The sequence below is a fragment of the Zea mays genome, chromosome 1, assembly GCF_902167145.1.
Source record: "Zea mays cultivar B73 chromosome 1, Zm-B73-REFERENCE-NAM-5.0, whole genome shotgun sequence".
Classification (NCBI taxonomy): Eukaryota; Viridiplantae; Streptophyta; class Magnoliopsida; order Poales; family Poaceae; genus Zea; species Zea mays.
Window position 1 is genome coordinate 187,046,997 of NC_050096.1, and position 70,795 is coordinate 187,117,791.

At 53.7% G+C, this 70,795-nt stretch overlaps 1 protein-coding gene and 1 pseudogene across 2 annotated transcripts; one reads left to right on the forward strand and one right to left on the reverse strand.

Moving 5' to 3' along the window:
* The first annotated feature begins 30,818 nt into the window (after positions 1–30,818).
* LOC100303958 (uncharacterized) lies at positions 30,819–31,312 on the forward strand. The gene has a single exon (NM_001363547.1). It carries the CDS (start codon positions 30,878–30,880, stop codon positions 31,094–31,096), a length of 219 nt encoding a protein of 72 aa, NP_001350476.1. The 5' UTR covers positions 30,819–30,877; the 3' UTR covers positions 31,097–31,312.
* Positions 31,313–33,242: 1,930 nt separating this feature from the next.
* Positions 33,243–35,711, reverse strand: LOC100274935 (uncharacterized; annotated as a pseudogene). Its single transcript, NR_156709.1, has 4 exons — positions 35,213–35,711; positions 34,698–34,766; positions 34,391–34,520; positions 33,243–33,501 (listed from the first exon to the last, which is right to left on the reverse strand). The product of NR_156709.1 is annotated as an uncharacterized protein (transcript).
* Between the last annotated feature and the right edge of the window lie 35,084 nt (positions 35,712–70,795).

A 70,795-nucleotide genomic window follows, 5' to 3' on the forward strand; every position in this document is an offset into this window, starting at 1 on the left:
GTACCCAAGGTTCTTGTTTCTAATGCCAAAGGACCCAAAACCGTTTGGGTACCTAAAGTCAAGAACTAAAATTGTTTTGTAGGTTTATGCATCCGGGGGCTCAAGTTGGATACTCGATAGCGGGTGCACAAACCATATGACAGGGGAGAAGAAAATGTTCTCCTCCTATGAGAAAAACAAGGATCCCCAAAGAGCTATCACATTCGGGGATGGAAATCAAGGTTTGGTCAAAGGCTTGGGTAAAATTGCTATATCACCTGACCATTCCATTTCTAATGTTTTTCTTGTAGATTCTTTAGATTACAACTTTGTCGGCGTTTCGAGAACGGGGGGTCCCCAAGCCGACGAGTGAATGTCGCTGCGTGCCCCAGCCCAGATGGGTCGAGCGCGTGGGCGAGCGCGAAGGGGGGAGGAGCGGTGGCCGGAGACGGGCGTGAGAGAGGTGGAGATCCCGCGGCCTTCGTGTTCGTCCCGCGCCCAGGTCGGGTGCGCTTGCAGTAGGGGGTTACAAGCGTCCACGCGGGTGAGGGAAGCGAGCGGCCCCTGGAGAGCGCTTGTCTCGTCCTCGTCCCCGCGCGGCCAACCCTCTTTAAGAGGGCCCTGGTCCTTCCTTTTATAGTCGTAAGGAGTGGATCCAGGTGTACAACGGGGGTGTAGCAGAGTGCTACGTGTCTAGCGGGGGAGAACTAGCGCCCTAAGTACATGCCGATGTGGCAGCCGGAGAGACCTTGGCACCCAGATGGTGTGATGTCGTGGCGGTCGGAGGAGCGACGGAGCCTGGCGGAGAGACAGCTGTCGGGGCGGTCGAGTCCTTGCTGACGTCCTCCTGCTTCCGTAAGAGAGCTGCGAGCCGCCGTCGTCACAGGGCTTGTGGGGCGCCATCATTGCCTATCTGGCGGAGCTAGCCAGATGGGACACCGGTCTTGTTCTCTGTGGCCCGAGTCAGCTCGGGGTAGGGTAATGATGACGCTTCCTGTTGACGTGGCTGGCCTGCGCCCTAGGTTGGGCGACGTGGGGGCTCCTCCGAAGCCGAGGTCGAGTCTGTCTTCCCTGGCTGTGGCCGAGTCCGAGCCCCTGGGTCGGGCGAGGCGGAGGTCGTTCGGCGGAGGCCGAAGCGGAGTCCGAGCCCTGGGGTCGGGCGAAGCGGAGTTCGTCGTCTTCTGGGGCTGAGCCCGAGTCCGAGCCCTGGGTCGGGCGAGGCGGAGGTCGTTCGGCGGAGGCCGAAGCGGAGTCCGAGCCCTGGGGTCGGGCGAAGCAAGGTTCGTCGTCTTCCGGGACTTAGCCCGAGTCCGAGCCCTGGGTCGGGCGGAGCGGAGTTCGCCGTCTTCCGGGACTTAGCCCGAGTCCGAGCCCTGGGTCGGGCGGAGCGGAGTTCGCCGTCTTCCGGGACTTAGCCCGAGTCCGAGCCCTGGGTCGGGCGGAGCGGAGTTTCCTATGGCGCCTTAGGCAGGGCCTGACCGCCTGTCGGTCTCACTCTGTCAAGTGGCACTGTAGTCGGAGTGGTGCAGGCGACGCTGTCCTTCTGTCAGACCGGTTAGTGGAGCGGCGAAGTGACGGCGGTCACTTCGGCTCTGCCGGGGGGCGTGCGTCAGGATAAAGGTGTCAGGCCACCTTTGCGTTAAATGCTCCTGCGATTTGGTCGGTCGGTGCGGCGATTTAGCCAAGGTCGCTTCTTAGCGAAGGTAAGGCCTCGGGCGAGCCGGAGATGTGTCCGCCGTTGGAGGGGGGCCTCGGGCGAGACGGAAATCCTCCGGGGTCGGCTGCCCTTGTCCAAGGCTAGGCTCGGGCGAGGCACGATCGAGTCGCTCACGCGGACTGATCCCTGACTTAATCGCACCCATCAGGCCTTTGCAGCTTTATGCTGATGGGGGTTACCAGCTGAGAATTAGGCGTCTTGAGGGTACCCCTAATTATGGTCCCCGACAGTAGCCCCCGAGCCTCGAAGGGAGTGTTAGCACTCGCTTGGAGGCTTTCGTCGCACTATTTTGCAAGGGGACCAGCCTTTCTCGGTTGCATTTTGTTCCGGTGGGTGCGCGCGAGCGCACCCACCGGGTGTAGCCCCCGAGGCCTTGGAGGAGTGGTTTCACTCCTCCGAGGTCTTAATGCCTCGCGCAATGCTTCGGCTGGTCTGGTTGTTCCCTCATGCGAACTGGCCGTAGCCCGGGTGTACGGTCGTGGCCCATGTTCTCGGGCTGGTATGTTGACGCTGTCAACGGTTCGGCCGGAGCCGGGTTTGCGAGAGCAGCCCCCGAGCCTCCGCACAGGGCGAGAGGACGGTCAGGGACAGACTCGGCTTTTTTACATACGCCCCTGCGTCGCCTTTCCGCAAGGAGGAGGGGGGGAAAGCGCCATGTTACCCTCGATGGGCGCCGAACATGGTGTCTCCGGTGAGCTGCAAGCGGGTAATCCGAGTGGACGTCCGTGCCCCGTTCGTTAGGGGTCGGCTAGGGGCCCAGAGGCACGCCCAAAAGTACCTGCGGGTGATCTGCCGGACCTGGTCCCCTGGCGACGGGGTCCGAGGGCTCGATGCCTCCCTCCGATGGGATTCCGTTACAGGATCGCTCCCGCTGGTCTCGGAAATGTCCTAGGGTACCTCGGGAGCGCAGCCCGAGCCTTGGTTATGTATCGAACGTACCCCTGGTCATCCCTCGCTCGGCGTCTGAGGCGACTGTGAACCCTTCGGGGGCCAGCCTTCGAACCCCTGATCAGTAATGGGCGCGGAGCTCGAGTAGCCTGAGGCGGCCGTGGAACCCTTCGGGGGGCCGGCCTTCGAACCTCTGACCAGTAGTGGGTGTAGGGCCCACGCGATTTGAGGCGGCTGTCGGAACCCTCCGGGGGGCCAGCCTTCGAACCCCTGATCAGTAAAGAGGCTCGGAGCCTAGTTCCTTCACGGGGAAGGATCCTTTTCGGGGTATCCCCCTTTCCCGGTCCCTGTCGCAAGAGATAGAGAAAGAGAAAAAGCGGAAAAGGATACGAAATTGAACGACGTGGCGTACCTTTTTCGGCGCGGTTATTACGGCGAAGGCGAAGCGTCGTCCGCTTCTCCTGCCAGGAGCGCCGCCTGTCCTGCCGCGGAGTTAATGCGACGGGACGAGTGGTTGGCGGGGCAGCCGTTGCGCGTGCGCGAGCCGTTCGAGGAACGGATCACGGGCGTGTTTTTTGAATCTCGCATCCGGTCTGGGCGGAACGTTGGGAACGGTCTCGCCCTGATCCTTATATACCTGAGAGGGGGCCTGGTGACGGTTCGCTTGCACCGCTTACTGCCTCCCTCTTAGGTTTTCGCAACCCGAGGGTCTTTAGTCGGAGAGGTGAGAACCGCCCTTCCTGTCCTTCGCGCCGCCATCCCTTTCGTTCGGTGATGGCTGACCGGGTGACCATCATCTCGCCGCGCGATCCGTGGCCCTTTTCCACGGTGACGGCGAGCGATCTGGAGGGTCTGGTCGGCGAGGGTTTGCTTCGCCCTCTCACCGATGAGCAGCAACCGGAATGGATCCCTCCCGTGGGCGGAGCCGCTCCATCCCCACCGCCGGGATACGTCGTGAGCTTCGTCTCCTTCCACGAGCGGGGATTCGGTGTGCCGACGGGCCGCTTTATGCGGGCGATCCTGTACCACTATGGGGTGGAGCTGCACAATCTCACTCCCAACTCCATCTCACAGGCCGCTATCTTCGTAGCAGTGTGCGAGGGGTATCTGGGGATCGCCCCCCATTGGGATTTGTGGACCCATCTCTTTTCCGCGGAGCCGTTTGCCTTGCCGACGGGGGAGAGGAAGGTCCGCGCAGCGGTGCGGGCCGGCGGCTGCACCCTCTTGCTGAGGCAGTCGCGGGCGTCGCAGTATATTCCTGCCATTCTTGCGTCCTCGAACAAGGGGTGGCAGCGCCGGTGGTTCTACCTCCAGAACGACGGTGAGTTGCTCCCGCCATTTTCCCAGCGAGTAGTCACCGCCGCCACCGACGCCTGGCGTCACGGGACCCCGCACGAAAGACAGAAGAACCTCGGACCCCTTCTCCAGGCCTTGGAGGCGTTGCGGAAGGGGGGACTTACCGCTGCGGGAGTGATTGCCGCCATCCATCGTCGGAGGGTGCTTCCCTTGGCGGAGCGACGGCTGTCGCTCTGGGAGATGACCCCGGAGGCTGACTGGGAGGGCTCACGGATGTCCCCCGATCCTCTTCCCTTCGACGCCCTCCAATGGCGGGTGTCGGCTGCGTTGGGGAAGCCGGACCCCCACGCCTTCTCCCAGCTTCGGATGCGCCCCGACCAGGGGTGCGTGACTCTGGTGAGTGTTCGCTCCTTCCTTCTTCATTCATCGAGTCGCTCCTGGTTCTTACGGTCGGGCTTCTTTTCCCCCCTTTTTCAGGAGGTGGGGTGGCACAAGCCTTCCCGGCCACGGGTCCCAGAGGACGCAGTGGACCGAGCAGCGCGGCGGGTCGCCGCGGAGGAGCAGAAGAAGAAGAAGGACGCGGAGAAGGCCCGGGCCCGTGAGCGGAGGCGGGCCCGAGACGCCTTGGAAAAGCGCCGTCGTCAGCAGGAGAGGGAGGGACTCCCGAGGGAGCCATCGCCGGAGACGCCCGACGATGACGATGACGATGATGATGATGAGGAGGACGACATGGCCGCCCGTCTCGGCCTCAGCCCCAGCTTGGGGTGTGGCCAGGAGCCATGGAGCCAGCCCCCGAGCGGGCCGACGCCGTCAGTCCCCGGAGTCGGGGCGTCGGGGTCCCGGCCCGAGGCACAGGGGCAACTCGAGACGACACCTGGCCCCTCGGCCGGAGGAGCTGGGGTGACTCCGGGGGGCCAGGTCAGGGCGTCTGTTCCCCAAGGGCCGCCGCTCGTGCCGGCAGTGCATGGAGGCGACCCTCAAGTCATCGTGACAGTGCCCGGGCAGTCTGCTCCCCGGGTGTCCAAAGCAGGGGTGGCGCCGAAGTTGCCGGCGAGGCGGACCTCGGCGACTGTTCCAGGAGCTGGGGTTCAAGAAACTTCCCCCCCAGGCGCGGTGGATCATGGCCCGGAGCGGGTAAGTCTCTTGGAATGTCTTCGTCTTGGCTTTCCATTCGTATGTCTCGGCCGTGATTTTCTTTTTTTTCCTCAGCAAGCGAAGCCATGGCCAGACCGACCTGGCACCCCGGAAAGCCCTTAAGACGGCGCCGGCCTGTGCGGCCAGCGCCGCTCCGGGCCTTGTCGTTCAGCCGAACCTTTCGCGGGGCGTTTCACCGCAGGGGGCTCAGGCGGCACCTGTTGCTGGGGAGCAGGTTCCCGAGGCTGGCTCTTCTGTCGAGGCGGCCATCGTGATAGGGGAGGCAGCTGACGCTGGCGCGGTTCCGAGCCCACCTATCGGGCCGGCCATGCTGGCGCCTGCCGCTACCGAAGTCGTCGCCGTCCCAGTCGGAGAACGACCGGTCGTTGCCGTCGTCGCGACGGCTGACGCGTCGGCGCCCAGTGCCTCGGAAGAGGTGGGCGTGGAGGCGCGATCCGTCCAGCCGGGCGGCAGCCTCATCGCTGCTCGGCGGAGCCCCGGGGCCCGGCGCCAGCTGCTCCGGTTTCGGACCCGCGAGGCCTCGGACCCTGTCTTCGTTCTTGACGACGAACAGGAGGACCAGTCCTGGGATGAGCTCCGCGAGTGTGCTGAAGCAACGGTGGGATCGCTCCGGTCGTCGCTGGAGGTTTTCTGCAGGGACATCCCCAAAATCCTCCAGGTAACGGTTTCAGACATACCTTTTCTTTTTTGTGAGAGAGGCGTTCTTCGTGACGCCCTGTTCCCTTCCCCCAGGATCTGACGGATCGGAGCGCCGCCAAGTCGTCGTTCATCCGCCGCGAGGTCGATGTCTGGGGCTCGCTGCGATCCCTGAAGACCTCGCTTGCCGGGGCCACTGCGCGCCTTTCTCAGCAGGGTGCCAAGGTAGCGGACCTCCAGTTGCTCTGCACTGACCTGAGAGCCGAGGCGGCAGCAGCACGTGCGAAGGTGGCAGCAGCGCGCGTAGAGGCGCAACGACAGCGGTCGGAGTTTGTCCAGGTCGTCGAGGAGCGGGACCAATCTCGGGGCCGGGCTGCCGAGGCCGAAAGCCGGGCTGAAACCCTCGCGGCCGACTTAGCCGCAGCCCAGGTCGTGGCCTCGGAGCAGCGTGCCCGAGCCGGAGGTACGCCTTGGTCGTCCCTGGTTCTTGTTCTTGTCTATTTCCTTTGCTTGTGTTTGAGGTCTTCGTTCTGGTTGTTCGCAGAGCTCGAGTCCGCCCTTGATGAGTCCGCCAAGGCGCTTGCCGAGGCGCTTGCCGGAGCCGCCGAGCAGAGGGAGGCTGACCTTGCGGCTATGTCCGAGGCCGTCTCGGACGTTTATCGGATCCTTGGCTCCGGCGACGTCCCTTCAGGAAGCTCCCCTCAAAGCCGCCTTCAAGCCTTGGGTGACCACGCGCGCGGCAGAGTCCGCGAGGCGCTACACCATGGCGTCGGGCGGGCCTTCGCCGTGCTCGCTTCCCACTACGTTGTGGACTTGGAGCGGGTTAGCGAGGGGTATTGCCTTCCTGATGAAGACGAAGCTGCCCTGGCAGAAGTTCAGCGGCTCGACGCGGTCGCCGCGGGTCCGAGCGCGGTGCTGGCGACCACCTTTGAGGCGGAGATCCTTCCCCCTGCGCCGTCGCCGGAAGCCGAGATGGACCTTACTGAAGGCGGGGACGGAGCTGAAGGCGCGACTCCTTCCCAAGGCGGCGCCTAACCCTTGTTGGAATAGTTCCTGTTGGATGTGCGTGTGTCTTAATGTGGCCGCTGAGGCCTGAACACTTTGTTTTCTTTCTTGCCTGAAGTCGCACTCTTATTTCCTTCATTTTGCATGTCCGGCTTAGCCTGTCAATAACAGGGTGGCTTCCCAAGTTGGGTCATTTTTCGCGGCGGGTGATGAGTGAGGTGTCCTTAACCCGGAGGCATAGGAATTCCTCGGCTCAGTCGGCCTCGCCACTTACATGTACCCACGTTCGCTCCTCGGGGCCCTGCATCCGACATAGCTAGGAGAACGCAAAAACCTTTTTTGATCGAAAATTTTGGATGCGGAGAGGTACGCCCAATCTTGACGCAGAGGGGTTCCCCCTTTTTAGCCCCCGAGGGAGGGTCGGGGCTCTGCCGAGGTGAGGCCGACCCTTCCTTGACGACTGGGACTTGTGTGGGAGCGAGGTATACGAACAGCTTGAAAACATCTTAAGGGTAGAAGCAATGTAGCTGTCGGACGTTCCAAGCGTTGCCGTAGACCTCGCCTTGGCCGCCGACCGGCTTGTGCGTCCCGGGCTTCAGAATGTCGGCGGTGACGAGCGGCCTTTCCCGGAGGTGCGTGCAGCCCCCGGGTACCCCCAGCAAGGGCTCGGGGTGCTGCACGATGGCCGGGGTCTTCTCTTGGTTGGCTTCGATGCCTCGTTTGGAGATAATGAACTCCGAGACCATGCCCCGGGGCGCCCCGAGGACCCACCTTTCAGGGTTGAGCTTGACGCCTTTCGCTTTTCTTGCGGATCTCCTCGCCTGTCACTCTGCGCTTCTCCTTGCCGAATAGGCGCAGAGGCTGCTTGACGGGTCGGGCTCTGGCCCGAATATCCAGCGAGTGCTCGGCGACATCCCTCGGTATGTCGGGCATGTCCGAGGGACTCCACGCGGAGACGTCGGCGTTCGCGCGGAGGAAGTGGACGAGCACTGCTTCCTATTCGGGGTCGAGCCCGGAACCGATCCGGATCTGCTTGGAGGCGTCGTCACTGGGGTCGAGGGGGACGACCTTGACCGTCTCCAGTGGCTCGAAGGTGCCGGCATGACGCTTCACGTCTGGCACCTCTTTGGAGAGGTTTTCCAGGTCGGCGATGAGGGCCTCGGACTCAGCGAGGGCCTCGGCGTACTCCACACACTCCACGTTGCATTCGAACGCGTGTTTGTACGTGGGGCCGACGGTGATGACCCCGTTGGGGCCCGACATCTTGAGCTTTAAGTAGGTGTAGTTGGGGACGGCCATGAACTTCGCGTAGCATGGCCTCCCCAGTACCGCGTGGTAGGTTCCTCGGAACCCGACCACCTCGAACGTCAGAGTCTCCCTTCGGAAGTTGGAGGGCGTTCCGAAGCAGACGGGGAGGTCGAGCCGTCCGAGGGGCTGGACGCGCTTCCCGGGTATGATCCCGTGGAAGGGCGCAGCGCCTGCTCGGACGGAGGACAGATCGACGCGCAGGAGCCTGAGGGTCTCGGCGTAGATGATGTTGAGGCAGCTGCCTCCGTCCATAAGGACCTTGGTGAGCCGGACGTCGCCGACGATAGGGTCGACGACGAGCGGGTATTTCCCCGGGCTCGGCACGTGGTCGGGGTGATCAGCTCGGTCGAAGGTGATGGGCTCGTCGGACCAGTCTAGGTAGACTGGCGCCGCCACCTTCACCGAGCAGACCTCCCGGCGCTCTTGCTTGCGATGCCGAGCCGAGGCATTCACCGCATGCCCACCGTAGATCATGAAGCAGTCGCGGACCTCGGGGAACTCTCCTGCTTGGTGATCTTCCTTCTTGTCGTCGTCGCGGGCCCTGCCACCCTCCGCGGGTGGCCCGGCCCTGTGGAAGTGACGCCGAAGCATGACGCACTCCTCAAGGGTGTGCTTGACGGGCCCCTGATGATAGGGGCACGGCTCCTTGAGCATCTTGTCGAAGAGGTTGGCACCTCCGGGGGGCTTCCGAGGGTTCTTGTACTCGGCGGCGGCGACAAGGTCCGCGTCGGCGGCGTCGCGTTTCGCTTGCGACTTCTTGCCTTTCTTCTTGGCGCCGCGCGGAGTAGACGCCTCGGGGGCATCTTCCGAAGGGCGGCCCTGGGGCTGCTTGTCCTTTCGGAAGATAGCCTCGACCGCCTCCTGACCAGAGGTAAATTTGGTGGCGATGTCCATCAGCTCGCTCGCCCTGGTGGCGGTCTTGCGACCCAACTTGCTCACCAGATCGCGGCAGGTGGTGCCGGCAAGGAACGCGCCGATGACATCCGAGTCGGTGATGTTGGGCAGCTCGATACGCTGCTTCGAGAATCGCCGGATGTAGTCCCGGAGAGACTCTCCCGGCTGCTGTCGGCAGCTTCGGAGGTCCCAGGAATTCTCGGGGCGCACGTACGTGCCCTGGAAATTGCCGGCGAAGGCTTGGACCAGGTCGTCCCAATTGGAGATCTGCCCCGGAGGCAGGTGCTCCAACCAGGCGCGAGCGGTGTCGGAGAGGAACAGGGGGAGGTTACGGATGACGAGGTTGTCGTCATCCGTTGCACCCAGTTGGCAGGCCAGGCGGTAGTCCGCGAGCCACAGTTCCGGTCTCGTCTCCCTCGAGTACTTCGTGATAGTAGTCGGGGGTCGGAATCGGGTCGGAAACGGTGCCCGTCGGATGGCCCGGCTGAAGGCCTGCGGACCGGGTGGTTCGGGCGAGGGACTCCGATCCTCCCCGCTGTCGTAGCGTCCCCCACGCCTGGGGTGGTAACCTCGGCGCACCCTCTCGTCGAGGTGGGCCCGACGGTCGCGATGATGGTGCTCGTTGCCGAGGTGACCCGGGGCCGCAGGCGCGGTGTTGCGCGTGCGCCCGGTGTAGACCGAGGCTTCCCGCATGAATCGGGAAGTCGCGGCATGAGGTTCCGAGGGGTATCCCTGCCTTCGGAAGGCAGAGCTCTCGGCCCGTCGGACCGCAGCGCCTTCCAGGAGATTCTTGAGCTCTCCCTGGATTCGCCGACCCTCGGTGGTTGACGGCTCCAGCATCGCGCGGAGAAGCATCGCTGCTGCAGCCAGGTTCTGACCGACCCCACTAGATGCGGGTGGCGGTCTGAGCCTGGCGTCGTTGGCGACGCGGTGCTGGAAACCTTGAGGCGGGTGACGTATTTCTCCGGCCGGGGGTTGGCCCACCCATACCTGCCCGACGTCCCGACGAATCGGCTCAAGCGCTCCTGCTCCCTCGTCGAGCCTGGCCTGTGCCCCGCGGACTTGCTCGAGCTGTGGGTCGTGACCCCCCGCCGGAACGGGGACCACAGCTAGCTCCCGTGGGATGTCGGCGCGAGGCGCTGGCCTAGGGTGATCACCGTCCTCCGGCATGCCGAGATGGTTGCCTTCGGAGGGATCCCCTAGCTCGACGTGGAAACATTCGCGGCTTGGGCCGCAGTCCTCGTCGTCGAGGCTGCGGCTACCGTCAGAACAGTCGGAGAGGCAGTAGTCACATGCGGTCATGAAGTCCCGCATGGCACTGGGGTTGCCAAATCCAGAGAAATCCCAACAGATGCTGGGATCGTCATCTTCCTTGGACCCGGAGGGCCCGTAGGTCGAGACGTCCGTCAACCTGTCCCAAGGCGACCGCATGCGAAACCCCAGGGGGGTTGCACTCGCCTCTACGAGAGCGCCCGCCAAAGCAAGGTCGCTAGGCGGGTTGAGGCCGAGTCGAAATGACGTAGGATGGAAATCGATTGGTACCTTTCGGTCGACGAGCAGCGACATAGTCACGTCGAGGACTGCTTGCGCCGTCGTCTCAGGTACCAGGGCGACGTCCTGCAAGCTCTTCGCGAGCGTGCTAGCGTCGTCCGCTTGCTCGGGGCTGGCGTGTCGCGGGGAGACGACGCTCGTCTTCGTCTCAAACGCGAGGTCGACGCCCGACGCGCCCCTCGTTGGAGTGCTGGGGACGTCGACTCGCTCGACAACCGACGAGGCGCGGCCTCCCGCTTGGCCTTGGTTGCCCTGCCTCCTCCTCCGTTGGCAGGGGAGAGGACGGGGCGAGCTTGAATGTTGTTCTTCCACCACGCGGGGAAGACGTCGTCGATTCCGCCGCCGGCGGGAGGGCTGTCGGCCGCCATTGTCGTTGTCGCGCGGCGGTGGGAGGAGTATCATGTCGTAGTTGCCGTCGAAGGACATGAACTCAAGACTCCCGAAACGGAGCACCGTCCCGGGTCGGAGAGGTTGCTGGAGACTGCCCATCAGGAGCTTGACGGGAAGTTGTCGTCAACACGCAGCATGCCCCTACCTGGCGCGCCAACTGTCGGCGTTTCGAGAACGGGGGGTCCCCAAGCCGACGAGTGAATGTTGCTGCGTGCCCCAGCACAGATGGGTCGAGCGCGTGGGCGAGCATGAAGGGGGGAGGCGAGGTGGCCGGAGACGGGCGTGAGAGAGGTGGAGATCCCGCGGCCTTCGTGTTCGTCCCGCGCCCAGGTCGGGTGCGCTTGCAGTAGGGGGTTACAAGCGTCCACGCGGGTGAGGGAAGCGAGCGGCCCCTGGAGAGCGCCTGTCTCGTCCTCGTCCCCGCGCGGCCAACCCTCTCTAAGAGGGCCCTGGTCCTTCCTTTTATAGTCGTAAGGAGTGGATCCAGGTGTACAACGGGGGTGTAGCAGAGTGCTACGTGTCTAGCGGGGGAGAACTAGCGCCCTAAGTACATGCCGATGTGGCAGCCGGAGAGACCTTGGCACCCAGATGGTGTGATGTCGTGGCGGTCGGAGGAGCGACGGAGCCTGGCGGAGAGACAGCTGTCGGGGCGGTCGAGTCCTTGCTGACGTCCTCCTGCTTCCGTAAGAGAGCTGCGAGCCGCCGTCGTCACAGGGCTTGTGGGGCGCCATCATTGCCTATCTGGCGGAGCTAGCCAGATGGGACACCGGTCTTGTTCTCTGTGGCCCGAGTCAGCTCGGGGTAGGGTAATGATGACACTTCCTGTTGACGTGGCTGGCCTGCGCCCTAGGTTGGGCGACGTGGGGGCTCCTCCGAAGCCGAGGTCGAGTCTGTCTTCCCTGGCTGTGGCCGAGTCCGAGCCCCTGGGTCGGGCGAGGCGGAGGTCGTTCGGCGGAGGCCGAAGCGAAGTCCGAGCCCTGGGGTCGGGCGAAGCGGAGTTTGTCGTCTTCTGGGGCTGAGCCCGAGTCCGAGCCCTGGGTCGGGCGAGGCGGAGGTCGTTCGGCGGAGGCCGAAGCAAAGTCCAAGCCCTGGGGTCGGGCGAAGCGGAGTTCGTCGTCTTCCGGGACTTAGCCCGAGTCCGAGCCCTGGGTCGGGCGGAGCGGAGTTCGCCGTCTTCCGGGACTTAGCCCGAGTCCGAGCCCTGGGTCGGGCGGAGCGGAGTTCGCCGTCTTCCGGGACTTAGCCCGAGTCCGAGCCCTGGGTCGGGCGGAGCGGAGTTTCCTATGGCGCCTTAGGCAGGGCCTGACCGCCTGTCGGTCTCACTCTGTCAAGTGGCACTGTAGTCGGAGTGGTGCAGGCGACGCTGTCCTTCTGTCAGACCGGTCAGTGGAGCGGCGAAGTGACGGCGGTCACTTCGGCTCTGCCGGGGGGCGCGCGTCAGGATAAAGGTGTCAGGCCACCTTTGCGTTAAATGCTCCTGCGATTTGGTCGGTCGGTGCGGCGATTTAGCCAGGGTCGCTTCTTAGCGAAGGCAAGGCCTCGGGCGAGCCGGAGATGTGTCCGCCGTTGGAGGGGGGCCTCGGGCGAGACGGAAATCCTCCGGGGTCGGCTGCCCTTGTCCGAGGCTAGGCTCGGGCGAGGCACGATCGAGTCGCTCGCGCGGACTGATCCCTGACTTAATCGCACCCATCAGGCCTTTGCAGCTTTATGCTGATGGGGGTTACCAGCTGAGAATTAGGCGTCTTGAGGGTACCCCTAATTATGGTCCCCGACAAACTTGCTTTCTGTATCTCAATTATGCAAAATGGGCTACAACTGTTTATTCACTGATGTAGGTGTCACTGTCTTTAGAAGAAGTGATGATTCAATAGCATTTAAGGGAGTGTTAGAGGGTCAGCTATACTTGGTAGATTTTGATAGAGCTGAACTCGACACTTGCTTAATTGCTAAGACTAACATGGGCTGGCTCTGGCACCGCCGACTAGCACATGTTGGGATGAAGAATCTTCATAAGCTTCTAAAGGGAGAGCACATTTTAGGACTAACCAATGTTCATTTTGAGAAAGACAGGATTTGTAGCGCATGCCAGGCAGGAAAGCAAGTTGGAGCTTATCATCCGCATAAGAACATAATGACGACCGACAGGCCACTGGAGCTCCTACACATGGATCTATTCGGCCCGATCGCTTACATAAGCATCGGCGGGAGTAAGTACTGTCTAGTTATTGTGGATGATTATTCTCGCTTCACTTGGGTATTCTTTTTGCAGGAAAAATCTCAAACCCAAGAGACCTTAAAGGGATTCTTGAGACGGACTCAAAATGAGTTCGGCTTAAGGATCAAGAGAATAAGAAGCGACAACGGGACGAAGTTCAAGAACTCTCAAATTGAAGGCTTTCTTGAGGAGGAGGGCATCAAGCATGAGTTCTCTTCTCCCTACACCCCTCAACAAAATGGTGTAGTGGAGAGGAAGAATCGAACTCTATTGGACATGGCTAGAACCATGCTTGATGAATACAAGACTTCGGATCGGTTTTGGGCCGAGGCGGTCAACACCGCTTGCTACGCCATCAACCGGTTATATCTACACCGAATCCTCAAGAAGACATCATATGAACTCCTAACCGGTAAAAAGCCCAACATTTCATATTTTAGAGTCTTTGGTAGCAAATGTTTTATACTTGTTAAAAGAGGAAGAAAATCTAAATTTGCTCCTAAGACTGTAGAAGGCTTTTTACTAGGATATGATTCAAACACAAGGGCATATAGAGTCTTTAACAAGTCCACTGGACAAGTTGAAGTTTCTTGTGACGTTGTGTTTGATGAGACTAACGGCTCTCAAGTAGAGCAAGTTGATCTTGATGAGATAGGTGAAGAACAGGCTCCGTGCATCGCGCTAAGGAACATGTCCATTGGGGATGTGTGTCCTGAAGAATCCGAAGAGCCTCCACATGCACAAGATCAACCATCCTCCTCCACGCAAGCATCTCCACCGACTCAAAATGAGGATGAGGCTCAAGTTGATAAAGGAGAAGATCAAGCAAATGAGCCACCTCAAGATGACGGCATTGCTCAAGGGGGAGATGCAAATGATCAAGACAAGGAGGATGACGAACCAAGACCGCCACACCCAAGAGTCCACCAAGCAATCCAACGAGATCACCCTGTTGACACCATCCTCGGCGACATTCATAAGGGGGTAACTACTAGATCTCGCGTTGCACATTTTTGTGAGCATTACTCTTTTGTTTCCTCTATTGAGCCACACAAGGTAGAGGAAGCACTTCAAGATTCGGATTGGGTGGTGGCGATGCAAGAGGAGCTCAACAACTTCACTAGGAATGAGGTATGGCATTTAGTTCCACGTCCTAATCAAAATGTTGTAGGAACCAAATGGGTCTTCCGCAACAAGCAAGATGAGCATGGTGTGGTGACAAGGAACAAAGCTCGACTTGTGGCCAAGGGATACTCTCAAGTCAAAGGTTTGGATTTCGGTGAAACCTATGCACCCGTAGCTAGGCTTGAGTCAATTCACATATTATTAGCCTATGCTACTTACCATGGCTTTAAGCTTTATCAAATGGACGTGAAAAGTGCCTTCCTCAATGGACCAATCAAGGAAGAGGTCTATGTTGAGCAACCTCCCGGCTTTGAAGATAGTGAGTACCCTAACCATGTCTATAAACTCTCTAAGGCGCTTTATGGGCTCAAGCAAGCCCCAAGAGCATGGTATGAATGCCTTAGAGATTTTCTTATCGCTAATGGCTTCAAAGTCGGCAAGGCCGATCCTACACTCTTTACTAAAACTCTTGAAAATGACTTGTTCGTATGCCAAATTTATGTTGATGATATTATATTTGGGTCTACTAACGAGTCTACATGTGAATAGTTTAGTAGGATCATGACACAAAAGTTCGAGATGTCTATGATGGGGGAGTTGAAGTATTTCTTAGGATTTCAAGTGAAACAACTCCAAGAAGGCACCTTCCTTAGCCAAACGAAGTACACTCAAGACATTCTTGCTAAGTTTGGGATGAAGGATGCCAAGCCCATCAAGACACCCATGGGAACCAATGGGCATCTCGACCTCGACACGGGAGGTAAGTCCGTGGATCAAAAGGTATACCGGTCGATGATAGGTTCTTTACTCTATTTATGTGCATCTCGACCGGATATTATGCTTTCCGTATGCATGTGTGCAAGATTCCAATCCGACCCTAAGGAATCCCACCTTACGGCCGTAAAACGAATCTTGAGATATTTAGCTTATACTCCTAAGTTTGGGCTTTGGTACCCTCGGGGATCCACATTTGATTTGATTGGTTATTCGGATGCCGATTGGGCGGGGTGTAAAATCAATAGGAAGAGCACATCGGGGACTTGCCAGTTCTTGGGAAGATCCCTGGTGTCTTGGGCTTCAAAGAAGCAAAATTCGGTCGCTCTTTCCACCGCCGAAGCCGAGTACATTGCCGCAGGCCATTGTTGCGCGCAATTGCTTTGGATGAGGCAAACCCTGCGGGATTGATTCACGCAATTTCTTTTGCTAGATTGCACACATAGCTCATTTATATACCTTTGATCATATCTCTTTCATATGCTATGACTAATGTGCTTTTCAAGTCTAATCCAAACCAAGTCATAGGTGTATTGAAAGGGAATTGGAGTCTTCGGCGAAGACAAAGGCTTCCACTCCGTAACTCATCCCTCGCCGACGCTCCAAGTCTCTCCATCTTTAGGGGAGAAAGCAAAAGGACTTCGTCTTTGGTACAATCTTAACTCCTTTATTTATGACCAAAGGGGAAGAAAGTAATTGGAGGGCTCTAATGATTCCGTTTTTGGCGATTCATGCCAAAGGGGGAGAAAGTAAGAGCCCAAAGCAAAAGGACCGCACCACCACCAATTTCAAAAACTTTGTGTTTCCAAGAATTTTATCAATTGGTATCCTATTGTGTTCAAAAGGGGAAGAAAGTAGTATTTCAAAATGATATATCAAAAACCCTCTTGAACACTAAGAGGAGGATCTCATTTAGGGGGAGTTTTGTTTAGTCAAAGGAAAAGCATTTGAAACAGGGGGAGAAAAATTTCAAATCTTGAAAATGCTTTGTAAAATCTTATTCATTTACCTTTGACTATTTGCAAAAGAACTTTGAAAAGGATTTACAAAAGAATTTGCAAAAACAAAACATGTGGTGTAAGCATGGTCCAAAATGTTAAAAACGAAGAAACGATCCATGCATATCTTGTAAGCATTTATATTGGCTCAATTCGAAGCAACCTTTGCACTTACATTATGCAAACTAGTTCAATTATGCATTTCTATACTTGCTTTGGTTTGTGTTGGCATCAATCACCAAAAAGGGGGAGATTGAAAGGGAATTAGGCTTTCACCTAGTTCCTAAATAATTTTGGTGGTTGATTTGCCCAACACAAATAATTGGACTAACTAGTTTGCTCTAGTGTATAAGTTACACAGGTATAACAGGTTCACACTTAGCCAATAAAAAGATCAAGTATTGGATTCAACAAAGGAGCAAATGGGCAACCGAAGGCACCTCTGGTCTGGGGGCACCGGACTGTCCGGTGTACACCGGACAGTGTCCGGTGCGGCACCGGACTGTGTCCGGTGCACCAGAGGACTCCAACTCGAACTCGCCGCCTTCGGGAATTTCCAGAGGCGCTCCGCTATAATTCACCGGACTGTCCGGTGCTCCAAGGAACAGCGACCTCCGGAACTCGCCAGCCTCGGGAATTCACCTCAGCCGCTCCGCTAAAATTCACCGGACTGTCCGGTGTACACCGGACTGTCCGGTGCAACCACGGAGCAACGGCTATCTCGGCGCCAACGGCTACCTGCGGCGCATTAAATGAGCGTGCTGCGCGCGCAGTTGTCAGGCACGCCCATACTGGCGCACCGGACATTGAACAGTACATGTCCGGTGTGCACCGGACATCCAGGCGGGCCCAGAAGTCAGAAGCTCCAACGGTCAGAATCCAACGGCATTGGTGACGTGGCTGGGGCACCGGACATGTCCGGTGTGCACCGGACTGTCCGGTGCGCCATCGAACAGACAGCCTCAACCAACGGTCAAGTTGGTGGTTGGGGCTATAAATACCCCAACCACCCCACCATTCATAGCATCCAAGTTTTCCAGCTTCCAACCAATATACAAGAGCTAGCATTCATTGCAAAGCACACCAAAAAGAGATCAAATCCTCTCCTAACTCCATACAAAGCCTTAGTGACTAGAGAGAGTGATTTGTAGTGTTCATTTGAGCTCTTACGCTTGGATCGCTTCTTTTCTTTCGCATTCTTTCTTGTGATCAAACACTCACTTGTAATTGAGGCAAGAGGCACCAATTGTGTGGTGGCCCTTGTGGGAAGTTTGATTCCCAAGTAATTTGAGAAGAGAAGCTCACTCGGTCCGAGGGACCGTTTGAGAGAGGGAAGGGTTGAAAGAGACCCGGCCTTTGTGGCCTCCTCAACGGGGAGTAGGTTTGCGAGAACCGAACCTCGGTAAAACAAATCCGTGTGTCTCACCGCTTTACTCGCTTGCGATTTGTTTTTCACCCTCTCGCAGACTCGGTTTTATTTCTAACGCTAACCCGGCTTGTAGTTGTGTTTATATTTGTAAATTTCTGTTTCGCCCTATTCACCCCCCCCTCTAGGCGACTATCAGCTGTCTTTCTGTCAGACCGGTCAGTGGAGCGGCGAAGTGACGGCGGTCGCTTCGGCTCTGTCGGCTGGGGGGCGCGCGTCAGGATAAAGGTGTCAGGCCACCTTTGCATTAAATGCTCCTGCGATTTGGTCGGTCGGTGCGGCGATTTGGTCAGGGTTGCTTCTTGGCGAAGACAGGGCCTCGGGCGAGCCGGAAATATGTTCGCCGCTGGAGGGGGGCCTCGGGCGAGACGGAGATCCTCCGGGGTCGGCTGCCCTTGTCCGAGGCTAGGCTCGGGCGTGGCGTGATCGAGTCCCTCGAATGGACTGATCCCTAACTTAATCGCACCCATCAGGCCTTTGCAGCTTTATGCTGATGGGGGTTACCAGCTGAGAATTAGGAGCCTTGAGGGTACCCCTAATTATGGTCCCCGACAGTAGCCCCCGAGTCTCGAAGGGAGTGTTAGCACTCGCTTGGAGGCTTTCGTCGCACTTTTTTGCAAGGGGACCAGCCTTTCTCGGTTGCGTTTTGTTCCGGTGGGTGCGCGCGAGCGCACCCGCCGGGTGTAGCCCCCGAGGCCTCGGAGGAGTGGTTTGACTCCTCCGAGGTCTTAATGCCTCGCGCAATGCTTCGACTGGTCTGGTCGTTCCCTCATGCGAGCTGGCCGTAGCCCGGGTGTACGGTCGGGTCCCAAGTTCTCGGGCTGGTATGTTGACGCTGTCAACGGTTCGGCCGGAGCCAGGTTCGCGAGAGCAGCCCTCGAGCCTCTGCACAGGGCGAGAGGGCGGTCAGGGACAGACTCGACTTTTTTATATACGCCCCTGCGTCGCCTTTCCGCAAGGAGGAGGGGGGAAAGCGCCATGTTGCCCTCGGTGGGCGCCGAACAAGGTGTCTCCGGTGAGCTGCAGGCGGGTGATCCGAGTGGACGTCCGTGCCCCATTCGTTAGGGGTCGGCTAGAGGCCCGGAGGCACGCCCAAAAGTACCTGCGGGTGATCTGCCGGACCCGGTCCCCTGGCGACGGGGTCCGAGGGCTCGATGCCTCCCTCCGATGGGATTCCGTTACAAGATCGTTCCCGCTGGTCTCGGAAATGTCCTAGGGTACCTCGGGAGCGCAGCCCGAGCCTTGGTTATGTATCGAACGTACCCATGGCATCCCTCGCTCTGTGTCTGAGGCGGCTGTGAACCCTTTGGGGGTCAGCCTTCGAACCCCTGATCAGTAGTGGGCGCGGAGCCCGAGTAGCCTGAGGCGGCCGTTGAACCCTTCCGAGGGGCCGGCCTTCGAACCTCTGACCAGTAGTGGGTGTGGAGCCCACGCTCTCTGAGGCGGCTGTTGAACCCTTCCGAGGGGCCAGCCTTCGAACCTCTGATCAGTAGGGAGGCTCGGAGCCTGGTTCCTTCACGGGGAAGGATCCTTTTCGGGGTATCCCCCTTTCCCGGTCCCTGTTGCAAGAGAGAGAAAGAGGAAAAAAGGAAAAGGATACGAAATCGAACGACGCGGCGTACCTTTTTTGACGCGGTCATTATGGCGAAGGCGAAGCGTCGCTCGCTTCTCCTGCCAGAGGCGCCGCCTGTCCCACCGCGGAGTTAATGCGACGGGGCGAGTGGTTTGCGGGGCGGCCGTTGCGCGTGCGCGAGCCGTTCGAGGAACGGAACACGAGCGCGTCGTCTTCACGCCGTGAGAGTGGGTTCTCTCGCTGCCCCCGGATGGGACGTAAGCTTGCTGACGACGTGACCGCTGCCCCGCCTGCCACCGCCATTACTGCCGGCCCATTTTTGGCCGCATTGACCGTCGCTCCAGGCTGGCGCTGCTGGGTCGTGCGCTGGGTCGCCTCGAGTCGCGGTATTGGTTTCGCAGTCGAGGTGGCGCGGTGGTGGCGCAAGTGGCGGTGCAGCTGCACGCACGAAGCATTCGGCGCGCCGGTTGCATGACGCATGGGCCTAGGCCTCCATGCTGGGCGTGTTGGGAGTCGGAGAAGTGCGCCCACTTGGCGCGGTTGCATGCCGCCTGCATGGCTGCCCGCCCTTCCGCCCGTTGGTCTGGGCAAAAGTGGAGAGCCGCTTGTAACCGCTGGGCGGTGGTACGCACCGCGCACGACGGTTTGGCTTCTTCTGCTCTGAGCCGGCTTGCATGACGTGTGGGACCCAGCCCCCGCGCCGTAGGGGAGGACCTTGGAGTGTGTTGGAGAAGACTCAGCCCACGACGACTGGGGACGCAAGTAGGGAGAGTCGCCTTTAAAAGGAGGGTGACCCTCTTTGGAAGGCGACCATGTCTTCGCGCTCCCTTATGCATCGTGTCTTTCCACCTTCCAAGCCCCCGGATGGGGGATACCCGCCGTCTTTCCGCCTCGTCGTTGGAGGAAGGCAACTCCGTCGGAGTTGGTACCTTTCAGCCATCGTTCGGCTTCAAGGATTTTCATCATGCGGCCCGGTTTGCTTTCCCCCACACCCGGCGGGTGTAGCCCCCGATGGAGGGTCGGGCTTTGCCGAGGCGAGGCCGACCCTTCCTTGATGACTAAACTTTGCATGGGAGCAAGGTATATGAACAACTTGAAAACATCTTAAGGGTAGAAGCGACGTAGCTGTTGGATGTTCCAAGCGTTGCCGTAGACCTCGCCTTGACTGTTGGCCAGCTTGTACGTTCCAGGCTTCAGAACTTTGGCGATGACGAATGGCCCCTCCCAGGGGGCGTGAGCTTGTGCCGCCCTCGGGCGTCTTATCGCAGCCGAAGCACCAGGTCGCCCACCTGGAGGTCTCGGGACCGGACCCCTCGGGCGTGGTAGCATCGCAGGGACTGCTGGTACCGTGCCGAGTGTAGTAAGGCCTTGTCCCGAGCCTCCTCCAGCTGGTCCAATGAGTCCTCTCTACTAGCTTGGTTGCTTTGGTCGGTGTAGGCCCTCGTCCTCGGGGAACCGTATTCTAAGTCTGTGGGCAAGATGGCCTCGGCCCCATAGACTAGAAAGAACGGCGTGAAGCCCGTGGCTCGGCTCGGCGTTGTCCTCAGGCTCCAAACCACCGAGGGGAGTTCCTTCATCCATCGCTTGCCGAACTTGTTGAGGTCGTTGTAGATCCGAGGCTTGAGCCCTTGTAGAATCATACCGTTGGCACGCTCTACTTGCCCATTTGACATGGGGTGAGCTACGGCGGCCCAGTCCACCCGGATGTGGTGATCCTCGCAGAAGTCCAGGAACTTTCTGCCGGTGAACTGGGTGCCGTTGTCGGTGATGATGGAGTTCGGGACCCCGAAACGATGGATGATGTTGGTGAAGAACGCCACCGCCTGCTCGGACCTGATGCTGTTTAGGGGTCGGACCTCGATCCACTTGGAGAATTTGTCGATGGCGACCAACAGGTGCGAGTAGCCCCCGGGTGCCTTCTGCAAGGGGCCGACGAGGTCCGGACCCCACACAGCAAAAGGCCAGGTGATGGGTATCGTCTGCAGAGCCTGAGCGGGCAGGTGGGTCTGCCTTGCGTAGAACTGACACCCTTCGCAGGCGCGGACAATTCTAGTGGCGTCGGCCACCGCCGTGGGCCAGTAGAAGCCTTGTCGGAAAGCATTCCCGACAAGGGCTCGAGGCGCTGCGTGATGGTCGCAAGCCCCCGAGTGTATCTCTCGCAGGAGTTCCTGACCTTCGGCGATGGAGATGCATAGCTGGAGGATGCCAGAGGGGCTACGGTGGTAGAGCTCCTTCTCATCTCCCAGCAAGACGAACGACTTGGCGCGCCGCGCCACCCGCCGAGCTTCGGCTCGGTCGGAGGGTAGCTCTCCTCGGTGGAGATATTGCAGGTACGGGGTCTGCCAGTTTTGATCAGGCGTGACCCCGCTTTGCTCCCCCTCGACGCGCAGCGCCTCGCCCTCGGGGGCCGAGGGTACCTCGGGCCGAACCGAGGGTGCCTCGGGCCGAGCCGAGGGTGCCTCGGACTGTGCCGAGGGTGCCTCAGGCTCGAGCGTGTCGTCGATCTTGACGGAGGGTTGATGCAGATCTCGGGAGAAGACGTCCGGGGGAACCGTTGTTCGCCCCGAGGCTATTTTAGCCAGCTCGTCTGCAGTCTCGTTGTAGCGCCGAGCGATCTGGTTGAGCTCGAGCCCGTAGAACTTGTCTTCCAGGCGCCGAACCTCATCGCAGTAGGCCTCCATCTTCGGGTCGCGGCAGTGGGAGTTCTTCATGACTTGGTCGATGACGAGCTACGAGTCACCGTGAGCGTCGAGGCGTCGGACCCCTAGCTCGATGGCGATTCGCAACCCGTTGACCAGAGCCTCATACTCGGCCACATTGTTGGACGCCGGGAAATGGAGGCGTAGCACATAGCGTATGTGCTTGCCGAGGGGCGAGATGAAGAGTAGGCCTGCGCCGGCTCCTGTCTTCATCAACGACCCGTCGAAGAACATGGTCCAGAGCTCCGGTTGGATCGGAGCCGTTGGTAGCTGGGTGTTGACCCATTCGGCCACGAAGTCTGCCAGGACCTGGGACTTGATGGCCTTCCGAGGGGCGAACGAGATTGCTTCGCCCATGATTTCCACCGCCCACTTTGCGATTCTACCCGAGGCCTCTCGGCACTGGATGATCTCCCCCAGGGGGAAGGACGACACCACAGTTACCAGATGAGACTCGAAGTAGTGTCGCAGCTTCCGCCGCGTTAGGATCACCGCGTACAGCAGCTTCTGAACTTGTGGGTAGCAGATCTTGGTTTCGGACAATACCTCGCTGACGAAGTAGACTGGCCTCTGAACGGGCAATGCATGCCCCTCTTCTTGCCTCTCGACCACAATCGCGGCACTAACCACCTGAGTGGTCGCGGCGACGTAGACCAAGAGGGCTTCTCCGACAGCTGGGGGCACCAAGATAGGCGCCTTCGTGAGGAGAGCCTTCAGGTTCCCGAGGGCTTCCTCGGCCTCAGGGGTCCAAGTGAAGCACTCAACCTTCCTTAAGAGGCGGTACAGAGGTAGACCTCTTTCGCTGAGGCATGAGATGAAGCGGCTCAGAGCCGCGAGACATCCCATGACCCTCTGTACGCCTTTCAAGTCCTTGATAGGCCCCATGCCGGTGATGGCTGTGATCTTCTCCGGGTTGGCTTCGATGCCCCGCTCGGAGACGATGAACCCCAAGAGCATGCCTCGGGGCACCCCGAAGACACACTTTTCGGGATTGAGCTTGACGCCTTTCGCCTTGAGACATCGGAATGTCACTTCAAGGTCGGAAATGAGGTCGGAGGCTTTCCTTGTCTTGACTACGATGTCATCGACGTAGGCCTCGACTGTGCGGCCAATGTGTTCGCCGAACACATGGTTCATGCACCGCTGGTACGTCGCGCCCGCATTCCTCAAGCCGAACGGCATGGTGACATAGCAGTACATGCCGAAGGGTGTGATGAAAGAAGTCGCGAGCTGGTCGGACTCTTTCATCCTGATTTGGTGATACCCTGAGTAGGCATCGAGGAAAGACAGGGTTTTCGCACCCAGCAGTGGAATCCACGATTTGATCGATGCGAGGCAGAGGGTAGGGAACCTTCGGACATGCTTTGTTCAGATCAGTGTAGTCTACACACATCCGCCATTTCCCCCCTTTCTTTCTCACAAGCACAGGGTTGGCAAGCCATTCGGGATGAAATACCTCTTTGATGAACTCTGCCGCCATTAGCTTGTGGATCTCCTCGCCTATGGCTCTGCGCTTCTCCTCGTCGAATCGGCGCAGAGGCTGCTTGACAGGTCGGGCTCCGGCTCGGATGTCCAGCGAGTGCTCGGCGACATCCCTCGGTATGCCGGGCATGTCCGAGGGACTCCACGCGAAGACGTCGGCGTTTGCATGGAGAAAGTCGACGAGCACTGCTTCCTATTTGGGATCGAGCCCGGAGCCGATCCGGATCTGCTTGGAGGTGTCGCCGCTGAGGTCGAGGGGGACGGGCTTAACCGTCTCCGCTGGCTCAAAGTTGCCGGCATGACGCTTCACGTCTGGCACCTCCTTAGAGAGGCTCTCCAGGTCGGCGATGAGGGCCTCGGACTCGGCGAGGGCCTCGGCGTACTCCACGCACTCCACGTCGCATTCGAACGCGTGTTTGTACGTGGGGCCGACGGTGATGACCCCGTTGGGGCCCGGTATCTTGAGCTTCAGGTAGGTGTAGTTGGGGACGACCATGAACTTCGCGTAGCATGGTCTTCCCAGTACCGCGTGGTAGGTTCCTCGGAACCCGACCACCTCGAACGTCAGGGTCTCCCTTCGGAAGTTGGAGGGTGTTCCAAAGAAGACGGGAAGGTCGAGTTGTCCGAGGGGCTGGACGCGCTTCCCGGGAATGATCCCATGGAAGGGCGCAGCGCCTGCCCGGACGGAGGACAGATCGACCCGCAGGAGCCCGAGGGTCTCGGCGTAGATGATGTTGAGGCTGCTGCCTCCGTCCATGAGGACCTTAGTGAGCCTGACGTCGCCGATGATGGGGTCGACGACGAGCGGGTATTTCCCCGGACTCGGCACATGGTCGGGGTGGTCGGCTTGGTCGAAGGTGATGGGCTTGTCGGACCAGTCTAGGTAGACTGGCGCCGCCACCTTCACCGAACAGACCTCCCGGCGCTCTTGCTTGCGGTGCCGAGCCGAGGCGTTTGCCGCTTGCCCACCGTAGATCATGAAGCAGTCGCGGACCTCGGGGAACTCTCCTGCCTGGTGATCTTCCTTCTTGTCGTCGTCGTGGGCCCTGCCACCCTCCGCGGGTGGCCCGGCCCTGTGGAAGTGGCACCGAAGCATGACGCACTCCTCAAGGGTGTGCTTGACGGGCCCCTGGTGATAGGGGCACGGCTCCTTGAGCATCTTGTCGAAGAGGTTGGCACCTCCGGGGGGTTTCCGAGGGTTCTTGTACTCGGTGGCAGCGACAAGGTCCGCGTCGGCGGCGTCGCGTTTCGCTTGCGACTTCTTCTTGCCCTTCTTCTTGGCGTCGCGCTGAGTTGACGCCTCGGGGGCATCTTCCGATGGGCGGCCCTGGGGCTGCTTGTCCTTCTGGAAGATAGCCTCGACCGCCTCCTGGCCGGAGGCGAACTTGGTGGCGATGTCCATCAGCTCGCTCGCCCTGATGGGGGTCTTGCGACCCAGCTTGCTCACCAGGTCGCGGCAGGTGGTGCCAGCGAGGAACGCGCCGATGACATCCGAGTCGGTGATGTTGGGCAGCTCGGTGCGCTGCTTCGAGAATCGTCGGATGTAGTCCCGGAGAGACTCTCCCGGCTGCTGTCGGCAGCTTCGGAGGTCCCAGGAATTCCAGGGGCGCACGTACGTGCCTTGGAAATTGCCGGCGAAAGCTTGGACTAGGTCGTCCCAGTTGGAGATCTGCCCCGGAGGCAGGTGCTCCAACCAGGCGCGGGCGGTGTCGGAGAGAATCAGGGGGAGGTTACGGATGATGAGGTTGTCATCGTCCGTCCCACCTAGTTGGCAGGCCAGACAGTAGTCCGCGAGCCACAGTTCCGGTCTCGTCTCCCCCGAGTACTTTGTGATAGTAGTCGGGGGTCAGAACCGGGTCGGGAACGGCGCCCGTCGTATGGCCCGGCTGAAGGCCTGCGGACCGGGTGGTTCGGGCGAGGGGCTCCGATCCTCTCCGATGTCGTAGCGTCCCCCACGCCTGGGGTGGTATCCTCGGCGCACCCTCTCGTCGAGGTGGGCCCGACGGTCGCGGTGATGGTGCTCGTTGCCGAGGCGACCCGGGGCCGCAGGCGCTGTGTTACGCGTGCGCCCGGTGTAGATCGAGGCTTCCCGCATGAATCGGGAAGTCGCGGCATGAGGTTCCGGCGGATCGGCTCAAGCGCTCCTGCTCCCTCGTCGAGCCTGGCCTGCACCCCGCGGATTTGCTCGAGGTGTGGGTCATGGCCCCCCGCCTGAACGGGGACCACAGCTAGCTCCCGTGGGATGTCAACGTGAGGCACCGGCCTAGGGAGATCACCGTCCTCCGGCATGCCGAGATGGTTGCCTTCGAAGGGACACCCTAGATCGACGTGGAAACATTCGCGATTTGGGCCGCAGTCCTCGTCGCCGAGGCTACGGCTACCGTCGGAACAGTCGGAAAGGCAGTAGTCGCATGCGGTCATGAAGTCCCGCATGGTACTGGGGTTGCCAAGTCCGGAGAAATCCCAACAGAAGCTGGGGTCGTCGTCTTCCTCGGACCCAGAGGGCTCGTAGGTCGAGACGTCCGTCAGCCGGTCCCAAGGTGACCGCATAAGAAACCCCAGAGGGTTTGGACTCGCCTCTACAAGAGCGTCCGCCAAAGCGAAGCCGCTAGGCGGGTCGAGGCTGAACCCGAAAGACGTGGGATGGGAATCGGTCGGTACCTCTTGGTCGACGGGCGGTGATGAAGTCACGTCGGGGACTGACTGCACCGTCGTCTCAGGTACGAGGGTGACGTTCAGCAAGCCTTTCGCGAGCGTGCTGGCGTCGTCCGCTTGCTCGGGATTGGCGTGTCGCGGGGAGGTAGCGCTCGTCTTCGTCTCAAGCGCGAGGTCGATGCCCGGCGCGCCCCCCGTTGAGGTGCCTACGCTGTCGACTCGCTCGACAGCCGACGAGGCGCCGCCCACTGCTTGGCCTTGGTTGCGCCGCCTTCCCCTCCGTCGGCGGGGAAGAGGGCGGGGCGAGCTCGAATGTTGTTCTTCCACCACGCGGGGAAGACGTCGTTGATTCCGCTGCCGGCGGGCGGGCTATCGGCCGCCATTTTCGCTGTCGTCCGGCAGTGGAAGGAGTATCATGTCGTAGCCGCTGTCGAGGGACATGAACTCAAGGCTCCCGAAACAGAGCACCGTCCCGGGTCGGAGAGGTTGCTGGAGACTGCCCATCTGGAGCTTGACGGGAAGCTGTTCGTAAACAAGCAGCAGGCCCCTACCTGGCGCGCCAACTGTCGGCGTTTCGAGACCGGGGGGTCCCTAAGTCGACGAGTGAAATGTCGCCGCGTGCCCCAGCCCAGATGGGTCGACGCGAGGCCGAGCGCGAAGGGGGGAAGTGAGGTGGCCGGAGATGAACATGAGAGAGGTGGAAATCCCGCGGCCTTCGTGTTCGTCCCGCGCCCAGGTCGGGTGCGCTTACAGTAGGGGGTTACAAGCGTCCACGCGGGAGAGGGAGCGAGCGACCTCACGCGAGCGCCTGTCTCGTCCTCGTCCCCGCGCGGCCAACCTTCCCTAAGAGGGCCCTGGTCCTTCCTTTTATAGGCGTAAGGAAAGGATCCAGGTGTACAATGGGGGGGGTATAGCAGAGTGCTACGTGTCTAGCGGAGGAGAGCTAGCGCCCTAAGTACATGCCGTCCTGGCAGCCGGAGAGATTTTGGCACCCAGCTGGTGTGATGCCGTGGCCGTCGGCGGAGTGCTGGAGCCTGGCGGAGGGACAGCTGTCGGAGCTGTTGAGTCCTTGCTGACGTCCTCTTGCTTCCGTAAGGGGGCTGAGAGCCGCCGTCGTCACAGAGTCTGCGGGGCGCCATCATTGCCTATCTGGCGGAGCGAGCCAGATGGGACGCCAGTCTTGTTCCCCGTGGCCCGAGTCAGCTCGGGGTAGGGTGATGATGGCGCCTCCTGTTGACGTGGCTGGTCTGCGCACTAGGTTGGGCGATGTGGAAGCTCATCCGAAGTCGAGGTCGAGTCTGAGCCCCTGGTTCGGGCGAGGCGGAGACCGTCGGCTGAGGCCAGGGCGGAGTCCGAGCCCTGGGGTCGGGCGGAGCGGAGTTCGTCGTCTTCTGGGGCTGAGCCCAAGTCCGAGCCCTGGGTCGGGCGGAGCGGAGTTCGTCGTCTTCTGGGGCTTAGCCCGAGTCCGAGCCCTGGGTCGGGCGGAGCGGAGTTCGCTGTCTTCCGGGGCTTAGCCCGAGTCCGAGCCCTGGGTCGGGCGGAGCGGAGTTCGCCGTCTTCCGGGGCTTAGCCCGAGTCCGAGCCCTGGGTCGGGCGGAGCGGAGTTCGCCGTCTTCCGGGGCTTAGCCCGAGTCCGAGCCCTGGGTCGGGCGGAGCGGAGTTCGCCGTCTTCCGGGGCTTAGCCCGAGTCCGAGCCTCGGGTCGGGCGAAGCGGAGCTTCCTATGGTGCCTGCGGCCGGGCCTGACTGCCTGTCAGCCTCACTCTGTCAAGTGGCACCGTAGTCGGAGCGGCGCAGGCGGCGCTGTCTTTCTGTAAGACCGGTCAGTGGAGCAGCGAAGTGACGGCGGTCGCTTCGGCTCTGTCGGCTGGGGGGCGCGCGTCAGGATAAAGGTGTCAGGCCACCTTTGCATTAAATGCTCATGCGATTTGGTCGGTCGGTGCGGCGATTTGGTCAGGGTTGCTTCTTGGCGAAGATAGGGCCTCGGGCGAGCCGGAAATATGTTCGCCGCTGGAGGGGGCCTCGGGCGAGACGGAGATCCTCCGGGGTCGGCTGCCCTTGTCCGAGGCTAGGCTCGGGCGTGGCGTGATCGAGTCCCTCGAATGGACTGATCCCTGACTTAATCGCACCCATCAGGCCTTTGCAGCTTTATGCTGATGGGGGTTACCAGCTGAGAATTAGGAGCCTTGAGGGTACCCCTAATTATGGTCCCCGACACCTTCTTTTTCCCTTTTCTTTCATCACATGCAAAATCATATGGTCTTGAAGAAGTGGGCTCCTCTCTCTGACACATTTTTCGTGACATCTCAAAAGCCGCAATTTTCCCAATCACAATTGTCGGGTCATTGTACTTATGTCCTTCATGTTGTGAAGAATAGTGATGATGCTCCCATATCTCTGTTGTGGTATTAGGGAGATAATCTTCCTCACAATGTCTACATCACCTAGCTTATTAATGCCAATAGAATTGAGCTCATTGATAATTAGATTCAAATGAGAAGACATGTCTCTAACAAGCTGATTATCCTTCATAGCAAAAGAATTATACTCATTTAAGACTAGACAATGTTTTTGCTCACGAACATTGGATGTGCCGTCATGGAGCTTATGCAATTTTATCCAAATCTCATTAGTAGTTTTCAATGTAAAAACTTGATTAAAAATATCCATGCTAAGAGATTCATACAAGCAATTTTTGGCTCTAGCATTTAAATAAATTTCTTTTCCCTCACTTGTGGTGGGTTTCTCGAGATTCTTGGGAGGTTCCACCCCATCACGAGTGACTCTCCAAACACCTAGATCAACAACCTCTAGATAACTAGCCATTCTAGCACTAAAATATAGGAAGTTAGTGTCGTCGAAGTGTGGTGGCCTATGGGTATTCATCCCCTTTCTCTAAAAAGTGTCGGCTCTTTTAGCGGTGAAGCTAAAGCGTTTCAAATGAGCCAAACCAGGCTCCGATACCAATTGAAGGAAACAGGTGACGCCTAATAGGGGGTGAATTAGGACTTCTAAAATTTTCTCTAAACTAGGCCACAAATAAATCCCTAGAGCAAAACCGATGCAAATAATCAAACTAGAATGTGCAAACTAGGTTTTGTGTAAGTGTTGCTATCTCTACCGCAATGTCTAAGTTTCAATCATAAGCAATATAAGTATAAAGACAAGATTGAAACTTAAATGCTTAATATAGAAAAAGCAAGGTAGAGATGCAAACTCTTGTGGATGACGTCGGTATTTTTACCGAGGTATTTGGAACCACGCAAGGTCCCGACTAATCATCGTTGGTGCTCCTACGCAAAGGGAAGCCCACGCGAGGGCCAAGCACCTCGGTCGAGTAACAACGTAGAGAGTCGTGGGCGTTCTCCACGCGCAAGTGGTGCTCCGCTTCCGGCTCCTCTCGGACGCTTCCCGTCATCTCCACTAACGAGCATCCAGCCGAAACGCAGCGGACCTCGTTCCCTCTAGTACACGGTGGCGGCCGTGACACAAACGTGGTTGTCACAGTCTCGCAAGACTCTCGCCCCACTCGGTACAATTACAACGGCTCACGCAAGAGCTGAGGGGTTGTGTGGTTTTTCTAAACTCACTCAACTAACTAGGATTCACCTAGAGCAAGCGCTAAAGCGGTCTAACTAATCTAAGCACTTCGCAAAGCACATACGCTAATCACCTAGTGATTATATTAAGAACTTGGGTGTATGAGCACTTGGAAATGTCTATATTATGCCTTGGTATGTTGCTTGAGCTCCCACGCCTTTAAATGGCCGGTTGGGGGTGGTATTTATAGTCCCCAACCCCATTTCTAGCCGTTGGACAGAAAGCAGCAACTTTCTGTCCACGGGCACACCGGACAGTCCGGTGCACACCGAACATGCACTATTCAGTGTCCGGTGCCCTGCCACGTCAGCCGACCATTGAGGTCTATAGCAGTCGACCATTGGATCCGACCGTTACCCAGACTGTTCGGTGCACACCAGACAGTCTGGTACTACAGCCCGAGGGCGCCTGTCTACGGGCCCCTCGGCGCAGACTATCTGGTTGTCCCACCGGATAGTCCGGTGCACACCAGACAATTACTGTTCACTGTCCGGTGTGCCATCAGGCGTTGGTTGACTGCCTTTTTCTTGGATTTCTTCGCAGTTTCTTTTGAGCTTCTTTTGTTCTTGAGTCTTGGACTTCTATGCTTCTTTTTATATCTTCTTTTGAGGTGTTGCATCCTCATTGCCTTAGTCCAATCCTCTTCGCATCCTGTGAACTACAAACATAAACACTAGCAAACACATTAGTCCACAGGTTGTGTTGTTCATCAAACACCAAAACCTTTTGAGCCAAATGGCACAGGTCCATTTTCATTACAGCCACCCTCCTCAGTCGTTGGTTGTTAGTTATTTTCGACGGCTCACGTGTATAGCCGCCAAAATTTGGCAAATTTCGGCACCACAATGTCCAACCATCGAAAATTAGACAATAGGGAAAATCACGGGCCGCCCTTTCATTTTCCACGGCGAATTAGGGTCACCAAACCAAAACAATCGAAAACCAAACCACGAGCCTTAATTTTTGTGGCCTTGACCGCCAAAAATTACATGTTTTCTTCTAGTGGTAGGGGGAGTTATAAGCAACAACTCTAACAATTGTAGAAAAATAACATTGGGTGACCAAGATGAGTAAGAGAGGAATTTAGGATGAGATTAATATGTGTTTATTGCTATCTAAACTTTATACATGAGTTTTCTAGGCTCGTCATATGTTATAGAGTCAAAAAGTATGACATGTTTTTTTAGTCACAACAAAGTGTGGCTTTCCACACTTTTGTGGTTTATCTTGTTTAACTAAGATTAGCCATGACAATTTATGAGCACTCGCATGTTTGGCCACCTATATATAGCGAGACTTGTGCATCCAAGACTTCTTCCGTGCGAGGGTAGTGCACGACCATAGGACAAGAGGAGCTTGCATTCGCGCGTCTCAAGGCAACAATCTCCCCTAAAAATAGCCACACAACATTCATGTTGCCTATATATAAACATCGTGCCTCGCCCGTCCCATCATCACAGTCGAAACAAAGCCACAACACATACAGGAAAGCAAGCAAGAATCATCGGAATAATGGCTCGTGCATGTGTGTTCCTCGTCGTGCTCCTCCTGGCCGCCATCGCGGTGGCACCGTTCGCGGGCGCCGCACGCGTGGACGTCGTGGAGGGTAGGTCCATGGCATCCGCCGATGCACCGGAGGCGGCGGCCGATGCTCCCGCTCCTAGCCCCGACTCCGCCTCATCCCCAGACTCATCGTCAGAGGCGCCCTCCAGCAGCAGCTCCTCCGACTAGACGCAAAAACCTCTTCATTCTCTGGAATAACTAACAGTATATACGTTGCACCTTGATGATATAGAAACATGTACGTGCATCAGTGTATGGAATGCGAGTGGCAAACACATGGAATGTGCTTGCCTAATTATTGTTTATTTCTTTATTTATTATATGTCTCTCTCGGTTGTTTTTTATTTTTCTTAATGCATGTAATATAATTTGTTATACCCAATATAGACAATGTGTGATATGCGCTTTAATTCTATGGTGACGATGGCACCGTTTTCTCAGTTCATTTTATTTGTACAGTCGGTGTTCCTAGCAGTATTGTGTCGTTTGATCCATTGGGTGCTAGGGCAGTGAATGACCATATAGCATTTGTACCAATGATAGATATAGGAAAAGTTACTTGGTGCTCTTGTATTATTGTGTGATGTCATAAGTCTCCTTGTATCGAGCTAGTGGTTATTTGTGCTTCGTTTGCATATATATCTCTATCTCTATTATACTTAAAGCACCGGTTTCAACGGTCGTCCAGTGTCATCTTTTTACAAAAAAAAATCCTTACATTCATTCCAAATCAACTCAGCGTAAAATATTAAAAACGATATAGGAGGTGAGGTTTGAACCAACAACCCTGATGGTTGGAGGGTGGGAGACACTAGGCAAAGCTGTCTAACGAGTAGAACATTATGCTCAAATGTTTATAATATTTAATATAAATTGTACATATGTATATATGAATTTTTGTAAAACAAAAAAATAATCGGGTCGGGCCGGGCCAGCACTACGGGACGAGGCTACGACCCAAGCACCGCACGGGGCTCATGCCAGGTTGGCCCAGACACTATTAAATGGGTCGTGCCTCGGGCCGGCTCGCCAAACACGGCACATTTGGTCATCTATACCTCCGCACGATAATGATGGTCATCGCTTCAGTTGTCACCACCTTGTTTGCCGTTCTACTTCTTTTCTCTCTCCCCTCATGCCTCCACCTTCGCGCCACCCCATTTTCAACAGAGGGCACATCCTCCCCATATTCGTCCGACACCAACCCCGACACCGACTCGCACAGTGGCTATTGCACGTCCACGAGGACGTTTCACATCATGCGCGCACCATCGTTTTCTCCGTCGTCGGACGTCCCGTTCGTCTTCCCGGCCTTCGCCCTATTCTTCCTCCCCAACCTACTTCCTCCGCCCACGGTCGCAGCTACGAGCCAATCGACGCTCATCGACGTGGGTACGGGGCGAGTCGGTCATGCTCCTGGCCTTTCTTTATGCTTGTCGTCGAGGAGGACATGGTGGCGCGTGTCACGCTTAGGTTATCTTGGCGATGAGGAGTCTAGGTCTGAGATATTGAACAACCAAGGCTCGTAGCGTGGCAGCAGTCAGCATATGCTACGGAGTTGGTGGTGGTGTTGTGTCGCTTCGGCGGGTCCAGGGCTGGGAAGACACTCACATTCTCTCGTCCTTCTCGGACTGACGCCTGGTGCGGTGCCTCTCAGTTTGGAGCTACTCCAGCTGGGCTTCTTTCTCCGCTTGCGTGCTCTCTCCCTATATATCTAGCGGTATACTACCTATGTCGCCTCCAGATGCCCAGATCTTCGTCGTGTCCTTCTTTGACAAGAAACAGGTATACCCCCCTCTTTCCTTCCCCTCCTGCTCTACGAAACTTTGAAAGTGGGGGAGGCGAGGGATGTGGGTCCCTGATTTGCTGCCTATGGTACCGTGCGTTCATAAAAAATGTTATGTGAAGACCAGAAACAATCAATAAAAAATCTTGAGATCTTTTTGGTGGATAATTTACGTAAATATTGTTGTAAGCCGTCACAACACACGGATAACCGACTAGTATGTACATATGTGGATGTATACCTGTTTGCATTAGTTTTAAGGTGGACCTTTTTGTTGGTCCACTTTTTGTTATTAAACTTTAAGCCATTTTTAGCTTTCCAAATATACAAGGAAGTGGTGAGAGCCTTTTGTACATCTCATTAGAGCAAGATTCAAGAAGGATAAGCGACAATAAAAGTTGTACGCCACCTGCTTCTTTAGAGAGGAAATCAGTCCTAATAGGAGGATCTAAACTAAACCATATAGCCCATTTTATTTTTTAACTATCATCGGTGGCAATGTAGCATAAGAAGCACAACCCATTATAATTAAACTATAATCAATGATCATCACATATATTTATCATAGATATCATTCATCAATAACCAAATCTTGATGCTACAAGACCAACATTGCTGCTTGTACACGTGTCACATCACCAACATTATTGCTTCTCTTTTTTGCAGCTACAAGACCAACAATTTGAATAAATTTTGATGAAGCCAATACTTGAGCAACTGCTTCTATACGGGTCTTAGATTCTTTTTCTTCTATTCTAGGCTCGGCCGCAAGTGCTTCCATTGTATCCTATCAACAGTAAGATATAAAAAATTAGCAGAAGCCAAGCAAATGATTAGTAAAAGTACATACATACAATTTCTAAAAAAAAAGTAAGCTTGGAACATGAGGATAGGTGATGAATACACCATGTTTATGTATATTACCATGGCATGCATATGTGCAATGTATATTGGAGTGGAGACAAAAGTAGATAGTCAAAAGAGATAAAACATAAGTACTATATTTATTAATCTGGTTAAAAACAGTAATTTTTTAAGATCCTCTAATATATTAGTAGTAAGGAGTATAAAGCGAGGTTGAGGGTAAGTGTGTCAGCATCAAAACGACACAGTACTGGATGTTTATTCATAAGATGGCAGCAAATCCAGAAGAAACATATGTTGCCTACCGAGCAGCAAATCCATTATAAACTTCTAAAGATCACCTAAGGGAATATGTAATAGTAACATTCAAACAAACAATTATTAAATGCTAACAAATTAGAAAAGTACCATAATGAATACCTCAAGATGGTAGAGAACAGGGCAAATTTATTTTATAATCTTCATGCCTTGAAACCGTCCCATCACACACCAAGAATCTAACATTTCAAAATGTTGGTGTACGATGCCTAATTACACATGTGACAAATAGCATATGAACAAGAGCATGGAAATACCATTCTTTTGAAGCTGAATCAATTATGATCCTACCAATTTGGGTCTACTCTAAATCTCTAATGCCTAGTTGACCATAATCATTATGCATGGACAAAAAATGCACTCAGCAGTTAAGGAGACACACAATATGCATGCTATTGTAGAGTGATACTAACATAGACAGTCAGGCATGAAGCCAATAAGCATAAAGCGTGTTCGATGAAATGCCAGTGAGGTGAAGAGTAGGCTAGCCATACCATATTACGCAGGACGCGGTCGTAATAGGAGAAAGATGCACAAGGGCGAGGAACGCAGCCACACCACCGCTGACAAGCACGCACTTGAGGAGGTGGAGGACAAAGGCCCCAGGTGCCTCCATGCAATCCTCTATGTAATATGAAGTATTTTCATCTTGTAAAGGGGTTAAAACAAATAGGGATATGTTCAGCTTATGAACCATATACCAGTTGGCAGTTCCTACTTCATAAGCAGATGACATATTATATCAGTATTTTCATAAGCATAAACACTCTGACTTTGTGCATATTCAAGATGATTTGTTACCCTAAACAAACCTTCGGCCAAACAATTCTGCTAGCAATCCTCCTGGTAGTTGAAGAAGAGTGAATTGAACTGTAAATGGCAACTTCATTACTTCAAACAAGTTCATGCTCATAAGGGAAATGCCTGAAATCACCATACTTGGTGAAGGTTAACCGTTTGACTGTTTGTACTAGTGATGCAAATGAGTGCTAAAATGAACCCTGAAAATGTGACAAGTGATATGGCATGTTTCCTTACACTTACAGCAAGCACAAAGACTATGGAATAAGTGAGCTTCAGCTAAAGTTCTCTAAAGTAAATGCAGAGGAAAAATAAAACAATAATCACATCATGTAGAATCAGTTTCACGGTTTTCACCCAAATTCCCAATGAACATCCGGTAAATGTCATTGATGACACTTGCTAATTAATCACAAAGCGTAGTTTTACATGACCAAAATATAGCAGATCGACAACTCAAATCCATACAATCATTTTAATTCTAGCAGCTCAAAATATAATAGAGGAAATCATACCATTGCAATTAGCAGGTTGTCAACTTGTCATCCCATGTCAACCTCCTCTTATCCTCAACAGTTAGGGGCGCTGCTGCAGACCGCAGTGGTGCTGGTCCTGGCCATCTGCAGGGCAACTAGGCGAGCGAAGGATGTCGGACGCACTGCCGTTGCTGGCGAGCGAAGGGCGTTGCTGTTGCGGGCCTAGCCTCGCTGGTTGCGGCTGTTCATTTGGTCGTGCGGGGCGGGGTGGGGCTGCGCGCCTCCACCGCTGCGGCTAGGCTGGGTCGTGCACGGTGTCTGGCTAGGGCTGTGCGCGGTGGCCCGTGGCCGGATGCAGGCGCGGCCACGCGAGAGGAGGAAGGACTGGCTATGGTTAGCAGCCTAGCACTAGCGCGAGGGTGGCTGGGCCCGATGCCCAAGCGGGATTGGAGGCTAGAGCAGATCGACGAGGAGGATGGATGGGGCGGCGACTCAGGAGAGGCGGTAGCTGGAAAATTTGGGAATTAGAGGGAAGTCTCTAGTTTTTAGTTTTATTTAGTCCTCTTTTTATCAAACACTAGTTTGTCAAACACTAGAACTAAAATATAGACTAAAATGATTTAGTCTCTAGTCTTTTACCTAGGTGCTAAAAGAGACTAAAGGCTCATAATTATCGTATTGCCCAAACCTATCCGTAGTCTCTCTTGCACAGTTGCACACAGCCCCCCCTTTCTTGTCTCTCTCGTCTCTCGCAAAAGCCGCTGCCACCCCCTTCCTCATCTCTCTCGCAGTGCAGCAATCGCCGCCGCCCCTCTCTCATCTCTCTCGCAGAGCAGCAGCCGCCGCTGCCCCTCCCTCAGTAGTCGCGCGACGAACTCAGTCTCGACGAACGCAGCAACATCTGTCAGCGCGAGCGAGCGATTTTCTTCAGCGATTTTCCGTCAACGCGAGCAGCATCCGTCAGCATCCTGAGCGCAGCAGCCTTGTACAACACCTTCTGGTCGTCGGGGTGCAGCCCCGTCTTGGCGGCCACCAGCTTCTTGAGCTCCCCTGCGCAGCAGCATCCGTCAGCGCGAGCGAGCGATTTTCTCTCCCAAGCCGAATCATGGATGGCCACCATAGCTTTCATGATTTTCTCTCCCAAGCCGGCTCATCCTCAGTACCGAGGAACCTCCCGATCCACGAAGCGCCGAAGGACAACGAGTTTGGCCTCTTCTCCCCAACCCACTTGATTCATCCCTCATCGATGAACAACGTTGCGTCCCGGATTCGGATGGATCAACTCGATCTGAACTACCAGGGCACTGAGTTTCCCCACTTCATTTCGTATCAGCAAGTTCTAGAGACTGGTGAACCAACAAACAACCTAGGATTTTCAGATTCGTGCATTAGAACTTGCCACACTCCATTCCAAACAACCAGATCTACTAGTGCGGGCATGAGAGGAAGAGGAAACCCGCCTCTGGTTTGTGGCCGAGATGCATATAGAGGTATTCGTGGAGGAAGGGGGAGGTCCAGAGGTTTCCGAGGTGGGAGTGGTCGTGGTGGTATCTCTGCTCCTCTTGAATCTTTGGAGGATGAAGCAGAAACTGAATCTGAAGCTCGTTCAGCTGTGGTAAGGCACTATTTTATACATGTTATATGTTCATCTAACAATTAAACATGATTGTTATTTTACTTCTGCCACTTTAGGATCAAACTCTTTCATCAATAATTATGAATGCTCCCTTTGTTTAGCATGCTACGTGTATATCTATCTAATGTTGCATGCACAACCTTGATCTTCATTCGTATGAATGAAGAGGAAATAAAGACCATCCATACAGTTAATGGGTTCATGTCTTATATTTACTATAGTTTGAGTCACATTTCCTAGTCTTTCCTATAGTTTTTGCTTTAGTTTTCCAAGTGGTCGCAGCTGCTTATTCATAGTTTTTGCTTGTATCTATCTCTGAAATCTGTTAGGTAGTATGTATCTATCTCTGAAATATTATGTGTTTTTTCTTTACAACCACCACATGTGCTTATTATCCACATGTGCTAATTATATTGTGTTTATCTAGTTCAGTAACTGGTCTATTTGCCATTTTTATGTCTTTGTTCACCTAAATGCTAGATATCTAGTATGAACATGTTCAATTACTATATTATGTTTCTTCAATTATTTACGAGTACTTTCTTTTGTTTGTCCACATGCATAATAGCCTCGGTTTGACAAAGCTCTTTGGAATGAAGAAAACACACAAATTTTTTGTGAATTATGTGTTGAACAAATTAGAGCTGGAAACTACAACAATGGTACAATGTCAACAAGAGGATATAACATCATCAAGGAAGAGTTCTTTTCTAAGACAGGTTTAAGACATGACAGAAAACAATTTAAGAATAGGTGGACTCAATGCAAAAACATGTACTCGTTCTGGTTGTTCCTTAACACTCAAAGTGGTCTAGGTAGAAGAGCTAATGGTACAATTGTAGCCTCAGAGTCCTTTTGGAAGACTCACACAGAGGTTAGTACACATAGTTACATATATTTATCTTAGGTTATAGCAGTGAGTAATGTTAGCTAATAGGATATGCTACCTTTTGATTGCAGAAACGTGTTGAATGCAGGAAGTTCCAGTATGGGGTTCCCACATACATGGACCACTTAGTTGAGATGTTCCATGGCATTGTTGTTGATGGGTCTAGTTCTTGTATCCCTGTTGATGCTCATGGACACCAACAAGAAGTATGTGATGAACAACAAGGAGAAGATTAATCTTGGGAAAGATTTCTTAACTCTTCTACTCCTAGTAGTGGTCACAAAAGGTGTAGTAGCACAACAGACACAACTAGTAGTCCACCTAAAAAACCCAAACCAACTATGTCTAAGATGTTTGAAGGATTAATTACAGAAATGCAAACATCAAGTGTCGGCGTTTTGAACCCCGGGGGGTCCCTGGACCGACGAGTAAATTGTCGCCGCGTGCCCCAGCCCAGATGGGTCGGCGCGAGACGGAGCGCGAAGGGGGGAAGAAGCCGGAGGGAGACAGGCGTGAGAGGTGAAATCCCGCGGCCTTCGTGTTTGTCCCACGCCCAGGTCGGGTGCGCTTGCAGTAGGGGGTTACAAGCGTCCACGCGGGAGGGAGCGAGCGGCCTCACGCGAGAGCCGTCCCGTCCTTCCCCGCGCGGCCAACCCTCTGTAAGAGGGCCCTGGACCTTCCTTTTATAGGCGTAAGGAAAGGATCCAGGTGTACAATGGGGGGTGTAGCAGTGTGCTAACGTGTCTAGCGGAGGAGAGCTAGTGCCCTAAGTACATGCCATCGTGGCAGCCGGAGAGGTTTTAGCACCCGGTTCGTGTGATGTCGAGGTCGAGTCTGTCTTCCAAGGCCGAGGTCGAGTCTGAGCCCCTGGGTCGGGCGAGGCGGAGACCGTCGGCTGAGGCCAGGGCTGAGTCCGAGCCCTAGGGTCGGGCGAAGCAGAGTTTGTCGTCCTTCGGGGCTGAGCCCGAGTTCGAGCCCTGGGGTCGGGCGAAGCGGAGTTCGTCGTCTTCCGGGGCTGAGCCCGAGTCCGAGCCCTGGGGTCGGGCGAAGCGGAGTTCGTCGTCCTTCGGGGCTGAGCCCGAGTCCGAGCCCTGGGGTCGGGCGAAGCGGAGTTGAAAGGGAAATGTGCCCTTGGGCCATTTCTAAGTATTTTGGTGATTGGGTGCCAACACAAGTGCTTAAATGTGAATTTATGCTCATGAATGAACAAAGTGCAAATCAAGAGCAAAGGTATGTTTCTAAGTCCTAGTACATTGGTTTTGTGTACTAATATACCTGTCTAAAGTGTTGGAAACAGAAAGTAGAAGAAAAGAGAAGAGGTGCAGAAAGCTTGGCTGTGTACAGCCAAGTTGCAGTTCGGTCTGGAGCACCGGACTGTCCGGTGGTGCACCGGACAGTGTCCGGTGCGCCAGGCTGACTCGGCGCGAACTGCCCGCTCTCGGGAATTTGCCGACGGCGTACGACTAAAATTCACCGGACTGTCCGGTGTGCACCGGACTGTCCGGTGAGCCAACGGTCGGCTGAGCCAACGGTCGGCAGCGAAATCTGCGCGCGACACGTGGCTGGCCCAACGGTCGGAAGGGGGCACCGGACTGTCCGGTGTGCACCGGACATGTCTGGTGCGCCAACGGCTCCCAGATCTCCAACAGTCAGCAACGATTGGCTGCGCTGTTTATGGAAATAAATCGGGCACCGGACAGTGTCCGGTGTGCACCGGACTGTCCGGTGCACCCGACGACAGAAGGCAAGGATGGCCTTCCAGATTTGTTCTCAACGGCTCCTAGCTGCCTTGGGGCTATAAAAGGGACCCCTAGGCGCATGGAGGAGAACACCAAGCAACCTTAGAGCAATCTTGATCATCCACACTCAGTCTTTGCGCATTCGTTTGTCATTCTAAGTGATTCGAGCTCCGTTCTAGTGAGAATTTTGAGATAGTCTTTTGAGCTCGATTCTTGGCCGTGTGTGTGCGCATTTTGCTGTGGATTTGTGTGTGTTGCTTCCCTCCCTTACTCCGTGCTTCTTTGTGAAACTCAATTGTAAGGGCGAGAGACTCCAAGTTGTGGAGATTCCTCGCAAACGGGAAAAGATCAAAGGAAAGAAGAACACCGTGGTATTCAAGTTGATCATTGGATCACTTGAGAGGAGTTGAGTGCAACTCTCGTCCGTTGGGACGCCACAACGTGGAGTAGGCAAGTTTTGTACTTGGCCGAACCACGGGATAACCACCGTGTCATCTCTGTGATTGAATTCTTGTGGTTATTGTGTTTTGGCTCCTCTCTAGCCACTTGGCAATAATTGTGCTAACGCTTAATCAAAGTTTTTGTGGCTATAAGTTTAAGTTTTACAGGATCACCTATTCACCCCCCCCTCTAGGTGCTCTCAATTGGTATCAGAGTCGTTCTCTTCAAGAAAGGGACTAACCGCCCGAAGAGATGGATCCTAAGGGGAAGGGAATCGTGATCAACGATAAGGAGAAGGAGTCCTTCGTCAATGAGCTCAAAGATGACAAGCCTACCGACTCCGGCTCGGGTCATAGACGAAAGGAAGGGAAGAAGAAGAAGACGAGGCGCATCAAGGAGATCGTCTACTACGACGACAGTGATGAGTCTACTTCTTCCCAAAAGGACGACGACCACAACGACTACGAGCAAAGGAAACCGGTTAATTCTAACTTTTCCTTTGACTACTCTCGTATTCCGCAAAGTTCAAATTCACATTTGCTTTCCATTCCACTCGGCAAGCCCCCACACTTTGATGGGGAGGACTACGGATTTTGGACCCACAAAATGCGTAGTCACCTATTCTCTCTACATCCTAGTATATGGGAGATTGTAGATAGTGGAATGCACTTTGATAGTTCAGATAGTCCTATATTCATTAATGAGCAAATCCATAAGAATGCACAAGCTACTACTGTTCTTCTAGCTTCATTGTGCAGGGATGAATATAACAAAGTGAGCGGCTTGGATAACGCCAAGCAAATCTGGGACACCCTCAAGATCTCTCATGAGGGAAATGACGCTACCTTGCTCACCAAAATGGAGTTGGTGGAGGGCGAGCTTGGACGGTTCGCGATGATAAGGGGCGAGGAGCCAACTCAAACATACAACCGGCTCAAGACCCTTATCAACAAAATAAGGAGCTACGGAAGCACGCGATGGACGGACCACGACGTCGTCCGACTAATGCTAAGGTCCTTTACCGTTCTTGATCCTCACTTGGTGAATAATATTCGTGAGAATCCCAGGTACACCAAAATGTCGCCCGAAGAAGTCCTAGGAAAATTCGTCAGCGGGCGAATGATGATCAAGGAGGCGAGGTACGTGGACGACGCCTTGAATGGACCGATCAACGAACCACAACCTCTTGCTCTCAAAGCAACAAGAAGCAAGGAGGCGCTACCTAGCAAGGTGGCACAAATTGAGGCGGTCGGACTTAATGATGAAGAGATGGCTCTCATCATCAAACGCTTCAAGACGGTGTTAAAGGGTCACAAGGGGCAGCCAAGCAAGACCAAGACGAAGGGGAAGCGCTCATGCTTCAAGTGCGGTAAGATTGGTCATTTTATCGCTAACTGCCCCGATAATGATAGTGACCAGGAAAAGGGAAACAAGAGGGAAAAGAAGAAGCATTACAAGAAGGAAAAGGGCGAGGCGCATCTAGGCAAGGAGTGGGACTCGGATTGCTCCTCTTCCGACTCCGACAATGAAGGACTCGCCGCCACCGCCTTCAACAAATCAACCCTCTTCCCCAACGAGCGTCACACATGCCTTATGGCAAGGGAGAAGAAGGTATGTACTCGCAACTCTACCTATGCTTCTTCAAGTGAGGACGAATCTAGTGATGAGGATGAAGTAGATTATTCATGTTTGTTCAAGGGCCTAGATAGAACCAAGGTAGACAAAATTAATGAATTAATTGATGCCTTGAATGAAAAGAATATACTTTTAGAAAAGCAAGAGGATTTGTTGTATGAAGAACATGATAAGTTTGTAGAGGCTCAAAAATCCCTTGCATTAGAAATTAAGAGGAATGAAATGCTTGCTTGTGAAGTGTCTACATGCCATGATTCCATTTCTAACTTAAAGAGCATAAACGATGATTTAAATGCTAAACTAGTAGAAGCAAATAAATCCAACTCTTATGTTGAACATGTTGAAATTTGCACTAGGTGTAAGGACATTGATATTAATGCTTGTAGTGAACACTTAGTTTCTATTTCAAAATTGAATGATGAATTAGCTAGTCTTAATGCTCAACTTAAGACTAGCAAGAGTAATTTTGATAAACTGAAATTTGCTAGGGATGCCTACACTGTTGGTAGACACCCCTCCATTAAGGATGGACTTGGCTTCAAAAGGGAAGCCAAGAACTTAACAAGCCATAAGGCTCCCATTCCCGCTAAGGAGAAAGGGAAGGCCCCTATGGCTACTAGTGCTAAAAAGAACCATGCCTTTTTATATCATGATAGGAGACAAACTAGAAATGCTTATAGAAGTTATAATGCGTACGATAATTTTTCTCATGCTATGTTTGCTTCTAGTTCCTCATATGTGTATGATAGAAATGTTGGTAGAAGGGACGTTGTTCATAATATGCCTAGGAGAAATGTTGTGAATATTCCTAGGAAAGTTAATGAATCTTCTACAATATATCATGCTTTGAATGCTTCCTTTGCAATTTGTAGAAAGGATAGAAAGGTAATTGCTAGGAAGTTAGGGGCAAAATGCAAGGGTGATAAAACTTGCATTTGGGTCCCTAAGGATATTTGTGCTAACCTTGTAGGACCCAACATGAGTTGGGTACCTAAAACCCAAGCCTAAATTTGCCTTGCAGGTTTATGCATCCGGGGGTTCAAGCTGGATTATAGACAGCGGATGCACAAACCATATGACGGGGGAGAAGAAGATGTTCACCTCCTATGTCAAGAGTAAAGATTCCCAAGATTCAATTATATTCGGTGATGGGAATCAAGGCAAGGTAAAAGGGTTAGGTAAAATTGCAATTTCTAATGAACACTCTATTTCTAATGTGTTTTTAGTAGAGTCTCTTGGTTATAATTTACTATCTGTTAGTCAATTATGCAATATGGGATATAATTGTTTATTCACAAACATAGATGTGCCTGTCTTTAGAAGAAGTGATGGTTCACTAGCTTTTAAGGGTGTATTAGACGGCAAGCTTTACTTAGTTGATTTTGCAAAAGAAGAAGCCGGTCTAGATGCATGCTTAATTGCTAAGACTAGCATGGGCTGGCTGTGGCATCGCCGCTTAGCACATGTAGGGATGAAGAACCTTCACAAGCTTCTAAAGGGAGAACACGTGATAGGATTAACTAATGTGCAATTCGAAAAAGATAGACCTTGTGCAGCTTGTCAGGCAGGTAAACAAGTGGGAGGAGCACATCACATCAAGAATGTGATGACCACTTCAAGACCCCTGGAGCTGCTGCATATGGACCTCTTCGGACCCGTCGCCTATCTGAGTATAGGAGGAAGTAAGTATGGTCTAGTTATTGTTGATGACTTTTCCCGCTTCACTTGGGTGTTCTTTTTGCAGGATAAGTCTGAAACCCAAGGGACCCTCAAGCGCTTCCTCAGGAGAGCTCAAAATGAGTTTGAGCTCAAAGTGAAGAAGATAAGGAGCGACAACGGGTCCGAGTTCAAGAACCTTCAAGTGGAGGAGTTTCTTGAGGAGGAAGGGATCAAGCACGAGTTCTCCGCTCCCTACACACCACAGCAAAATGGTGTGGTAGAGAGGAAGAACAGGACGCTAATCGATATGGCGAGGACGATGCTTGGAGAATTCAAGACCCCCGAGCGGTTTTGGTCGGAAGCCGTGAACACGGCTTGCCACGCCATCAACAGGGTCTACCTTCATCGCCTCCTCAAGAAGACTTCATATGAGCTTCTTACCGGTAACAAACCCAATGTATCTTACTTTCGTGTATTTGGGAGCAAGTGCTACATTCTAGTGAAGAAGGGTAGAAATTCTAAATTTGCTCCCAAAGCTGTAGAAGGGTTTTTGTTAGGTTATGACTCAAATACAAAGGCGTATAGAGTCTTCAACAAATCATCGGGTTTGGTTGAAGTCTCTAGCGACGTTGTATTTGATGAGACTAATGGCTCTCCAAGAGAGCAAGTTGTTGATCTTGATGATGTAGATGAAGAAGATGTTCCGACGGCCGCTATACGAACCATGGCGATTGGTGATGTGCGACCACAGGAACAAGATGAGCAAGATCAACCTTCTTCCTCAACTATGGTGCATCCCCCAACTCAAGACGATGAACAGGTTCATCAACAGGAGGCGTGTGATCAAGGGGGAGCACAAGATGATCATGTGATGGAGGAAGAAGCGCAACCGGCACCTCCAACCCAAGTTCGAGCGATGATTCAAAGGGATCATCCTGTCGACCAAATTCTGGGTGACATTAGCAAGGGAGTAACTACTCGGTCTCGATTAGTTAATTTTTGTGAGCATTACTCCTTTGTCTCTTCTATTGAGCCTTTCAGGGTAGAAGAGGCCTTGCTAGATCCGGACTGGGTGTTGGCCATGCAAGAGGAGCTAAACAACTTCAAGCGCAATGAAGTTTGGACACTAGTGCCTCGTCCCAAGCAAAACGTTGTGGGAACCAAGTGGGTGTTCCGCAACAAACAGAACGAGCACGGGGTGGTGACAAGGAACAAGGCTCGACTTGTGGCAAAAGGTTATGCCCAAGTCGCAGGTTTGGACTTTGAGGAGACGTTTGCTCCTGTGGCTAGGCTAGAATCGATTCGTATCTTGCTAGCATATGCCGCTCACCATTCTTTCAGGTTGTTCCAAATGGATGTGAAGAGCGCTTTCCTCAACGGGCCAATAAAGGAGGAGGTGTACGTAGAGCAACCCCCTGGCTTCGAGGATGAACGGTACCCCGACCACGTGTGTAAGCTCTCTAAGGCGCTCTATGGACTTAAGCAAGCCCCAAGAGCATGGTATGAATGCCTTAGAGATTTCTTAATTGCTAATGCTTTCAAGGTTGGGAAAGCCGATCCAACTCTTTTCACTAAGACATGTGATGGTGATTTGTTTGTGTGCCAAATTTATGTCGATGACATAATATTTGGTTCTACTAATAAAAAGTCTTGTGAAGAGTTTAGCAGGGTGATGACGCAGAAATTCGAGATGTCGATGATGGGCGAGTTGAACTACTTCCTTGGGTTCCAAGTGAAGCAACTCAAGGACGACACCTTCATCTCCCAAACGAAGTACACGCAAGATCTGCTAAAGCGGTTTGGGATGAAGGACACCAAGCCCGCAAAGACACCGATGGGAACCGACGGACACACCGACCTCAACAAAGGAGGTAAGTCCGTTGATCAAAAAGCATACCGGTCAATGATAGGGTCATTACTTTACTTATGTGCTAGTAGACCGGATATTATGCTTAGCGTATGCATGTGTGCTAGATTTCAATCCGATCCTAAGGAGTGTCACTTAGTGGCGGTGAAACGAATCCTTAGATATTTAGTTGCTACGCCTTGCCTCGGGCTCTGGTATCCAAAGGGGTCTACCTTTGACTTGATTGGATATTCAGACTCCGATTATGCTGGATGTAAGGTCGATAGGAAGAGTACATCGGGGACGTGCCAATTCTTAGGAAGGTCCCTGGTGTCATGGAAATCTAAGAAACAAACTTCCGTTGCCCTATCCACCGCTGAGGCCGAGTATGTTGCCGCAGGACAGTGTTGCGCGCAACTACTCTGGATGAGGCAAACCCTCAGGGACTTTGGCTATAATCTGAGCAAAGTCCCACTCCTATGTGATAATGAGAGTGCTATCCGCATGGCGGAAAATCCTGTTGAGCACAGCCGCACAAAGCACATAGACATCCGGCATCACTTTTTGAGAGATCACCAGCAAAAGGGAGATATCGAAGTGTTTCATGTTAGCACCGAGAACCAGCTAGCCGATATCTTTACCAAGCCTCTAGATGAGAAGACCTTTTGCAGGTTGCGTAGTGAGCTAAATGTCTTAGATTCGTGGAACTTGGATTGAATTGTAGCATACATGTGTTTATGCCTTTGATCATGTTCATTCTGCATTTTGTTGCTTATTGTGGTGCTCAAGTTGTACAAACATTCCCCGGACCTCACAAGTCCCTGTGTAAGTGATGCACATATTTAGGGGGAGTTGTGTTACAACTTGACCCTTTGAGACTAACCATATGCTTGAGTTTGTTTGACTTAGTCTCGAAGGAGAATTGAAAGGGAAAAGGTGGACTTGGACCATGAAAGACTTCCACTGCACTCCGATGAGAGGGTAACCTATTCCAAGTTCATCTCATGAACTCTTATTGCCATTTGATCTTAATTGAAGATTTTTGTGAGGCAATGGGGTTAAAGGGCCAAGATTAATCCCGTTTTGGTGCTTGATGCCAAAGGGGGAGAAAATAAAGGCCAAAGTGATAAATGGATCAGCTACCACTTGAGAGATTTGAAAATAGTTAAGTAGAGCTTTTGTTTTGTCAAAACTCTTTTGGTTTGTCAAAACTCTTTCATTGTCTCTTTTGTCAAAAGTTGGCTTCTTGTGGGGAGAAGTAGTGATTATAAGAAAAAGGGGGAGTTTTTGAAATCTGTGATCAATCTCTTTTGGAATGACTCTCTTTATGCTTCAACATGTGTGTTTGACTTAGAGATAGAGATTTGAGTTTGATTTACAAAAACAAACCAAGTGGTGGCAAAGGATGATCCATATATGCCAAAAATGAATCAAAATAAATTTGAGTTTTATTTGAAGTGATATTGCACTTGTTCTTGTTACTTTATGTTGTGTTGGCATAAATCACCAAAAAGGGGGAGATTGAAAGGGAAATGTGCCCTTGGGCCATTTCTAAGTATTTTGGTGATTGGGTGCCAACACAAGTGCTTAAATGTGAATTTATGCTCATGAATGAACAAAGTGCAAATCAAGAGCAAAGGTATGTTTCTAAGTCCTAGTACATTGGTTTTGTGTACTAATATACCTGTCTAAAGTGTTGGAAACAGAAAGTAGAAGAAAAGAGAAGAGGTGCAGAAAGCTTGGCTGTGTACAGCCAAGTTGCAGTTCGGTCTGGAGCACCGGACTGTCCGGTGGTGCACCGGACAGTGTCCGGTGCGCCAGGCTGACTCGGCGCGAACTGCCCGCTCTCGGGAATTTGCCGACGGCGTACGGCTAAAATTCACCGGACTGTCCGGTGTGCACCGGACTGTCCGGTGAGCCAACGGTCGGCAGCGAAATCTGCGCGCGACACGTGGCTGGCCCAACGGTCGGAAGGGGGCACCGGACTGTCCGGTGTGCACCGGACATGTCTGGTGCGCCAACGGCTCCCAGATCTCCAACAGTCAGCAATGGTTGGCTGCGCTATTTATGGAAATAAATCGGGCACCGGACAGTGTCCGGTGTGCACCGGACTGTCCGGTGCACCCGACGACAGAAGGCAAGGATGGCCTTCCAGATTTGTTCTCAACGGCTCCTAGCTGCCTTGGGGATATAAAAGGGACCCCTAGGCGCATGGAGGAGAACACCAAGCAACCTTAGAGCAATCTTGATCATCCACACTCAGTCTTTGCGCATTCGCTTGTCATTCTAAGTGATTCGAGCTCCGTTCTAGTGAGAATTTTGAGATAGTCTTTTGAGCTCGATTCTTGGCCGTGTGTGTGCGCATTTTGCTGTGGATTTGTGTGTGTTGCTTCCCTCCCTTACTCCGTGCTTCTTTGTGAAACTCAATTGTAAGGGCGAGAGACTCCAAGTTGTGGAGATTCCTCGCAAACGGGAAAAGATCAAAGGAAAGAAGAACACCGTGGTATTCAAGTTGATCATTGGATCACTTGAGAGGAGTTGAGTGCAACTCTCGTCCGTTGGGACGCCACAACGTGGAGTAGGCAAGTTTTGTACTTGGCCGAACCACGGGATAACCACCGTGTCATCTCTGTGATTGAATTCTTGTGGTTATTGTGTTTTGGCTCCTCTCTAGCCACTTGGCAATAATTGTGCTAACGCTTAATCAAAGTTTTTGTGGCTATAAGTTTAAGTTTTACAGGATCACCTATTCACCCCCCTCTAGGTGCTCTCAGGAGTTCGTCGTCTTCCGGGGCTGAGCCCGAGTCCGAGCCCTGGGGTCGGGCAGAGCGGAGTTCGTCGTCTTCCGGGGCTGAGCCCGAGTCCTGGGGTCGGGCGGAGCGGAGTTCGTCATCTTCCGGGGCGGAGCCCGAGTCCGAGCCCTGGGGTCGGGTGAAGCGGAGTTTCCTATGGCGCCTGAGGCCGGGCTTGGCTGCTGTCAGCCTCACTCTGTCGAGTGGCACGGCAGTCGAAGCGGCGCAGGCGGCGCTGTCCTCTTGTCAGGCCTTTGCATTAAATGCCCCTGCGATTTGGTCGGTTGGCGTGGCGATTTGGCCAAGGTTGCTTCTTGGTGAAGACTGGGCCTCGAGCGAGCCGAAGGTGTGTCTGTTGCTGGAGGGGGTCCTTGGGCGAGACGTAGATCCTCCGGGGTCGACTGCCCTTGTCCGAGGCTGGGCTCGGGCGAGGCGTGATTGCGTCCCTCGAATGGACCGATCCTTGACTTAGTCGCACCCATCAGGCCTTTGCAGCTTTGTGCTGATGGGGGTTACCAGCTGAGATTTAGGAGCCTTGAGGGTACCCCTAATTATGGTCCCCGACAGTAGCCCCCGAGCCTCGAAGGGAGTGCTAATACTTGCTTGGAGGCTTTTGTCGCACTTTTTTGCAAGGGGACCAGCCTTTCTCGGTTGCGTTTTGTTGCGGTGGGTGCGCGCGAGCGCACCCGCCGGGTGTAGCCTCCGAGGCCTCGGAGGAGTGGTTTGACTCCTTCGAGGTCTTAATGCATTTCGCAATGCTTCGGCCGGACTGGTTGTCCCCTCATGCGAGCTGGCCGTAGCCCGGGTGCACGGTCGAGTCCCAAGTTCTCGGGCTGGTATGTTGACGCTGTCAATGGTTTGGCTGGAGCCGGGTTTGCGAGAGAAGCCCCCAAGCCTCCGCACAGGGCGAGAGGACGGTCAGGGACAGACTCGACTTTTTTACATACGCCCCTGCGTCGCCTTTCCGCAAGGAGGAGGGGGGGAAAGCGCCATGTTGCCCTCGGAGGGCGCCGAACATGGTGTCTCCAGTGAGCTGCTGACGGGTAATCTGAGTGGACGCCCGTGCCCCATTCGTTAGGGGTCAGCTAGAGGCACGGAGGCGCGCTCCAAAAGTACCTGCGGGGGATCTGCCGGACCCGGTCCCCTTTTGACGGGGTCCGAGGGCTCGATGCCTCCCTCTGATGGGATTCCATTACAAGATCGTTCCCGCTGGTCTCGGAAATGTCCTAGGGTACCTCGGGAGCGTAGCCCGAGCCTTGGTTATGTATCGAACGTACCCAGGGTCATCCCTCGCTCTGTGTCTGAGGCGGCTGTGAACCCTTCGAGGGCCAGCCTACGAGCCCCTGATCAGTAGTGGGCGCGGAGCCCGAGTGGCCTGAGGCGACCGTTGAACCCTTCCGAGGGGCCAGCCTTCGAACCTCTGACCAGTAGTGGGCGCGGAGCCCAAGCGCTCTGAGGCGGCTGTTGAACCCTTCCGAGGGGCCAGCCTTTGAACCTCTGATCAGTAGGGAGGCTTGGGGCCTGTTTCCTTCGTGGAGAAGGATCCCTTTCGGGGTATCCTCCTTTCCCGGTCCCTGTTGTAAGAGAGAGAAAGAGGAAAAAGTAAAGAATACGAAATCGAGATGACGTGGCGCACCTTTTTGACGCGGTCATTATGGCGAAGGTGAAGCGTCGCTCGCTTCTCCTGCCAAAGGTGCCGCCTGTCCCGCCGCGGAGTTAATGCGACGGGGCGAGTGGTTCGCGGGGCAGCCGTTGCGCGTGCGCGAGCCGTTCGAGGAACGGAACACGGGCGCACCGTCTTCACGCTGTGGGAGAGGGTTTCCTTGCTGCCCCTGGATGGGACGTAAGCTTGGCTGACGACGTGACCGCTGCTTCCGCCCGCCTGCCACCGCCATTACTGCCGGCCCATTTTTGGCCGTATTGGCCGTCGCGCCTGGCTGGCACTGTTGGGTCATACGCAGGGTCGCCTCGAGTCACGGTACTGGTTCCGCAGTCGAGGAGGCGCGGTAGTGGCGCGAGTGGCGGTGCAGTTGCTCGCACGTAGCAACCGGCGCGCCGGTTGCATGACGTGTGGGCCTGGGCCTCCATGTTGGGTGCGTTGGAAGTCGGAGGGGTGCGCCCACTTGGCGCGGTTGCATGCCGCCTGCGTGGCTGTCTGCCCTTTCACCCGCTGGTCTGGGCGATAGTGGAGGAATGCTTCTAACCGCTGGGCAGTTGCATGCACCGCGCGCGGCGGTTTTGGCTTCTTCTGCCCTAGGCCAGCTTGCATGACGCGTGGGACCCAGCCCCCGCGCCGTAGGGGGAGGACCTTGGAGCGTGTTGGAGAAGACTCAGCCCGCGATGGCTGGGGACGCAGGTGGGGAGAGTCGCCTTTAAAAGGAGGGTGACCCCCTTGAAAGGCGACCATGTCCTCGCGCTCCCTTATGCATCGTGTCTTTACACCTTCCGAGCCCCCGGATGGGGAACACCCGCAATCCTTCCGCCTTGTCGTCGGAGGAACGCAACTTCGTGGAAGTTGGTACCTTTCAGCCATCGTTCGGCTTCAAGGATTTTCATCATCCTGGCTGGGGCGGGGGCCGGGCTGAGCCGGAGCTCTACCTCCCGCGCGGGTTCGTGGGTCAGCCTCTCCTTCAGCATTCAAGGGAGAGGGCGCTCACTGGCCCTGCGAGAGGGGCAGACTTCGACAACGCGGGGCTGGTCGACGGCGGGCGTCGTCAGCTTCAGCGCGTTGGGCTCGTCGGCTTGACTCCCGGTGCCCCCTCCCACCGCAAGGGCGGTTGTCGCGCAGCGCGCACGGGAGGACCGCCCAAGACGTCGCGCGCTGCTAGGGCGGCGTTCGTGTTCTGGGGCTGTCCTGCCTTTGCTCCGGTACGGCACCTCCGCGCGGAGGTCGGTGCTCCGCTCGTCCGGGAGGATCCGAGTGGGGATCTGCCGGTGGGCTGACGACTCCTGTCGTCGGTGCCGAGGTGGAGGCGGCTCGAGAAGTCCCCGTCACCGACGGGATCACCGCCACCATCCGCGCTCGGGGCCTCCGGCTCTTTGTACTTGTCCTCGCCCCTCGAGCGTCAGCGTGGGCGAGGGCAAGGTTGCAGCGGCGTCTGCCCTGAGGCCATTGCTGCCGCGGTTCGGCCACCCGTAGCGGGGGTCGTTGTCGCTGCTGCTGGAGCGGGCGACGACGAGCCATCCGTCGGCCTTCTGTTGCTCCACAGGCCCCCCAGTCGTGTGGGGTTGTTCGTACCTGCGGAGGTGGAACCGGAGTTCCGTTTGTAATGGCACCTTGAATGCCGGTGTTTTGTTCATTGCGGCTGTCGGGGCCTGAACATGTATGTATTTTTGGCGTGGAGCCGTGTTTTTTCCTCATTTCGAGCACTAAGACTCGCCTGTCGGCTATCTGAACCGCTTCACCAAGTGTAAGTTGCCTCGTACAAAGGTGACAAGTGAGGTATCCGTATCCCGGAGGCGTAGGAGTCCCTCGGCTCGGTCGGCCTTGCTGTCCGAGGCTTCTCTTGCTTAGTTAAATGAACCCTCGACCGCTCTTCGATGAGCCGAAGCCGGAGGTAGCGGTGTCGGCACGGACAGAGGCAGGGTTGGCTCGAAAAGAAGATTTGGTCGGCCAGAGCCTGGCCGGGTCATCCACTGGCGGGACCGACGCCGGAGTCGAGTTGCCGGGGCCACGAGCCTGGCCGATGTCCTCGGGGGACAGCTGGCTGAGGCCTCAGGGTGGCCGGCCGAGCCGTCTGCTCGAGCCGGATTCCTGGAGAAGACCCTGACAGCGATGGCCCGGGCGTGGTGCTGATGTCGTCCTTCGGAGTGGGGGATCCTCCAACCGCGTCGCCGTCCGAGGCTAGGTCAGACCCCGCCGATGGTGTAGTTGACGCCGAGGGTGCTGCTGCTCCCTTCATCTGTCAAGATTTGAGCCTGCAGGATCGGATTATCTTGTAGTGTGTGTATGTTTTCTGCGGCCGCCGAGGCCCAAACACACCATCGTCGTGTTGTAAAGCTGTGTTTCTTTTCCTCTTGTTTCGAGTATCTGAACTCATTTGTCGGTAACAGAATTGTTTGTCCAAGCGAGAGTTACTTTTCACGGAAGGCGATGAGTGAGGTGTCCGTATCCCGGAGGAGTAGGAATCCCTCGGCTCGGTCGGCCTCGCCGCTTACGTGCACTCTTACTCGTCCTTAGGGTTCTGTCACCGATGCAGTCGAGAAGGCCCGAAAAATCGTTTCGGCAGAGGAGTTTTCGAGCGTGAAGACTTGTTTGGTCCGCGGAATCACTTATCCGAGCGTGAGTTACTTATCGCAGAAGGTGATGAGTGAGGTATCCGTATCCCGGAGGCGTAGGAGTCCCTCGGCTCGGTCAGCCTTGGCTGCTTACGTGTACTCCATCGTTTTCAGGATCCACTTTCGAAGTAGTCAAAAAGCACGAAAGACATTCTGGCAGAAAAGATCTTTTTCCGAGGAAAATTTTGACGCAGAGGGGGTTCCCCCCTTTTAGCCCCCGAGAGAGGGTCAGGCTTTGCCGAGGCAAGGCTGACCCTTCCTTGATGACTAAACTTTGAGTGTGAACGAGGTATACGAACAACTTGAAAGCATCTTAAGGGTAGAAGCGACGTAGCTGTCGGATGTTCCAAGCGTTGCTGTAGACCTCGCCTTGACTGTTGGCCAGCTTGTACGTCCCGGGCTTCAGAACTTTGGCGATGACGAAAGGCCCTTCCCAGGGAGGCGTGAGCTTGTGCCGCCCTCGGGCGTCTTGTCGCAGCCGAAGCACCAGGTCGCCCACCTAGAGGTCTCGGGACCGAACCCCTCGGGCGTGGTAGCGTCGCAGGGACTGCTGGTACCGCGCCGAGTGTAGTAAGGCCATGTCCCGAGCCTCTTCCAGCTGGTCGAGTGAGTCTTCTCGATTAGCTTGATTGCTTTGGTCGGCGTAGGCCCTCGTCCTCGGGGAACCGTATTCTAAGTCTGTGGGCAAGATGGCCTCGGCCCCATAGACTAGAAAGAACGGTGTGAAGCCCGTGGCTCGGCTCGGCATCGTCCTCAGACTCCAGACCACCGAGGGGAGTTCCTTTATCCACCGCTTGCCGAACTTGTTGAGGTCGTTGTAGATCCAAGGCTTGAGTCCTTGCAGAATCATGTCATTGGCACGTTCTACCTGCCCATTCGTCATGGGGTGGGCCACGGCGGCCCAGTCCACCCGAATGTGGTGATCCTCGCAGAAGTCCAGGAACTTTCTGCCGATGAACTGGTTGCCGTTGTCGGTGATGATGGAGTTCGGGACCCCAAAGCGATGGATGATGTTGGTGAAGAATGCCACCGCCTGTTCGGTCCTGATGCTGTTTAGGGGTCGGACCTCGATCCACTTGGAGAATTTGTCGATGGCGACCAACAGGTGCGTGTAGCCCCTGGGTGCCTTCTGCAAGGGGCCGACTAGGTCCAGACCCCACACAGCAAACAGCCAGGTGATGGGTATGGTCTGCAGGGCCTGAGCAGGCAGGTGGGTCTGCCTTGCGTAGAACTGACACCCTTCGCAGGTGCGGACATTTCTAGTGGCGTCGGCCACCGCCGTCGGCCAGTAGAAACCTTGTCGGAAGGCGTTTCCAATAAGGGCTCGAGGTGCTGCGTGATGGCCGCAAGCCCCCGAGTGTATCTCTTGTAGGAGCTCCTGGCCTTCGGCGATGGAAATGCATTGCTGGAGGATGCCCGAGGGGCTGCGGTGGTAGAGCTCCTTCCCGTCTCCCAGCAAGACGAACGACTTGGCGCACCGCGCCAACCGTCGAGCTTCGGCTCGGTCGAGGGGTAGCTCTCCTTCGTGGAGATATTGCAGGTACGACGTCTGCTAGTTTCGATTAGGCATGACCCTGCTCCGCTCCTCCTTGATGCGCAGTGCCTCACCCTCGGGGGCCGAGGGTGTCTCGGGCCGAGCCGAGGGTGCCTCGGGTGCCTCGGGCCGAGCCGAGGGTACCTCGGACTAAGCCGAGGGTGCCTCGGGCTGGGCCGAGGCTTTCTCGGGCTCGGGCGTGTCATCGGTCTTGACGGAGGGTTGATGCAGGTCTCGGGAGAAGACGTCCGGGGGAACCGTTGTTCGCCCCGAGGCTATTTTAGCCAGCTCGTCCGCAGTCTCGTTGTGGCGTTGGGCGATGTGGTTGAGCTCGAGCCCGTAGAACTTGTCTTCCAGGCGCCGAACCTCATCGCAGTAGGCTTCCATCTTCGGGTCGCGGCAGTGGGAGTTCTTCATGACTTGGTCGATGACGAGCTGCGAGTCACCGCGAGCGTCGAGGCGTCGGACCCCCAGCTCGATGGCGATGCGCAACTCGTTGACCAGGGCCTCGTACTCAGCCACATTGTTGGACGCCGGGAAGTGGAGGCGTAGCACGTAGCGCAGGTGCTTCCCGAGGGGCGAGATAAAGAGCAGGCCTGCGCCTGCTCCTGTCTTCATCAGCGACCCGTCGAAAAACATGGTCCAGAGTTCCGGTTGGATCGGAGCTATTGGGAGCTGGGTGTCGACCCATTCAGCCACAAAGTTCGCTAAGACCTGGGACTTGATGGCCTTCCGAGGGGCGAACAAGATCGTCTCGCCCATGATTTCCACCGCCCACTTTGCAATTCTACCCGAGGCCTCTCGGCACTGGACGATCTCCCCCAGGGGGAAGGATGACACCACAGTCACCGGATGAGACTCGAAGTAGTGTCGCAACTTCCGCCGTGTCAGGATCACTGCGTACAACAACTTCTGAATTTGTGGGTAGCGGATCTTGGTCTCGGACAGTACCTCACTGATGAAGTAGACTGACCTCTGTACGGGCAATGCATGCCCCTCTTCTCGTCTCTCAACCACAATCGCGGCGCTAACCACCTGAGTGGTCGCGGCGACGTAGATCAAGAGGGCTTCTCCGGCAGCGGGGGGCACCAAGATGGGCGCGTTTGTGAGGAGCGCCTTCAGGTTCCCGAGGGCTTCCACGGCCTCAGGGGTCCAAGTGAAGCACTCGGCCTTCCTTAAGAGGCGGTACAGAGGCAGGCCTCTTTCGCCGAGGCGCGAGATGAAACGGCTCAGAGCCGCAAGGCATCCCGTGACTCTCTGTACGCCTTTGAAGTCCTTGATGGGCCCCATGCTGGTGATGGTCGCGATCTTCTCTGGGTTGGCCTCGATGCCCCGCTCGGAGACGATGAACCCCAAGAGCATGCCTCGGGGAACCCCGAAGACACATTTCTCGGGATTGAGCTTCACGCCTTTCGCCTTGAGACATCGGAATGTCGCTTCAAGGTTAGAAAGGAGGTCGGAGGCTTTCCTCGTCTTGACTACGATGTCATCGACGTAGGCCTCCACCGTTCGGCCAATGTGTTCGCCGAACACGTGGTTCATGCACCGTTGGTACGTTGCACCTGCATTCCTCAAACCAAACGACATGGTAACATAGCAGTACATGCCCAAGGGTGTGATGAAAGAAGTCGCGAGCTGGTCGGACTCTTTCATCCTGATCTGGTGATACCCCGAGTAGGCATCGAGGAAACACAGGGTTTCGCACCCAGCAGTGGAATCCACGATTTGATCAATGCGAGGCAGAGGGTAGGGAACCTTCGGACATGCTTTGTTCAAACCAGTGTAGTCTACACAGATCCGCCATTTCCCTCCTTTCTTTCTCACAAGCACAGGGTTGGCAAGCCATTCGGGATGGAATACCTCTTTGATGAACCCTGCCGCCATTAGCTTGTGGATCTCCTCGCCTATGGCTCTGCGCTTGTCTTCGTCGAATCGGCGCAGAGGCTGCTTCATGGGTCGGGCTCCAGCTCGGATATCGAGCGAGTGCTCGACGACATCCCTCGGTATGCCGGGCATGTCCGAGGGACTCCACGCGAAAACGTCGGCGTTCACGCGGAGAAAGTCGACGAGCACTGCTTCCTATTTGGGATCGAGCTCGGAGCCGATCCAGATTTGCTTGGAGGCGTCGCTGCCGGGGTCGAGGGGGACGGATTTAACCGTCTCCGCTGGCTCGAAGTCGCCGGCGTGGCGCTTCTCGTTGGCGCCTCCTTAGAGAGGCTCTCCAGGTCGGCGATGAGGGCCTCAGATTTGGCGAGGGCCTCGGCGTACTCCACGCACTCCACGTCGCATTCGTACGCGTGTCGGTACGTGGGGCCGACGGTGATGACCCCGTTGGGGCCCGACATCTTGAGCTTGAGGTAGGTGTAGTTGGGGACGGCCATGAACTTAGCGTAGCATGGCCTCCCCAGTACTGCGTGGTAGGTTCCTTGGAACCCGACCACCTCGAACGTGATGGTCTCCCTTCGGAAGTTGGAGGGTGTCCCAAAGTAGACGGGTAGATCGAGTCATCCGAGGGGCTGGACGCGCTTCCCGGGGATGATCCCGTGGAAAGGCGCAGCGCCTGCCCGGACGGAGGACAGATTGATCCGTAGGAGCCCGAGGGTCTCAGCGTAGATGATGTTGAGGCTGCTGCCTCCGTCCATGAGGACCTTGGTGAGCCTGACGTTGCCGATGACGGGGTCGACAACGAGCGGGTATTTTCCCGGGCTCGGCACGCGGTCGGGGTGGTCGGCTTGGTTGAAGGTGATGGGCTTGTCGGACCAGTCTAGGTAGACTGGCGCTGCCACCTTAACCGAGCAGACCTCCCGACGCTCTTGCTTGCGGTGCCGAGCCGAGGCGTTCGCCACTTGCCCACCGTAGATCATGAAGCAGTCGCGGACTTCGGGGAACTCTCCTGCCTTGTGATCTTCCTTTTTATCGTCGTCGCGAGCCCTGCCACCCTCCGCGGGTGGCCCGACCTTGTGAAAGTGGCGCCGAAGCATGGCACACTCCTCAAGGGTGTGCTTGACGGGCCCCTGATGATAGGGGCACGGCTCCTTGAGCATCTTGTCGAAGAGGTTGGCACCTCCGAGAGGTTTCCGAGGGTTCTTGTACTCGGCGGCGGCGACAAGGTCCGCGTCGGCGGCGTCGCGCTTCGCTTGCGACTTCTTCTTGCCTTTCTTCTTGGCGCCGCGTTGAGTTGACGCCTCGGGGACATCTTCTGGTGGGCGGCCCTGGGGCTGCTTGTCCTTCCGGAAGATGGCCTCGACCGCCTCCTGGCCAGAGGCGAACTTGGTGGCGATGTCCATCAGCTCGCTCGCCCTGGTGGGGGTCTTGCGACCCAGCTTGCTCACCAGGTCGCGGCAGGTGGTGCCGGCGAGGAACGCGCCGATGACATCCGAATCGGTGATGTTGGATAGCTCGGTGCGCTGCTTCGAGAATCGCCGGATGTAGTCCCGGAGAGTCTCTCCCGGCTGCTGGCTGCAGCTTCGGAGATCCCAGGAGTTTCCAGGGCGCACGTACGTGCCCTGGAAATTGCCGGTGAAGGCTTGGACCAGGTCATCCCAGTTGGAGATCTGCCCCGGAGGCAGGTGCTCCAGCCAGGCGCGAGCGGTGTCGGAAAGGAACAGGGGAAGGTTGCGGATGATGAGGTTGTCATCGTCCGTTCCACCCAGTTGGCAGGCCAGCCGGTAGTCCGCGAGCCACAGTTCCGGTCTCGTCTCCCCCGAGTACTTTGTGATAGTAGTCGGGGTTCGGAACCGGGTCGGGAACGGCGCCCGTCGTATGGCGCGGCTGAAAGCCTTCGGACCGGGCGGTTCGGGCGAGGGACTCCGATCCTCCCCGCTGTCGTAGCGTCCCCCACGCCTAGGGTGGTAGCCTTGGCGCACCCTCTCGTCGAGGTGGGCCCGACGGTTGCGGTGATGGTGCTCGTTGCCGAGGCGACCCGGGGCCGCAGGCGCTGTGTTGCGCGTGCGCCCGGTGTGTACCGATGCTTCCCGCATGAATCGGGAAGTCACGACGCGATGTTCCGAGGGGTACCCCTGCCTTCGGGAGGCGGAGCTTTCGGCCCGTCGGACCGCGGCATCCTCCAGGAGATTCTTGAGCTCTCCCTGAATTCGCCGCCCCTCGGTGGTTGATGGCTCCGGCATCGCGCGGAGAAGTATTGCCGCTGCAGCCAGGTTCTGGCCGACTCCACTGGAAGTCGGTGGCGGCTTTACCCTGACATCGTCGGCGATGCGGTGCTGGATACCCTGGGGTAGATGACGCACTTCTCCGGCCGGAGGTTGGCCCACCCATTCCTGCCCGATGTCCCGGCGGATCGGCTCAAGTGTTCCTGCCCCCTCGTCGAGCCTGGCCTGCATCTCGCGGATTTGCTCGAGCTGTGGGTCATGACCCCCGACTGGGACGGGGACCACAGCTAGCTCCCGAAGGATGTCAACGCGAGGCACAAGCCTAGGGAGATCACCGTTCTCCGGCATACCAAGATGGTTGCCTTCGTCGGGACCCCCTAGATCGACGTGGAAACATTCACGACTTGGGCCGCAGTCCTCGTCGTCGAGGCTGCGGCTACCGTCGGAACAGTCGGAAAGGCAGTAGTCGCACACGGTCATAAAGTCCCGCATGGCACTGGGGTTACCAAGTCCGGAGAAATCCCAACAGAAGTCGGGCTCGTCATCTTCCTCGGACCCCGAGGGCCCGTAGGTCGAGACGGCCGTCAGCCGGTCCCAGGGTGACCGCATACGATACACCAGAGGGTTTGGACTCGCCTCTATGAGAGCGTCCACCAAAGCGAAGTCGCTTGGTGGGTTGAGGCTGGATCCAAAAGGCGTGAGATGTGAATCGGTCGGTACCTCTTGGTCGACGGGCGGTGACGAAGTCACGTCAGGGGTAGACTGCACCGCCGTCTCAGGTACGAGGGTGACGCCCAGCAAGTCCCTTACGAGCGTGTTGGCGTCGTCCGTTTGCTTGGGGTTGGCGTGTTGCGGGGAGACGGCGCTCGTCTTCGTCTCAGACGCGAGGTCGATGCCCGACGTGCCCCCCGTTGGGGCGCCGACGCCGTCGACTCGCTCGACAACCGACGAGGTGCCGCCTCCTGCTTGGCCTTGGTTGCCCCGCCTCCTCCTCCGTCGGCGAGGGAGGGGACGGGGCGAGCTCGAATGTTGTTCTTCCACCGCGCGGGGAAGACGTCGTCGATTCCGCCGCCGGCGGGCGGGTTGTCGGTCGCCATTGTCGCTGTCGCGCGGCGGGGGAAGGAGTATCATGTCGTAGCTGCCGTCGAGGGACATGAACTCAAGACTCCCGAAACGGAGCACCGTCCCGGGCTAGAAAGGTTGCTGGAGACTGCCCATCTGGAGCTTGATGGGAAGCTGTTCGTCAACACGCAGCAGGGCCCTACCTGGCGCGCCAACTGTCGGCGTTTTGAACCTGGGGGGTCCCTGGACCGACGAGTAAATTGTCGCCACGTGCCCCAGCCCAGATGGGTCGGCGCGAGACAGAGCGCGAAGGGGGAAGAAGCCGTACGGAGACAGGCGTGAGAGGTGAAATCTCGCGGCCTTCGTGTTTGTCCCGCGCCTAGGTCGGGTGCGCTTGCAGTAGGGGGTTAGAAGCGTCCACGCGGGAGGGAGCGAGCGACCTCACGCGAGAGCCGTCCCGTCCTTCCCCGCGCGGCCAACCCTCTGTAAGAGGGCCCTGAACCTTCCTTTTATAGGCGTAAGGAAAGGATCCAGGTGTACAATGGGGGGTGTAGCAGTGTGCTAACGTGTCTAGCGAAGGAGAGCTAGTGCCCTAAGTACATGCCATCGTGGCAGCCGGAGAGGTTTTGGCACCCGGTTCGTGTGATGTCGTGGCCGTCGGAGGAGCGCCGGAGCCTGGCGGAAGGACAGCTGTCGGGGCTGTCGAGTCCTTGCTGACGTCCTCTTGCTTCCGTAAGGGGGCTGAGAGCCACCGTCGTCATAGAGCGTGCGGGGCGCCATCATTACTCGTATAGCGGAGCAAGCCGGATGTGACGCCGGTCTTGTCCCCCGCAGCCTGAGTCAGCTTGGGGCAGGGTAATGATGGCGCCTCTTGTTGACGTGGTCGGTCCGAGTCCTGGGTTGGGCGAGGTGGAGGCTCCTCCGAGGTCGATGTTGAGTCTGTCTTCCAAGGCCGAGGTCGAGTCCGAGCCCCTGGGTCGGGCGAGGCGGAGACCGTCGGCTGAGGCCAGGGCTGAGTCCGAGCCCTGGGGTCGGGCGAAGCGGAGTTCGTCGTCCTTCGGGGCTGAGCCCGAGTCCGAGCCCTGGGGTCGGGCGAAGCGGAGTTCATCGTCTTCTGGGGCTGAGCCCGAGTCCGAGCCCTGGGGTCAGGCGGAGCGGAGTTCGTCGTCTTCCGGGGCTGAGCCCGAGTCTGAGCCCTGGGGTCGGGCAGAGCGGAGTTCGTCGTCTTCCGAGGCTGAGCCCGAGTCCGAGCCCTGGGGTCGGGCGGAGCGGAGTTCGTCTTCTTCCGGGGCTGAGCCCGAGTCCGAGCCCTGGGGTCGGGCGGAGCGGAGTTCGTCGTCTTCCGGGGCTGAGCTCGAGTCCGAGCCCTGGGGTCGGGCGGAGCGGAGTTCGTCGTCTTCCGGGGCTGAGCCCGAGTCCGAGCCCTAGGGTCGGGCGGAGCGGAGTTCGTCGTCTTCCGGGGCTGAGCCCGAGTCCGAGCCCTGGGGTCGGGCGAAGTGGAGTTTCCTATGGCGCCTGAGGCCGGGCTTGGCTGCTGTCAGCCTCACTCTGTCGAGTGGCACGGCAGTCGGAGCGGCGCAGGCGACACTGTCCTCTTGTCAGGCCTTTGCATTAAATGCCCCTGCGATTTGGTCGGTTGGCGTGGTGATTTGGCCAAGGTTGCTTCTTGGTGAAGACTGGGCCTCGGGCAAGCCGAAGGTGTGTCTGTTGCTGGAGGGGGTCCTCGGGCGAGACATAAATCCTCCGGGGTCGGCTGCCCTTGCCCGAGGCTGGGCTCGGGCGAGGCGTGATCACGTCCCTCGAATGGACCGATCCTTGACTTAGTCGCACCCATCAGGCCTTTGCAGCTTTGTGCTGATGGGGGTTACCAGCTGAGATTTAGGAGCCTTGAGGGTACCCCTAATTATGGTCCCCGACAACAAGAAATGAGGACACTGAAGTCTTTAACCAAATTAAAAACTACCAGCTAGAAAAAGATTCATCAGAAATGGATGACTTTTCTATATGTTTGAGCTTGGCAGAGGAAAGTGGAGCTGGTAAAGATTTAGATGAATACTACATGGGAACCAAGTTGTTTAAAGACAAATTTAACAGAGCCACCTTCCATCATTTTGACACTCCACAACAAAGGATGAAGTGGCTGCAGAGACATGTTAAGGAGTATTTTGGTTAAAAATGTATTAGAATATGTATGAAGTAGTATTGTTAGCTGTTGAATTATTTATGTGATGAATAATTATGTGTTGAACTATGTGATGAACTACTAGCTTTATTACCTGTTAAGTTCAGTGGAAGAATGTTTCTGGTGTATGTGATCAGTGTATTATTCAGTGTGACCAATGTGTGAATGTTTCTGGTAGTTATTCACTTATTTATGTTAATACTCGACACAAGTATGTGACCAGTATGTGATCAGTGTGTTACTTAGTTATTTGCTAATAATGTATTCAGTCCATTAATATGTTTTATACTTATTCTATGTCTATGTCAATGAAGGTTGGAGGAACTGAATTGGTGCAACAAGCAGCCATGCTTCTAAGAATGAGAAATAAGAGGAGAAGGTACATAGTATGTGCAACAGCTGTTATTGGTATGTTTCACTATGAAACTTACATGAACAAAGCCTCTTATAGAATTCCAGCTCAATCTGGCTATGCTTGGGTAATGCAAACACTAGGAAATAGAACTAGTTGCTATAACATGTTTAGGATGAGCAAAAACATGTTCGATAAATTGCATAGTGTGCTTGTTGAATCTTATGGGCTGACAAGCACTAGAAGAATGACATCAATAGAGGCATTAGGGCTATTTTTATGGATCTGTGGTGCTCCTCAATCACTTCGGCAGGCTGAAGATCGATTTTGTAGGTCACTAGAAACATGTAGCAGAAAATTTGACAAAGTTTTAAATAGTGTAAACAAACTAGCAGCAGTCATCATTAAGCCAATAGATCCTGAGTTTACATGTGTTCATCCAAGGTTGCAGTCACCTAGATTTAGCCCTTTCTTTGACAGTTGCATTGGAGCCATTGATGGCACACATATCCTAGTTGTGGTTCCTACTACCAAAGTAGTTCAACATACTGGAAGACATGGGTACACTTCACAGAATGTCATGGCCGTTTGTGATTTTGATATGGGGTTTACTTTTGTTGTGGCTGAATGGCCAGGATCAGTTCATGACATGAGAGTTTTCAAAGATGCAATTGGAAAATATGAAGATAGGTTTCCACATCCTCGAGAAGGGAAATTCTATCTTGTGGACTCGGGGTATCCAAACTGTATTGGCTATCTTGCTCCATACAAAGGTACAAAATAACATCTTCCTAAATTTCGTCAAGGTCCAATGCCAAGAGGTAGAAAAGAAAATTTTAATTATGCACATTCTTCACTTAGAAATGTAATTGAGAGGTCATTTGGTGTCTTGAAAATGAAATGGAGGACTCTATTAGATCTCCCTAGTTATCCTATGGCAAAACAAAGTAGAATAATTATAGGGTGTATGGCACTTCACAATTTCATTAGGGAGAGTTTTTTGGGAGATAAGGATTTTGAGTTGTGTGACCATGATGAGAATTATGTGCCTGAAGTTGGTGAGTCAAGTACACAAGAACAAGTAGCAGGTTCAGTACAAGGTGAAGAAGATCGGAACATGAATCAATTTCGTGATTGGATAGCAGATGGCCTGTTCAACAGATTGTAATGTTTTTGTGTGTAATAAATATTGCAGAAACATACTGCTTCTTGTATTTGGACAAGTATTTTTGAACAAGTTGTGTGTGATAAGTTGAGACTGTAATGATTAAGCATTTCAGATTTTGAAAAATTGAGTTTTATATATTTCTGGATCTCAACTCCCTTGGTAATGACTTCCCAGATTTTTGTATCGGTACTACTGTTGCAGTTTGGACGGAAAGCTACTATTGCATTTGAAAAATCTGACGGAAGTGTATTGGACGGACAACTACGGAAAGCTACTATTGCGACAGTGTGTTCCAAGGGCATTTGAGTCTTTGGACAGCTACTATTATGACTTTAGAATCTGTTTAGTCCCTAGAACCAAACAGGTAGGGACTAAAGTTTAGTCCTAGGACTAATTGAAACCAAACAGGGCCTTAATCAGCTAGGTTTTTGTCATGGACAGTAGTACATTTGGTGAAGCTGAGTATTTACTTGTATACCCTTAGATAGTTTAATGGATCAGGGTTTGGACTGCATAAGTATGGAATTTCACCTAAAAAAGATGGTGTGGTGGCTGGTTCTTGGTAGGACTATTTAGGATGTGTTTGGTTTGAGGTCAAAGTGGGATGGGGCGGGGGGCACACCGTCCCCTTGATTTTTGGGATCACGCCGCCACCAAAAACTACTCCAGTGTTTACCTCATCTTTACGTGACTCTCATCCAAACACTATAGAAACAGTGGCCGCCTCCTCCCATCCCACCATGTACATCCAACCAAACACGCCCCGCAACTAGAATTAGATATATGGGTATGTATGGCATCCTTCTTAAATATTATAAATTTTATAGGTTATTTGTTAATCTAAAAGTATATTTAAATCTTACAGTTTGTACGGTGGTTCCTAAAAATTGTAATTAGGTTACCAAGTAAGCAGAATGGTCATTTGAAATTATTACTTATTTGTAATATCTTATAATAATATGGAATTGTCATATATTTAGGACATTTATTGCTAGTATCTTAGAACAATAAAATGTTCGTCATGATATTGCGATTGACTAGTTTTGTTATGTTTTCCAATGTTATTAGTGACGCTAGCCTAAATTCGTCACAAGGTTGTCTTGCCACAAAAAATACGTCATAAAATAAAATGACCAATGACGAAAATCTTTATTGTCATGGAACTTTTGTCACAAAAGGCTATATGTGTTGTAGTGAGCTCTAGCAAAGTCACACTCAATGAAAATGGCTTTATAATATACATTGTTACTAAGAGCACCTAGAGGGGGGTGAATAGGTGATCCTGTAAAAATCAACACTAAATGGCACAAACTTGGTTTATGAAATGTTAGTGGAATCAAAACCAAGGTGCTATGTCTAGAGAGAAAGGGATGACTTCTTCACTTAATTGCTCTTCACAAGTTGAGTATTAAACTTAGAGCAATTATCAAGTGAGTAGAAGTAGAGAGAATCGCACACGAATAACAACAGATGACACAACGATTTTGTCCTATGGTTCAGCCAAGTAGAACACTTTCCTACTTCCACGTTGTGGCGTCCCAATGGACGAGGGTTGCACTCAACCCCTTTCAAGCGATCCAATGATCCACTTGAGTACCACAGTTTTCTTCCTTATAGCAGATGTTCCCTTTGTGAGGAATCTCCACAAGTTGGAGCCTCTCACCATTACAATATTGATCACAATGAAAAACCACAAGAGTAAGGGAGGGAATAGAAACACACGCAAGAGCTAGAGTCACAACAGCAACACGCACACAAGTCAAGAAACGAGCACACAAACACAGCGCAGCGAGTGCACAACTCAATAAGTGCTCAAATCTCAAACACAATGATTCGGATGCGTGCTTGCGGAGTCTATGCGTCTTAGGATGTTCAATTGAGGCTTGGTGTACTGCTTCATGCGCCTAGGGGTCCCTTTTATAGCCCCAAGGGGCCTAGGAGCTGTTGGAGCTTCATTTGGAAGCTCCCAGCCTTCCTTGTCTGCGGGTGCACCGAACTGTCCGGTGCGCCACCGGACAATGAACAGTAACTGATCTAATTAACAGTTTCCTTCACTGGAAGAGCTAGCCGTTGGTGCACCGGATAGGTTACTATTCACTGTCCTGTGCACCGGACAAGCTACTATTCACTGTACTGTGCACCGGATAGGCTACTATTCACTGTACTGTGCACCGGACAATTACTATTCACTGTCCTATGCACCAGCCAACAACACACTAAGTGCTTTTTCCTCCATTCTTTCTCCATTTGACTTCATTGAGTTCCTATCACTTAGACAAGCATGTTTAGCACATAAAACAATTGACCAAGTGTCTAGAACTTACCTTTATTCATGATCCATCTAGATATACCTTTGCTTAACATTTGTTAGTTCTCACCTAGTGTGTTGTGCTTCTAATCACCAAAACAATATAGAAATAGCCCAAGTGCACATTTCTCTTTCAATTACACACAAAGTTGATATGATTGTCAATGCTAGAGGGGTATCATGAAGCCCATTCACCTATTGCTAATACATGTTGAATGAGTCTCTGTTAAAAAAAACTTTATTCTTGGAGGACTATTTCATGTTTGAACACAATCCCCTTGATCCCAAAGGTCGGATATTTTATGAGGAAGAGTGGTGCTACGAAGTGTAAGAGGTGATCATGCAAACATGAAAGGGAAATGTGCCCTTGGACCATTTCTAAGTGTTTTGGTGATTAAGTGTCCAACACATCACTTTGATCTAGCATGCCTACTATGAGTATGAGCACATTGCAAATCCCATTGAAATGGAGAATCAAAGTTAGAAATCTAGCACTTAGTGAATTGTTTTAGTTGCTAACTATGTCTATCTAAGTGCTAGGAAACTCTCCAAGTCAAGACAAATATCTACTACTCTATATGATGCTATTGTGGGTGTCCACATGTGCTTCACCATGCCCCTACCACAATGCCATCTACCGTCCCCACCATCTTCGCCCTACACCACACGCGTCGCCCCCACCTTGATTCCCGTCGTCCCCACCGAGTGCCCCGAGACACTGCCACCGCACCTCAGTCCCCGCCACACATCTCAGCATGCCGCTGCGCGCCCCGGAGCGCAGCCCCCACACCCCCTCCACCCCCTCATCAATCCTGTCACGGAAGGCCCATCCTCGCTTCCCCACAAGCGGCGCCTCCCTGGATCTTCCCCACCATCCTCGCCTCCCCACGCGCGACGCCTCCCTAGCTCTTCCCCACCATCTCCTGAACTCATTATTTACTGCCTTTCCCAGTGATAATAATGGCAATTATCAAATCGCTTGCTTACCATCAACAAAACAAAAGGAAACCTAACGGCCTCTTAGCATCATTTGCATCGCCTCCCGTTCCTCCTCCTACCTTGTAGGGCGACTCCAAAGAGCAAAAGTGAGGAGGAAGATGAGTGGCAATGGATACGGTAAGCACTCGTGGAAGAATAAGCGGTGAATGCAGGCGGAGGGGTTCGAGGCTGTGGCCATATACTAGGCGAGGGAAAAGACCGACGACAAGTTTGGTCTCAGCTACCTTGACAACCAGGTCTTCTCTTGGTCTGTCAGCAACATCTTCAACAGGGATCTCCTCAGGAAAAAGGTGCCCATTGCCTTGCACCTTCATTTTTTCCTTTATCCAGATTCTATTTTGACTTGCCAAGGTGTCGTAGTTTTGCTTGCATTTGGTTAGTTCTGTTTTAGCATGTGTGTGGTCCTCTGCTGCATGAAGCCAGTAACTTGTCTGCTCGCATGGAAAAGAACTGATTTTTTATTTTGAGCAGGTGCTTTTATCAGGTTTTACTCTCATGCTTCAAGATTGTTGGGTGTTTTTTATCGGAAGATAGCTATCAAAAGTTTTTTATGCCTTAGTACAAGTATGTGTGCTTTTGGGTTACCCACTTAGGTGGATTGCCTGAGTCACTCATGAAATATTGTTGTGTACCATCGCAACACCGTGAATTGATTGTTGGCAAAAACAATTTATGAGACAATTAGACTTTGTTAATATATGTATTGTTCAAATTTATGTAAACATTGTGCACTTGTGCTCAAACATTTTATCGAATAATTGTGCACCATCTCAACGCACGAGCACTGTACTAAGTCAAAGGGAGACGTCTACCAAGAGTTACCCACTTACCTTGGACACATCATTAGTGAGCAGGGAATTGCTACATTTTATTGAATATTAGTGTTACAGTGACATTTTCTCACAAATTTGCATATTATAATGATGTTTATCGTTCCGTATCTATGTTTTATACTAAATTTTTACTCTCATGGCAACGTACGAGCACATACCTAGTTAGAGTGAAGAAGTTTGGTTAAGTTTGGCTAAACTTGCACCAGTCCGGGGAGCACCGAACTGTCTAGTGCCCAGGCTGCCCAACCAGGCGAACAGGCCGCTCTCAGAAAAAGAGCCAGGAGCATTGTTGTAATTCACCGGACTGGTCGATGTGCACCAGACTGTCGGGTGAGCCAGGCGGCGAATGGCTCTCGCCAGCGCCAACAGTCGGCGCATAATCAACGGTGGACACGTGGCAGCACCAGACTGTTTGATGGGTCGGGCATCTGAAGGATGCAACGACTAACTCAACGGTCAACGTGGCTGATAAGGAAGGGAATCACGTACTGTTCATTGTCCGGTGCACCCGCAGACAGAAGGCAACCAGAGCCTTCCAAATGAAGATCAAACGGCTCATTTGGCCCTTGGGGCTATAAAAGGACCTCCCTAGGCGCATGGAGCTGTTACCCAAGCATACAAAGAGCACACCGAAATTCCGATTCAACGCAACCACACTTTCGACTCATTCTAGAGAGAATTGAGTGTTTTCTTGAGAGAAACTCTGTCGTTTTTATTCATGTGTTCTCTCCTTTGCTTATGTGTGTGGTGTTGCTGCTCTTGTACTCTTGTGTGTGTTTCTACTCCCTCCTTACTCTTGTGCTTTGATTGAGATCATTCGTGTAAGGCATGAGAGACTACAACTTGTGGAGATTCCTCAAAAGGGATTTGATATATGGAAGAACAACGTGGTACTCAAGTGTGATCTTTGGATCACTTGAGAGGGGTTGAGTGCAACCCTTAACCAAAGGAGGTCACCACAACGTGGAGTAGGCATTGGCTGAACCACGGGATAAAATCATCGTGTCTTTTGTGTATTTTATTTATTACGATTGTTGTCTTCCAAGAGTTCTCATATTTCACTTGCATTATTGTTCCTAAGTTTAATGCACATATCCAAGGAACAATCAAGTGAAGAGTTCTCTTCTCCTCTCCACCTCTACTCATAATAACTTGGTTTTAGTTTTCACTAACACTCATCATAAACCAAGTTTGTTTTGTTTAGAGTTGATTTTTGCAGGATCACATATTCACCCCCGTCTAGATGCTCTCAATTGGTATCGGAGCCGTTCTCTTCATCAAGGGATTAATCCCCCGAAGAGATGAATCCTAAGGGCAAGGGGATTGTGATCAACAACATGGAGAAGGAAACCCTCAACATTGATGAGCCGAAAAGTGATAAGCCCACCGACTCAGGCTCGAACAACAAGAGGAAGAAAGGGAAGAAGAAGAGGCGCATCAAGAATATCATCTACTACGACAGTGACACCTCCTCTTCTTCACCAAAGGATGGCGACAATGTCGATTCCCCTATAAAGAAAAGAACGGTCAATCAAAATTATTCTTTTGATTATTCTCGAATTCCTTACAATTCCAATGCTCATTTACTATCTATACCTCTTGGTAAGCCTCCTCATTTTGATGGGGAAGATTACCCTTTTGGAGTCATAAGATACGTAGTCATTTATTTTCTCTTCATCCTAGCATCTGGGAAGTAGTAGAAAATGGAATACATTTTGATAGTAGTGATAATGCCATATTTATTAATGAGCAAATTCATAAAAATGCCCAAGCCACTACTGTTCTTCTAGTGTCTCTATGCAGGGTTGAGTACAACAAGGTTAGTGGTTTGGACAACGCCAACAAATATGGGACACCCTCAAGATCGCTCATGAGGGCAATGATGCCACGATGATCACCAAGATGGAATTGGTGGAAGGCGAGCGGGGAGATTCACCATGAAAAGGGGAGAGGAGCCAACTAAAATGTACAACAGGCTCAAGACCGGTGAACAAGATTAAAAGTTATGGAAGCACAAGATGGACGGATCATGATGTCGTGCGCCTCATGTTAAGGTCATTCACTGTAATCAATCCCCATCTTGTTAATCTTATTCGTGAAAACCCCAGTTACACCAAAATATTGCTCAAGGAAATTCTTGGCAAATTTGTAAGCGGGCGCATGATGGTGAAAGAAGCAAGGTATGTCGACGACATCGCCAACGAACCTCTTCCTCTTTACGAGTCAGAGCCCGTTGCACTCAAAGCAACTACCAGCACGGAGACGCTCCCAAACAAGGTGGCAGAAGTGGAGGCTATCGGACTTGATGAGGAAGAAATGATACTTGTAATAAAGCGCTTCAAGAATGTATTGAAGGGACGCAAGGACTAACCCAACAAGAACAAATCAAGGGGAAATCGTTCATGCTTCAAATGCGGTAAGACTGGTCATTTTATTGCTCAATGTCCCTATAATGAGAATGGCCAGGTACAAGAAAATAAAGAGAAGAAGGAGAAGAAGAAATTCTATAGAAAGACAAAGGGCGAGGCGCACATTGGCAAGGAATGGGACTCAGACTACTCTTCATCCGACTATGACGATGAAGGACTTGCTGCCTCCGCCTTTGACAAATCCTCCCTGTTCCCCAATGAGCATCACACTTGTCTCATGGCAAAAGAGAAGAAGGTACATACCCGTGATACCCCTAAGTATACTTCTTCTAGTGATGAGGAATGTGATGATGATGACGTAGATTATAGCAATCTTTTAAAGGCCTAGATAGATCTAAGGTAGATAAAATTAATGAACTAATTGATGCTCTTAATGAAAATAATAGATTACTAGAGAAACAAGAGGATCTACTTTATGAGGAACATGATAAAGGAGTGGAAGTAGAAAAATCTCTTGCTTTAGAAATAAAGAAGAATGAAATGCCTGCTTTTGAATTATCTTCTTGCCATTCCTCTATTACTAGCCTTAAGAGTTTAAATGATGACTTAAAGGCTAGAATAGAGAAATTAAGTATTGTAAGTTCTTCCGTTGAGCATGTTTCTATTTGTGAAAAATGCAAAGACCATGATTTTAATGCTTGTAGTAATCATGCTTCTACTATTGAAATATTAAATGATGAGATTGCTCAATGAAATGTTCAACTTAAGAATTGTAAAAATGAAGTAGAAAAGGTAAAATTTGCTAGGGATGCTTTTACCATTGGTAGAAATCCCTCCATTAAGGATAGACTTGGTTTCTAAAAGGGAACTAAGAACACTAAGAGCCAAAAGGACGTCAACTTCACAAAGGAGAAGGGGAAGGCACCTATGGCTAATAGTGTGCATTTGGTTCATGAGAAGAGAAAACATGCTTATTTGTATTCTCATGTTAAGAGTTATTCTCATAATGCTTATCATCGCGCTATGGCTGCTTCATCTAGTGATTTTAATAGGAGTAGAACTAGGCATCATGCTTCACATGCTGTCTCTAATACGCCAAAGGATAGGAATGCATCAAATGGTTCTTCCATATTATTTCACACTTTTGATGCATCATATGTAATTCATTATAAAAATGATAAAGTTGTTGCTATAAATGTGGGACCGAAATGCAAGAAAGGTAAGACTTGCATTTGGGCTCCCAAAACTTATGTAACTAACCTAATAGGACCCAACACAAGTTGGGTACCTAAATCCCAGGCCTAAATACCTTGCAGGTTTATGCATCCGGGGGCTCGAGCTGGATCATCGATAGCTGATGCACAAACCACATGACAGGGGAGAAGAACATGTTCACTTCCTACGTCATTAACAAGGATTCTCATGCCACGATCATCTTTGGAGATTGGAATCAAGGCAAGGTAAAAGGAATAGGTAAAATAGCAATTACTACCGAGCATTCAATTTCTAATGTCTTTTTGGTAGAATCACTTGGATATAATTTGCTTTCTGTTAGTCAGTTATGTCACATGGGTTACAACTGTTTATTTACAAATGTTAATGTAACTGTCTTTATAAGAAGGGATGGTTCTTTAGCATTTAAAGGTGTGTCTGACGGCAAGCTTTATTTAGTAGATTTTACTAAATAAAATGACTATCTAGATGCATGTTTACTTTCTAGGACCAACACGGGCTGGCTTTGGCATCGCCGTCTAGCACATGTTGGGATGAAGAACCTTCATAAACTTTTAA

Excerpts from the sequence above, each read along its gene's own strand:
- LOC100303958 (NM_001363547.1), top strand. The coding sequence starts at position 30,878 with ATGGCTCGTGCATGTGTGTTCCTCGTCGTGCTCCTCCTGGCCGCCATC.